The 72,089-nt window shown below is 40.3% G+C and overlaps 2 protein-coding genes across 2 annotated transcripts in view; both read left to right on the top strand.

Moving 5' to 3' along the window:
- TYRP1 (tyrosinase related protein 1) overlaps positions 1 to 14,864 on the top strand; it is a 16,236-nt gene extending 1,372 nt beyond the window's left edge. Inside the window, exons 3-8 of the mRNA XM_063296703.1 lie at positions 2,951 to 3,273; positions 3,756 to 3,960; positions 6,027 to 6,194; positions 10,518 to 10,697; positions 12,910 to 13,056; positions 13,854 to 14,864. Coding sequence (XP_063152773.1) covers positions 2,951 to 3,273; positions 3,756 to 3,960; positions 6,027 to 6,194; positions 10,518 to 10,697; positions 12,910 to 13,056; positions 13,854 to 14,056 — 1,226 coding nt within the window. The 3' untranslated portion in view covers positions 14,057 to 14,864. The remainder of the gene's footprint in view (positions 1 to 2,950; positions 3,274 to 3,755; positions 3,961 to 6,026; positions 6,195 to 10,517; positions 10,698 to 12,909; positions 13,057 to 13,853) is intronic.
- A 26,071-nt stretch (positions 14,865 to 40,935) lies between these two features.
- LURAP1L (leucine rich adaptor protein 1 like) lies at positions 40,936 to 64,179 on the top strand. Its single transcript, XM_063296701.1, has 2 exons — positions 40,936 to 41,540; positions 63,656 to 64,179. Exons 1-2 carry the CDS (start codon positions 41,268 to 41,270, stop codon positions 64,046 to 64,048), a joined length of 666 nt encoding a protein of 221 aa, XP_063152771.1. The 5' UTR covers positions 40,936 to 41,267; the 3' UTR covers positions 64,049 to 64,179.
- Positions 64,180 to 72,089: the final 7,910 nt, after the last annotated feature.

Genomic DNA, 72,089 nt, shown 5'->3' with positions numbered 1-72,089 from the left:
CTGAGTCTCTAAATTCAAAAGAAAAGCAGTCATTTAAAAAACAAATAAAGCACAAGTAAATATTTGGGAAATATATGCATTATCATGGCTGGATTGACAATTTAGTGGTAACCTGTTTCACACTGATGTGGTACACCTTCCAGATTTTTGCTTCATCCCCACTAATAAAGTTCCCACAAATGATGATGATGATGGTGACGACAACAACAACAAGACCTGAAGGTGGAGGAATATAAAAGTCAGAAAATAAATATTTTGTTGCTGTTTGAATGCTTCTTGGTAGTACGTTCACTAGAAGATATAGAGGTAACAGTGGCCCTATAGCAATATCTTTCTGTTCAGGCCGTTAAGAATTATTCTAATGGAGGTTTTCTATTTTGCTTGATTTCAAGAAATGGGGTAAACATTCGCTGTTCATTTGTCTTTCTAATGTTACATGGAACTTGGATAATTCCCAGGTCCAAGCATTCAACAAGATGAAAGAATGTGAGCACATTCAATATTTAGTAAAAAGAAGACAATTACTGTATGAATTTAAGATTATCGACTCAAAAAAGAGTAGATAGAATTTGTTTTCAACAGCATTTTCTGTTCTTCTCATTGAACAATAAAAATGACCCCTCTCCTCAGTTCACATGCAATTATTTAATGAAAAAAAACAATTTTCCTATCAGGCAAACCCAGTATATTAATTAGTCCAATAAATTAATATTGGTACATGTAACACTACTGTTTCATGAGCTGCATTGGTTGCCAGTGTGTTTCTGGGTACAATTCAAGGCGCTGGTTGTCACCTTTAAAGCCCTTCATGGCTTGGGGCCAGGTTACCTGAGGGAGCATCTTCTCCCAGTTGTTCCTATCCATCCAATCTGGTCTGGCAGGATGGGCACACTCTGGGTCCCATCAGCCAAGGAATATCTGCTGGTGGGGACTAGGAGGCATGCCTTTTCTGCCATATCACCTGCCCTCTGGAATATTCTCCCTCCAGAGATAAGGATAGCCCTGACCCTGTTGGCTTTTCATAAGGCCTTGAAGACCTGGTTATGTGCCTGGGCCTGGGGTCCCAAGTGTGTTAAGGGGCCCATTTCCTGGTTATGTTAACATCTATGGATTATAATTTCTCAACTGCTGTATAAATATATTACTTTTTTTGTATTGTGTTCGTAATTTGGTTTTAATTGATTTTATGATTGTTCGCCACCCAGAGTCACTTGTTTGGGATGGGTGGCCATGTAAATTGAATAAATGAATAAGTGAGTAAGTGAATAAATGAATAAGTGAATAAAATTCAACTTTGTGCTGAATCAGAAAGCTGGGGAAGAAGTGAGAATTCAGAATTTTTTAAGAACAGTTCTTAGTTCTGCATCCCAAATCTTTAGAAATTACATTGGATATATTAGGAAATGCAGCAGATTATATTTGTTATTATGAATTTTATTAAGTTTAAAAAGAAAGATAAAAGCTACAAAAAAACAAAAAACTACCAAAAAATAAAAAACTATAAAGATGTGAAAACACAAAAGAAAAAATTTTTACAACATTACAGAAAGATGTGACTTCCAACTTTTAACAGCAAGAATATACAAAAATTTTCCATAATCAATCTCTTATTCTATATTAAACAAAAATCACATTATTTCTATAAATCATTCCCTTTTAGCACATTATAAAAATCACTAAGTACAGTTACTCCCTCCCTTTATATTAAAATAAAGAAAAAAAAATTCATATAAACCTCCTAAACAACTTCCCCCCCAAAGAATAACACTTATTTAATTATTCCCTTCCTACCACTATTCTATACATTTCTGTCTACTATAATAAAAGTCAAACTAAAAAGCACATAAATCGTCTGCCATTATACTAAATAATACAGCAGTTTTAATAATCTTAATCTTAAACCCAATGTCATGAGTACTGATGGCGAGCTGGAAGGGGCCTCTATCCAGGGGGGAAAACGCATGCGTAGTACTGAGGAATTAAGCAGCCATTCAAAGAGACACAGTTCAGACCCGCCTTAACTTTTGGGGTTTATCTGTCTGGGTTTTTCCCATGCTTCTTCAGTTTGTTAGGATTCTGTTTCATGTAGCAGTAATAAACACTAGAGACCTACTCCTCATCTCAGCGTGATTTCTGACTGTTAGGACACCCAAAAAAGAAAAGCAATTTGAAACAATGACCTTAAATCAAATTCTTAGAACCATCCTAATAATAATCCATATCCTTAAAAACAAATATCAGTCCAACCCTGATCCTTATCCCTTCAAAATGAAAAACAACAAGTATTTATGCTGATATATATTATATGGGCTCTTCTATATGGGAAAAGTACTATAGAAATAAAGCAAGCATCCTTGTCTCAGATATCCAGTTTCACATTTGTGCAGTTATGATGATAGCCCAAAGGAATCCAGTGTTAACCTACATATCTGAAGAATGGCTCATACATCTCTTTTTGCCACATAAGTGGTAGACCAAGTCAAAAGCATCTGCATTACATAAACTGACCTACAAGCACAAGGTATTTATTTCCCCTGTAATGAAGGGGTGTGTGTGTGAGATATGTTAATTTAAAACTATTTATTATGCCATAGAAAGGCTAAAGGGTTTCATCAAAAGCTATTGTTCCAATTCCCAGCTCCCAAAACAGTCACATTATTTATAGAAGCCTTCCCAAAAATCTCTGGCTTTATAACTAAATAAAATAAAATTATGGGATATAATATCCTATAGTTCTGTGGAGCCCCCAGTTGGCTTTATATTTTATTTTAATATATTTAAGCATTTATATCCATTTTCTATAGGTACATCATCTTGGTGAAATATGATTTGAATCTGAGCTAGATCTTTTTTAATTTGAAGGTTATTGAGAAGCATGTATTATCAATCTTATGTTGATATTTATGCTTTTCCTTTAATATGGCTTTAATTCTATTTCCTTGATCTCTAGTTAGAAGAAATCTTCTGGATCTTAGCAGTGAAGAAAGGAGTCAGTTTCTAAGAGCCTTACAGCAAGCCAAAACTACAGTGCACCCTCACTTTATGATCGCAACCAGGAGACGTGAAGAGATCATGGGTCCTGATGGTAATACTCCACAATTTGAAAATGTGTCCATTTATAACTACTTTGTGTGGTCTCATTATTACTCAGTCAGAAATACTTATCTTGGACCTGGACAGCAGAGCTTTGATGGAATAGATTTCTCCCATGAAGGACCAGCATTTCTTACCTGGCACAGATATCACCTACTACAGCTGGAGAGAGATATTCAGGTAAAGTATTTTTATTTATGTTACCCACTATCAGATCAAAGAACAGGCAAGCCCCATCTCATCTTCACATAGGGGTGATGATGTTCCTTGCCTAAAACACTGGGAAAGCTATAGATAATTAATGTTGGCTAGTCTAGGCAACTTGCTGTTTGCCAATTATTTAAAAATTAAATCACTCAAAAGTCCCATAACCACACACACATAGAAAAAGTCATATTAATTGTAGTTCAAAACTACAATTGTATAATTGAGTATACAAGGCCGCTTCCTATGGATGGAAATAGAAGTATGATTTTTTTTCACCCAAATGTCTGTCATTAGGATGACAAGTATCATATTCAGGGCCATATATCCAAAGTTCCAACTTTATTATAGTCGCCTAGGAAGGGTCTGCAGAGAATGGCTTCCATATCCCTGTGAATTGTGTGGTTCTGTCTGCAGTACAGAATGGCTCATCATGAATCCCATATTCTATCCACCAGGATATGCTACAGGATCCTTCTTTTGCCCTTCCTTATTGGAACTTTGCAACAGGTAGAAACACCTGTGACATCTGCACAGATGATCTCATGGGATCCAGAAGCAACTTTGATGGCTCTCGTATTAGCCCCAACTCAATCTTCTCTCAGTGGCGCATCTTGTGCGAGGCTGTAGAAGACTACAATGCATTGGGAACCATTTGCAACAGTAAGCCTAAATTTGTAGTGCTGTATAGCTGTTACTAAGCATCCTTAAGAGCTAATAACAACATTTAAGGATTCTTTCTGGTTCAGATATGGAACCTAGCTGGCTTAGATTTATCTTTTCCTCAAATTACACACACCCACATCCCAAAAAGTTACATTTCATTCAGAGGACATGAAAACTTTTTTATCATTAACCAAGATAACTGTTATGTGGAACACTTCCAGTTCTGGAAGTTGAGGAAAATTCTGCTTTCTCCCAAATTTCTCCTTAGGCTGCAAACATTGAGATTTTTAGCAACTATCATTCCATTGTCCCAGTTAAGCTACTTTGTGCCTTGTTTTTATTGTTTAAGGATATGAAGGTAAATAGAGTCAAGGCCATGTAACCCATCACCCAGAAAGGAGAATAGAGTTTCTTTGATCTATACAGAAATATAAGCTACTTGCCTCTTAAAGGCTGGCTTGTCTAAAAGTATATTTAGTCTAATATTTTTGTCACTTTACTTACATGGCTGCTTGAATATTTAGACCAGGAATAATCCCACTTAGTCAGTGACTCCATTTTTAACATTGTTTCCCCAACAGCCAAGACCTGCAGGAACTGAAGAAATTATATCATGATATTATGTATTTCTGATACATATTTATGGCATTTGTTTGTTTAGGTGTGGTAACGTTTTGTTTTCTAAATTTGCAAGAAATTGCACTTCTGCTCTTTGGTGATTTGCTCTTGAACTCTTGAACAAATTCAGGGGACTCCAGGGCGCTGGGGAAAAAATGCTTATGGGCTACAGGCAGATATACATTGCATATCCCTGGTTTCAACTGAAAAGTAGCAATATCACAGCTCAGCAGTGCCCACCCCATTTTGTAAAGCCTTCCTTTCCTAAAAGAAAGGGTGCTAACAACAGCACATGGCATTTATTATTGCATTATTTTCCCCATATTGAGTAGATGGGAGAAGGCAGTGGCTTACAAAGCAAGTCTATGGGTATCTCAACAGATTTAATCCTTCTGATTTCCAGGAAGGCTGTCTTAGTAAATTGTGTAATTAAGTATGTACGTATGCATATGATTGTCACTGAAGGCAGGGAGTCTAACTTTTTTCTGGGACATGCTTGTTGTTTGAGATCCACACTTAAGATCCCACTACAAAAAACAGGCAGAACTCAGAAGAGAAAACTGGGTAAGTCCAGGGGAAAAAAAAACCTTGGTTTTATTGAATTTAAAAATATCTTAACTGTTATGGCTCTCATTAAAACTTACAATTTTGCAACAACATTTTGCAAAGGCTACAGATGCCATGCCCAAGAGGTTCGGGGAGACACATGTGACCCTAGGGTCTCAGCATTTGCACCCATAATCTAAGGCCATTGACTGAATTAATGGCAAAAGCAAAATTTAAACAAGAGTCTTTCTGACTCAGTGTCCCAGACGTAGGTCTTAATTAGCAATGATTTCTCTCACTCTCCTTCTACTATGAGTGCCCCAAAGTAGCAAGGAAAGAGAAGAAATCTATTCAGACCAATGTTTTATGTTTAAGTGATCCAATTTGCCCTCTTCAAACTTATGTGAAAGCCAACATGCATTTTATACATCAACATCTGCACATTTCGGAATATTCTAGTTTAATTTACAACTCAAAATATCTGCACACAAAAAAAATGTATGCATTGGGAAACAATGTGCATGCAAATTAATTCCATTCTTTACCCAGTCTGCTTTGGGGGCAGGGGCAAACCAATGCATAAATTTGGTGAAATGAGTAGGGGAGTAGGGGGAAAAATAACAATTGAACACATCCAAAATGGACAGATAATGTATAAATCTCCCATAAATTGTCTGTATTAGGCATATGATACAGTTAACTTTAAAGGCATTCAGTGGCTAAGAATTCCTGTGGTATGCAGCATGAACTCTGAGTGGGCCTTAGTTAAAAACTAGGGACATGGGCTCTTTTCTCTAAGCCTGCCCTCCTTGCGTTATTTCTTACGTGGTTGACCTGGTAAGACATCAAATCTTATTCCCCCACCCTCATGCCCTTGCTTCTTTCTTTTCAAATATCAGGCACAGAAGGTGGTCCAATCAGACGCAATCCAGCTGGAAATGTAGCCCGTCCAATGGTGCAGCGCCTCCCTGAGCCTCAGGATGTTGCTCTTTGCTTAGAAGTTGGGTTATTTGATACGCCTCCATTCTTTTCCAATTCAGCAGACAGTTTCCGTAACACAGTAGAAGGCAAGTCACTCCAAAACAAAACAAAACAAAACAAAAATCTGGAAGCCAAGAGTGAAATCCACCATACTCATTAAACTAAAGTGGGTAAAAACTGTTCAAATCCTTTTGTGGGAAAGGGAATTGTTTAGGAAATCACCCATGAGATCCATTACGAGAGGAATGTATTTTCTCAGTCTGGAAACAAATAGATTGAGGGGGAACTCCTTTATTTAATTCAGCAGGTTCTCTCAAAATAGAATAAGAAGAGGGAAACAAGCCTACAAACATTCCTTCATTTTCTATGCATCACTAGCCCTATCAGTTATGGGTGAAATTAAAACAAATGAGGTCCTTCTCAACATCAGCATGTAATACTATTTAAGGCTAAGGACTATAGTACTTTGTGTCGGGAAATATTTTTCATTAACACTCCAAAGAATGGCATATTCCTGACTTTTGTTACAACCAGTGACATTCTTGATTTTATTTACAAATATCCATCTCTCTCCATATTAGACCTGGAAGCCACACACATTAGACAGCACATAGGCAGAGGGATATAGGACACAGGAAATAATCTTATACAACATTAGATCATGATTTATCAAACTACAGGGTAGCCAGCTCCAGAGAGTCAGGGGCCAAATGGAAGCTCCCAACTTTCTGGTGGGCTCAGAGAACCATTTGGGGATGTCCCTGGAAAATGAAAGGCTAAAACTGGGGGAGGGGCATTTAGGGGGGTTCTCTTGGAGTTTAAAGGTAGTAATGGGATTTGGAGACCTTTGAGATGCAAGCTGCTAGAATTCTCATACTTTAAGTTACACACACACACACACACACCCCATTTTAGGAAATAGACCCAAAATAGTCCATGGGGGACTTTTGGAATGAGAATGGGAGCAGGAGGCTTCCAGGAGATGAACTGCTACTCTTGCTATCCTTCAAACCCTGCTAAGACTTGAAAAGCCATTTAAAATGATGCTGCTGAAGTTCTACTACTTTGCCATCAACCTTTGGTAATAAAATCTCAGGTTGCTGGGTGGCCACTTCTGGGCTGGCTGTCCAAAATCTAGAACAGTGGCTCTGCAGAGTTTCTGGCTGAAGTTAGTCCAGTCCTACCTGGAGATGTCAGAGTTTGAATCTGGGAACTTTGGAATGCAAAGCATTCATACATCCACTCTGCTGTAGCTCCACCCACATAACTCAGGGCATTTATACATGAAAGCCAGTTTAGTCTAGTAGTTAAGGTGTCATACTAAAAGCTGGGAGGCTGTGAGTTCTAATCCAACCATAGGCACAGACATCAGCCCTAGGCCCTAGGAACCAACTATGATTTAAATATGTTGACTGAACACAGTTAAGTATGCTAAGTATACATTTTAAAAAATTCTGTCCCCAATTGGACAAACCATTTACACAGGCCCAGTCCAGGTGATATAGCTATCCTTATGTTAAGATATGGAAGCAAGTCAGAAAACAGCCACCAACAACAAACAATTCAGAAACCTGGTTCAGCATCAGAGATATACAAGTAGTCCTTGCTTACTGACCGCCTCATTTAATTAACATGCAAAGTTACCACATTGTAAAAAAGAGGCTTTGCGATCAGTCCTTGAATTTTAACTAACAGCATCCTGCAGTCATGTGATCACCATTCTTGTGCTTCAGAGCCAGCTTCCAACAAGCAGAGTTAATAGAGAACACAGAAGTAAAATCACAAGTCGCAGTCACTTGATGTCTCACTTAATGACTGCAGTGATTTGCTTAACAACCAAATAGGAAGTGAAATAAGTCTGTCACAATCATGTGATTTTCCACTTAGCAACTGCAGCACTTAGCGATGGAGTTACTGGTCCCAATTGTGGTCACTAAGTGAGGACTACCTGTAGCTGGATATGGAGGTACCGAAGTAGTCTCATAGCTACTAGGAAAAAAAATCTTTAAGGGGGTGATTCAATCTGATGTTGTCTCGATTGAATCACCCCACTGCAGCTGATCTGTGAAGTAATACACCTTTTACTTCTAGAAGGAAAGAGAAGCAGCATCATTGCCTCACTTCTGAAGCCTCCTCCAGCAGTATCACTAGCTGGAAGAGGCTTCTGCCCATGCATCACACATTTATGTATGCATGGATGGATGGATTTATTGGATTTTTATCCTGCCTTTTCAGTCAGGAGTTAGAGGTGTCTTACACACTGCTCCTTTCTCCAATTCTTCCCCAGAGCTATAGCCTTGTAAGGTAGGTTGGGCTGAAAGAGAATGCCCAACATCACCCAGTGAGCTTCTATGGCCAAAAGTGGGTTTAAACCTGGGCTCCTCCGCTGCCTCTCTATCAACTTAACCAGTCCACCACACTGGCTCTCAGGAGTTTGTAGAAAGTTCTTCTGCTAATTGAATTGCTGATCAAGGCTTTGATATCAAGCACTTCGTTGAGGCAAATTGCACTGGCTTTTTGTCTCAAAGAGGATTATCATGGTGAATCTAAGCCACGGTGCCAGGGGTGTCCACAGGGAGAGGTCAAAAAAGTCACGATGTGGCTGTGACTGGGTGATCAAAGCCCCACCCCTTTTTTAAATCTGTGTTGCATTTGGAGATGTCCCATCCAAAAATATAGTTCAGTACTTGACGTGATCAAATGTCTCAGTACATTTCACCTGAGACAGCAAAACTGAATGGTGACAATATATAATCCCTTATCCTACTTCAGTATTTTGGTTTTCCTCATTTACTACAGTGGAGAAAAAAAAGTGGAGGAAAAAAATATGCTGACAGAGGATGCAGTAAAACGTGGCTGGTGCTGCATAAATGAATCTCCTGCCTTCACCCCCACTTCTAATCTTATGGATCAAAAAGTCTTATATATATTCTGTTCTCCACGTCCCCTCAAGATTTTTTTGTGGAAAAGAAACAAAAAATGAAAGAAGCGGTTAGAGAACAGAAAAGGTTTACCAGTTGATGAGAATGTCACCTTGTCCTCAACACCACAAAAAGGATTAGCACATCTGGGAAAGAATTGGCTGTACCATCTTTCCTGTATGTTATTGCATATTTAGAATAATGTATTTTGGCAGAGCCATGTTTGCTTCTGCATTGCCTTGTTTCATTTTCTACAGCTGCAGTCTAGCAACACCTGCCAGGGAAGTGTGAACTCCCAATTGTTTGCTAAGTACACAAGATTTGGCATTTTGTTTACTTGCTCTGTACTTACTAGCATTGAACAGCATGGATATTTTATGCAAGCAAAATGAAAGGTTCTCTTCTGAAAGATGTTTATTTTTTATTTATTTGTTTGTTTGTTTTTCAAATTTCTATCACCGCCCATCTCTCCCAAAAAGGGGACTCTGGGCGGTTTACCACTTGAGCATCAATAGCAAATGGAGGAGAGTTGGAAAAGAGAAGGGCTGAAAGAAACTAACACGAAGCCTTTATATGGACTTAAATTTGGTCATGGGCACCTCAGTTTTGTTGAGTTTCAGTGCTACATTTGGGGAATGAGTATTAACGGATTAACTTTGTTAGTTAGTTACATTTATATCCTGTTAGGAGCTCAAGGGTTTTATAGGAGGCTAAAAAGATAACCAACACCAGATACATATTTAAAGACAGAGTTTCAAGAATGAGAAATAGCATACCACTTGGACAGAGAAGTTTCACAAGTGTGTTAAGCCAGCCTAATGCAAGAATGAATTTGCAAAGAATACAGGATGCCACTGCTGTGCTGCACTGTGTTAAACACTTAATTTTATTCACCACAATTACAGCAATCTAACTTCTTTCAGTCAAGATTCTTACATGCCAAGAATCAGCTAGAATGCTAGAACAGGGAATGGCTGGGTTTTCCAGAAGCCCAAAGTCACTTCTTAAAGATGTGTGGAGAACTGAAAAAATATCTTGTCCACTAGGCACACAGGAGCGCCCATATTTATTAAAGGCATACAGTGATTTCAGCTATGTTATTGCCAGGTTGATACAAAATAATTCATTTTATTCAAGGCTAGAAAATACATTCAGCCTCTTTTTGTCTTCACAACCCATGTGCTCTACCTTATTTTGTGCAACAAACATCCGAGCAAGGCATATTGTTATGTATATTGCTAAGAGTCACTGATTTCAAATTTAGTTGTTCTTGGGAAACAGGAAGCTATGTCAGGGCTATGGGATGAGCCATTTTTTTTTCATATAATTGACCTACCCTTTACCAACACAACTTCTGTAAAGAAAATCAAGACAGTTTTCTGAAGTTATGCCAGGCAGGATTGTATTTAGCTGAGGACTACATTTGCTTCCACACAGGAGTTCCAGAATTGCTTCCCATTTGTTCCTCTTCTTTATTTATATGTGCAGGCTACAGCAATCCTTCAGGAAAGTATGATCCAGCAGTGCGAAGTCTTCACAATCTGGCCCATCTGTTTTTGAATGGCACTGGAGGGCAAACTCATTTATCCCCAAATGATCCCATTTTTATCCTCCTCCACACGTTCACAGACGCTGTTTTTGATGAATGGCTGAGAAGGCATAACCCTGGTGAGATGTTTTGATTTGAGTTATTCCTCCATATAGAATCCAAAGTACAATTGTCAGGGTCAGCCTCGCTCCGAATAAGCCACGGACTCACTTAATAGGGATTAAGGATTTCCGGTTTATTGGAACGGAATGCTTGACAGAACAAAAAACGGGAATGGAGGCGTGGTGGCATGGTGTCCTGTTTATACCCCCTTGCCGGACCCCGTGCTCCTCCACCCTCCATTGTCCCCATTCCCCTGACCGGACGGGAGATTTAGATGTTGATGGGATTTGTGATGGTTGTTTGGGCGTTTTCCCAGCTGCCGTCTTTGTCCTATTGGTGCAGGTGCGTCCTCCAGGGCACAAGGCATGAGTCCTTCTGGGTCATCGATGCTTATCTGAATTACCTTGTGATGTCCTTCTATTAAGCTGTAGATCAGTTCATGGGTGTGGTTGCTTGGGTGATTAGTTGAGCATTGATTTGATTGTATCCTTCCTCTCTTTCCTGATGATCATGATCCACGTTGTGAGGCTCTTGTGTGCCTTGCAACGGGGTCATGACAACAATCCACACCCAACCTGGTGCTTGAGATAAATTATCCAGGCAAAGATCCCTGTAAAGAAGATGCTAAGATCCCACTGCAGCAATGCAACCAACCACAATTGCATCCTTTATCTCTTCTTACTAGAAGCAGAATAAAATTTAGCCAAAAAAGGAATTACTGTATATATTGCTGATAAAGGATAAATCGCCCCAAAAGATCATAAGCTCTTCTGGCATTTCCTTGCATCAGCAGATCTAAGAAACAGAAATGGTAACATTTTTTTTTACATCTCCAACTTTACAAATGTGTAGCTCTGTGTATTTCCATCTCCCAAAAGAAAAACAAAGCAATGCACACTCTGTTGTAGGATACACATTTGAAGGTAGTCTTTAAAAATCTTACAGCAATGCTGTGTGTGTGTTTTAATAGCAAGCCAAATGGCACTTCTTAAGTTTCATATGACTGTTCATGGCTGCAGCAGAATCCCTTAAGTTCATGCCATGCTTTGCTGAGCAATAACAGCCCAAAGGAACTGGCACAGTAGAAGTTAGATGGTTCTTTGTGGGTCTTGCAGAACAAAAAAAAAATGGTGATCAAAAGAAACATTTAGGCTCTGTACCATGAGATCAACAGCTTTCAAACTGCATTGGAAAGGTGGGGGAAAGGCATGGTGAGTCTCAGAAGATTATGTCAGGACACCATTAATGGTGAATAAAGTAGTTGAGTAAGTACTTGTCCAGTATTATTCATTGCCCACATGATCAAGATCCAGGCATGAATGTTCAGCATGAATTAATTTTCAGCTTCATGAAGCAAAAGTGACACTTTGTGAATATCACTGTATCCTTCCTGAGTAGGGGGAATTCCTTAAAACAGGGTTCATAACCTGGATTTCAACTCCCATTAGTCTCAGTCAGCATGATCACTGGCAAGGGATTGTGGAGTTGTTATTCAAAACATCTGGAGCACACCAGATGGACCATCCCCATTTTAGAATGTGCCCTAGAATACTTTTCAATCCAAAGGTTCTGTGAAAAATTCACAAGGAAACTCCTAAGTATAAGTTCAGATTTACAGATGCTTTAAGACACCAGAGAGGTTTAGAAAAACACAACTACTGATCTTTTATTTTGTTGCTGCTGTGGTGATTCCAGGGCTGCAACTGGGGGGGGGGCAACTGGGGCATGTGCCCCGGGCGCCGTGCTGGTGGGGCGCCAAAATGGGTGTGGAATCCATGTTTGCCCCGGGTGACACAGACCCTAGTTGCGGCCCTGGGTGATTCAACCACATATATTCCTGGTGTGAGGTTGATCTTTTATTTCTAGAATCAACTTCTACTCAACATACAAAATTATTATAGAATACTGATTGGTCCTATCCATGAGTCTACTCTAAGCTTTCTGATGTTTGGCATCTATACAACGATGGTTTTTCTATAAGGTGGCATTAAACATTGATTCAAGACTAAAGGTTTCACTTTATCTGCATCTCACTCATGCCTCTATTAATAAAATAGTTAATAGATTGTCAGTCCATTAACTAACCAACTAATGCTGGGAGCCAGGCGGCATATAAATAACATTGTTTTATCAGCCATGAATAATATGAAACCGGTTTCTCTGAAAAGCCATTTAAAAATTTAATTGCAAGTTTTCAAACTTTAACAGTTTTCTTTTCCTTTTCTTTAGATATCTCAACATACCCATTAGAGAATGCTCCCATTGGACATAACAGACAGTACAATATGGTACCATTTTGGCCTCCTGTAACCAACAATGAGATGTTTGTTACAGCACCAGAAAACCTGGGCTACAGTTACGAAGTTCAGTGGCCATGTAAGTTATGCGATTTCTTCTTTTCATCATGTAGCACATTATTTTTATTCTCTAAGTAGATCAAAAGATAGTTTACTATTTACATATATACCATGTGCAAAATATCTGTGATGGTCTGCTCTCCTTTTTGCAGCTGCTTTGACTGGACTGAATCCATCAAATACTAGTCAGGCTAAGCATCAAGATATGGTTTTTAAAATCTATATATCTTGGTTGATCTGTTTAAGAAAGACATATTTGAGGAATGGTGAATGCTCTTTTTTAGCATCAAAGTCAGATAAAATTAAACTTCCAAAATATAACGAACAAATCTATAAGACAAACAAATTAACTCAAAAAGTTGCAATATCTTGATGTGATGAACAGCCTGGCCTATAATGAGGAAGAGCAAATTTTCTGTGATGGCTGTAAGACAATGTCACTGGGGCTTTCATTTCATTTCATGAGTTTATATTACAAAGTAAACAGTTCAGGTTTTGAATTGAATTAAGACTCTTATATGATGCATCCCACCAATTTAGTGTTTCAACTGGTAAGACAAAAGAATGGTTTTGGGAGCTGGGCAGCACAGAAATGCTTATAAACAAACAACACATAAAGCCTATGACTTTACATCTCTGGCAATTTAAGGGGACATTTTCTAAAAGAGTTGTTTCTAGAGGGATAAGGCTGCAATCAATAACATACTGAAATTCTTGGGACTCAGTAACATCCACATTGTCTAAAAATAAATTTCCAAGTAGGTTAACAGCATACAAAACTGTAACTCTATTTATCCTTTCCCCATTTCTTTTCAGCACAAGCTCTCCATGTGACTGAAATCATAACTATTTCAATAGTTGCTGCTTTGATTCTAGTTGCAATTATATTTGCTGGTGCCTCTTGTGTTGTGTATGCCAAGAGACAAGATGAGCTTCATCAGCCACTTCTCACTGATCATCATCTGACCTATTCAGATGATTATGACAGCATACCAACCCCAAACCAGTCAGATGTGTGAAATAGCAACAACTTACCTGCATTTGATGGCTTCTATAGTTTCTGATCCAACTTTTTAGTAAAGCATATTTCAGAGTGAGAAAAACCTTCCTGTATCTGTAATATCACCAAGGATTTGTCTCAATTCCATGTTCTTTGTTAGACTGGTTCAACATTTCTACTGTTTTCACCCATTTCACTCCTTTTCTACCCACAGTATAAAATAAATTATTTGCATGTTCACATTATAAAAGACTAACAATGAATATTTTACAGAATTTAAGGTAATTACTAAGCATGTATTATCTGGTTTTATATGGAAGTTGGTGCAGAAATTAAGTTTATGCTAATCTTGTGCTTAGTTAGATGTCACAGAACACTATTAGTAGCAAGGAAACAGCTATCCTGTTTTCTAGAATTCAAGTCACCAGTTAGGTTGTCTCTGTACACCTCAACAGCAAACTAATTCTAGTATCTCAGCACCCCATAGCTATGTGTTTCTGGAACTAAGTTTATATGGAGGCTTGCCCAAATAAGACTCTGGGCATTGTTTGGAAAAATTCCCTCAGAGACATTAATAACTCCTGAATCCCAAAGAATCCAGGTTGGGCATTTGTCCAATCCACTGATGGCTGAGCTCATACCAAAGAGGATCCTGTCAACCTCCTCAAGCAGAACAAGATCCCTTTGCAGGAGGTTACTTCACTCATCATGCAAGATAGTGCCCAACTGGCATTCAACCCCAACCAAATATGAGTGACTAAATCTGCAAAGAAGCTGGCAGACATGTCTCAGCAGTCTGCCAGAGTATTTCCTGCCTTTCTTTCCATAACAGGATCTAAATAATTCTGAGCAGGGTCATTGGACGAAGATCTACAGATGCAATAAGAATGGAGAACTATTCATGCTTTGCCATTCTTATCACCATACAGAGGTCCAAACCTGGGCACTTATCTGGATTCAGTCATATTTAATCCATGATTCCTCTGCCAACAGTGTTCCAGGCATCTCTGTAGTAGCTTCATTTTCCAAAGTGCCTCAGTAAATCAAGGTACCCCCCAGGATGGGCAACTATAGAGAGGCCACATAGGAGCAATGTGCCCTAATCATTTCTATATTCAAAAGATTGCCCAAAGATGGAACTGCCTGCAAAATCTCTGGAAAAATCCCCAAGTACACCCAGAAAGCTCTCAGGATCCATCAGACATCTGGCTTTGAACCATCCTAACTAGTCACCCATCCTCACAGATATTAAGAGCACCAGCAATCTACAACTTGACCAGAAAATAAGTTGACCACAGCAACAGACTGATAAAAAATACCATCCTCAGATCCTCCACATCTGCTCTGGGCTAAACAACTGTGAGCTGGGATTGAGATCACCTGGATAAACCCATAGTTGTCAAGGGGGCCTGAAATTCCCAAGCCCCACTGAATAGCACACCCAGAGCAAGGAATATGTTAAGATTTTGTGGTTTCTTTTGTTGTTTATTCAGATAATCTGTGCCTTTTCAGAGAAAAAAAATATCATTAAAGCAAGCACATTCTTAAACTGCAGTATGAAACATTATATTGGCTGTTGAGAAACAAAGAGAACATCCATAGATTTGTGTGTGTGTTACTTGTTCTTTTGCTTCTATCCCACTTTTCCTTTAGGAGCTCAAGGCAGTATACACTGTATTCCCTCTTCCCTTTTTTCCCCACAACAACTCTTTGACATAGGCTGGGCTGAGAAAGAGACTGGCCCAAAGTCCCCTGAGGAGCTTCCATGGCTAGGGTGGACTAGAACCTCGATCTACTCAGTTCTAGACTAACTCTTTAAGCACTACCACACTGCTTTTGATACCCCTACTTCAAGATCATCTAATTTTGTTCTGATATCAGTACATCAGAGATCAAAGCTTTTTCTTATTAACTCTACAACATTTTATCTGCCCAGCCAAGAGGAATTTGAGTGGGTTAGCAGCACACAAAATCATGTGCTTATTAAGCACAGCTCTGGTGGGCAGAATTCTTGGCCTTCTTTAGTTATGTTGGCAGAAGTGTAGTAATGAATTGTTATGTCAGTTTATGCACAGCTGATATAATTTCCCAGGTTTGGGGGGGAGGGTCATCCCCTCTTCCTGGGCATAGATTTAATTATATTACTGTGATACATTCCACAACTAGCCCAGGTTGAAATGAATAAGTTCCACTAGGTTCAGTTTGGCTTGGGATTAGCACAGATCAGCAGCAGTGAGGAACAATCAGAAAATAGTTCTCAGATTAAAATTTAGCTTCAAGATGGCAATGTTTACATTGTTCTTAGATAATCAGTGTGAGATGCTGAAGTTCATACTTGAGCCAAAGGGGTTGTGAAGCTCAATTATATTTTATAATCCAAAGACAACAGGGCTTGAATTGTACTATCAAAATGTTACATTCCTGATGGGTAAATTAAGGGCACAGATGGGGGGAAATAGATCATAAAGAAATATATCAAAAAGTATAAATATCTATACGATGAACAGCTCTGGCTATGACATAGACCAAGAAGCATTGTAGCTCATATCATTTGGGGATCTCAACAGCAGTTATGTTTCTTTAGAAGCCTACTCTGACTGATTCCTTTAAACACAAAAGTCACCCCTTCTGCTTTTGCCTTTGTGAAGGCAGCTGAGTACAAGTGAGCAAACAAGACCTACAGAGGGTTGATTTAGCTCTGGGACTACCAGCTGCTGAGCCCAAGTATAAACAATTGTTTACCAGTTGTTTAATAAGTGCTCCAGGTTTCCTGCAAGGAGCAGGTGAGCTGGCAACAAAAGCAGGAGCAATTTTATTTTTTAATAGCTGCAGAAATAAAAGCTTGGCAGATATAGCCAGACAGGAGCAACATCACTTTTGGAAAATGTTATAAATTGCACCCATATTCCCATTTTTCATTTCCAGTTTGTGGGATACCGGCAACAGCTATGGAACATTTGGAGAAGTTAGGATTAGAGCCCCAAACTAAATATTTTGGACTACAACTCCCTACAGACTATGTTATCTGCTGTGGATGGACAGTAGTCTCATCAAACACAGTTGTCATGTGCCAATTCCAGGAGAGACTGGAAGACATTCTTTTCATTCTCTTAGAAAATACACCTTAAAAGATGTAGGTTTCATTATTGTTCATGTAGGTTTCATGTATTGCCAACTGTTTCTTTTCATTCCTAGTTTGGATAAATGCCAATACACATCCAACCTTGCTAAGCCAAATCAATCTCTGTGGTCCGAAATCCTTTGAACTTGCATAAGTTACAGCTTAGATCAGTTTGGCACACGGAGTAGAAACATTTCGGACATTTGAATGAGTTTGTACCATGGATAACTGTTCCTATTATTTGCGCTCACACTGGCTTCTCAGCTTCCACTGGCACGTCAGAAATATGAAGAATTCTATTTGGGTATGAGCAGGGAGAGAAAAGGAGGGGGCAACGGAAACCTGCTGGAATTTACACTTTGAATAATGAGAAATAAATTTCAAGAGAGTTACAGGCTCTTGTAAATTGAACAAGGGCCATAGAAATTGAAATGAATCCAACAGACTCTCTTGTTCTGCATTACAACTTGACAGCAACAACTGTGGTTATCATTTTGTCTCACTTGCATAGAACTACATAAACTTTAATTTTGAGCTGCTATTATTTGTAGTTGCTAAGTGGGCCAGTTATATATTTTAGTGCTATGACTAAGGAAACAATCATTTGAATACCTTAAGGACATGCCACTTCTGTGACTTCAGTATTATTATAGACCTAAGGGCTACCTTTGAAAGCTGTTCAGTTATATAGTTAGTTCACTGCTTTTTAAAGCACACAAAGTACAGCATATGCTTATACAAATAACAGCATTTGTGTATCTTGATGAATAAGCTTTTGAAGCTTCATGATGGAGGCCAGTCTATATCAAGAGTCTCCAAGTACTCTTAAGAAATGTGGAAGGAAGAAAAGTTACAGCAATATTTATACTACAAATATCCAGACTGGAAATACGTAGAAGACACAGGTTGTAACTTTGTCTTCAGTTCGCCACACCATTAAATTAACTATATTTTGCCGCCTTTATGTTCATTTGCAAAAATATTCCCAGGCTTCAGGGTAACCTTTTATACTTATATAGTAGAGAATGCACACACAGTGCTGTATAGATTCTATTATATTGATGTTTTTCATTGAACTGTTCCAAAGGGGGCCTCACTGGGGAACCGAGTGAGGTCCAAGAACTGATCAGCCACATGCAATTATATAGCGCTACTGATCACAATTACCTAACAATACATTGGTATAGCCGTTCTATAAATATAAAAGTGGGAATGAAAGAGAAAATACAAGAGAATTTGGCATCTTTTCTCAAACAGATCTTACAGTTTCTCAAAGAGCACCTTAAAGCAGCAGCTAAGTAAATCTGAACATCTCCTTAAAAGCTTATGGAATTTGGGGGAAAAAATAAACCTGTATTTATTACAATTTTGGGAGGAGGGCCTTCAGAAATTCTGAGAATCACTGAAAATAATTTCAGCTTCAAACCTATACCTGCTTATCTGAAAGTAAATCTCACTGTATTGTACTGTTTCTAAGCATATATACTGTTAAGTCTGATTCACCAAATCTTCTATCTCTGGAATAGTAAGTATGAAAAAGACCATGATCATGCAGAGAGCCAATCTGGTGTAGTGGTTACAACAGGCTACAAACCAGGAGACTGTGAATTCTAGTCCTGTCCTAGGCACAAAGCCAGCTGGGTGACCTTGGGCCAGACAATCTCTCAGCCTTGGGAGGCAGGCAATATCAAAGCCCTTATGAAATCTTGCAAAAAAACAACAACAACACCTGCAAGGACTTGTCCAGGCAGTCATCAGGAGTCAACACTGACTCAAAGGCACATGAGCACAAAAAAGCAATGACCATGTATACATGACATATTGTACTAACAATAGTTAATGATTAAGCATTAAGAATTAGCTCCTGAGAATTATAGTAAGTGTGTAAATTAGTAATTTGCAAGTCTCTTCTCAGATAATAACGTGAGTCTTGCTCTGATGTTTTGGCTTAGAGTGGTTCTTGACACAATCTTTCCAAAATCCATCTTAGCATTTTTTTCTAAGGTGGGCCCAGTATGAAGTAAAGGCTTGTACTGCACACAAACTTCTGTGGCTCTGAATCTGCTCCTGTTCTCATTGTCAGTAAGTCAGGAGGAAACAAAGGCACTTTTGGATACTGTATGTCACAAGCGATAGGAATACAATAGTCACTCAGATCCTGAAATGCCATATAGAACTATGGGCATGGAACAATACACGGGGGCAATAATTCAACTGTAGCGATGACAGCTATTGTGTAGCAGTCACTAGGCACCTTTGATAAATCAGCTGTATTCAGAATCATTTAAAGTCTATTTCTAATTGGTCTTAGGGAGGAAAAGGACTCTCTTGAGCCAAAGGAGACACTGTTGGGAACATAAAGTTGTCCCAAGGTTTCCCCTCAGACATCCTGGTAAAAGATTCATGGCTTTAAATGGGTTGGCTGGGTTCCTACAGCTTGCAAACTCCTGGTTTGCATAAATATGGTTTGTTGAATAAGCCACAATGTATGCAATTGGAGTTTGCAAACCACAATTGCTGGATATACTAAAACGAGATAAGCAACACTGAATTCTCTCTGAAAGACAAAATGTATGGTTTAAGGAGCCCTCTAGAATTCTTGCTAACTGGGGAGGAATACATCCCTGGAGTGCTTGTTATCTGCTGCTGTATCATTTGTAGCCCCATTTGGAGAGATGAGACCTTGCTTCAATAACCCCGGTTAGACTACTGCAAAGTGTTCCACATGGGACTGCCTTTCAGAACAGTCTGAAAATTGCAGCTGGTGTAGAATGCAACTACCCAAATGTTATGCGCAGCAATACATTTCAAGTATATGATTTCTCTACTGCACCAGTTCAATTAGTTACCAAAGCATTTCTGAGCCCAATTCTAATTTTTGCTGGTATTAAACATTAAAGCTTTAAATAGTTACTGTTAGAGATTGCTGGAAAGCGTTTGGCCCGAGAGATCAGAAAAATCACACACCAGGCATTTCTATAAAAATAAATTTATTTACAGAAAGCACAAAAATGTATTTACAAGCTGTGCATTCACACGTGCTCAGAGAGGACTGGGCTGCAAGGCTACAAAAGCAAAACTAAAACAAGTCCAGGCAAGTTCCTCCCCCAGGCAATGCAGCTTTTAATACCCAAACTAAGGACAGTTAAGTTCGACCTCTTCACCCTGCCGATACTTAAGAAAGTACTCAATTACCATGGTAACCTAGTGGCTTGGTCCATGCAAAAAAAAAAGAAATGCCAACACTCCCCTTTGTTTTGCTAAGGAGTAAGACACAAACCAATTTTTTTTGTCAACTCTGTATGTTAAAATCTAGGAGCTTTTGAATTTTACCACGCTGGCTGAACAGAAAGCTATCATCCTTCTCTCTGTTTATTTCCAAGCCTAGGTAATTTGTTACTGTTCCAATGAGTTTTAATGTGAAATGGCTTTTCGTGCAGGCTTCAAAAATCAAGCCTTTGTTTTTCTGTTGATGTGAACAGCAGTAAATCATCAACATAAATGCACAGATACATACAGCCTTGTTTGTCTTCACATATACACATGGATCTGCTTTTCCTTTTTCAAAACCAAAATTCTGCAGTTTTTCATCTAATTTTTGGTTCCAGGATCTAGCAGCCTGTTTTAATCCAAAGATTGATTTCTGCAGTTCACAGACCAGATTCTCCCTTTTCATAGCCAGGGGTTGCTGCATATATAATTTGTGGTCTAAATCACCATAGAGAAATGCAGTTTGAATGTCATAGTGATGAACTGACAGTCTTTTGAGTGCAGCAATTTTTAACAATAATCTAATTGATTCACCTTTAGTAACTGGTGCAAAAGTCTTATCAAAGTCTAAATCTTTCCTTTGAGTGAACCCTTTTGCAACCAACCTGGCTTTATATTTTTGGATTTTGCCATCAGCATCTCTTTTCAGTTTGAAAACCCACCTACAACCTAGACAGCTTTCATTGGGAAGTAGATTTACCAGTTTCCATGTTTTATTTTCTTTCAAGGATGCTAACTCCTGTTGCATGGCAGAATGCCAATTCTGTGCAATCTCCGGTGGTAAAGCATTCACTTGTTCTAAAGACTCAGGTTCTGTGAATATGTGAAAAGCCTTTACTGTTTCAGCCTGAAAACATGATGGAGGAACGCCTTTATTACTCCTCTGAGATCTGCAAGGTAATACAGGGCTTAAATTTTGACTCCTATCACTTTCCTGAGAAGCATCTTCAGTTTGCTTTTCTGATTTAATGTCCTCATCAGGCAAAAGATCACCATCAGCGAGTCCTTGCTGTTCTCTTGTGGTGGTCAGATAAACTGGAGAGCTGGAGTTTAGTCTCCCCCAGTTTTGCTCAGCAAAAGAAGCGCTTTTGCTAATTATCAATTTCTCTCCCATTATGAACCTGTAGCTCCTTTGGCTTTGTTCACAGCCAACAAAGATGGCTTTCTTTGTTGTGGGGCCTCCTTTCCTTCTCTGTTGTTTTAGAATATGAACTCATTCAGTACTACCACTCTAAGATGGTTTACCTTTGGTTTCACACCATAATACAAGTGGGATGGAGTGTCCTGAATCACAGAGTCTGTTTTGCACGTAACAGGCAGTGGACATTGCCTCTGCCCAAATTCTGAATGATAAATTTGAATCTTTAAGCATGCATTCCATTGCATTTTGCAAGGTTCTGCCCTTTCTTTCAGCAACACCATTTTGGTGAGGGGTGTAAGGGTTAGAAAGAATTTGTTCTATCCCCTTTTCTGCTAGGAACCTTTTGAATTTGTGAGAAAGGTACTCTCCTCCTCTATCACATTGGAGTGCAGATACAGGCCTTGGGAATTTTCCATTTGCCCATGTCACAAAACTTTTAAATTTCTCAAATGCCTCATCTTTATGTTTTAAGATGTAGATAAATGTGTATCTTGAGAAATCATCAATGATGGTCATTGCATACCTTGCTTGTCCAAGACTTGGAGCAAAAGGACCAATAATGTCAGAGTGTACAATTTCCAAAGGTCTAGTTGTAACTCTGTCACTGTGCTTACTCACAGGAGCTTTTTGTCTTTTGCATTCTTTGCAAACTACACAGTCTAAGTATTTGTCACAGGGTTTTATCTTTAAGTCAGCACACAGCTGTGGCATTTGTGCTATATACTTGAAATTAGCATGACCAAATCTCCTGTGCATCAGGTGTACACATTGGTCATGATATGGTGTGTTGCCAACTGCAGCCTTGCACCTTTGCTTCCTTGCATTTTGTACAATGTACAATGTACAAGGAGTCTTTTAACATACCAGTAGCACACAGTTTCCCATTTTTACATATCTCACAACCATTTTTCTTAAATGTTATGACGTACCCTGTTGCAGCCAATGGTGCCACAGATAAAAAGTTTGACTGTAGATTTGGAACATACAGCACACCTTTCACAGTTTCTCCCAAGCCGCAGATATCCCCCGGGTCCAGTCGCCACTGGGTCCACTGTGCTGATATCCCCCGGCACCGTCGAGGCCCAGTACAGCCCAGCAAGGCCCTCCCCCTTCGTTTGGGGGGCCCCAGCAGTAGCAACCCTGGTAGCAGTTCCAGCCGTTCCAGCCACCGCAGTTCTCCTCTCCAGCTCCCACTCCAGTCCTGGGTCGTTCCAGCTCCACGCTCTGCACCCCACCAGGACCTACCGGCCTCTGCCATTGCTCCGTCCAGGGGGCTCCCCGAATCCCACACCAGCCCATAAGGTAAGGGGTTACATACACCCTAACCTCAACAGGCGGACAGGCAGGCTAGGGTAAAGTTTAACTTAAATTTGGAGCCCACACCCCAAAGCGTTTGCTCGGCATTCACTCGTGGCTGCCATGTTGTTGTTCTTTTTTTTTTTTTTTGCAGACTGCATGCCTCTCACGTGCACTAACTGATTGTCCTCAACTCCCAGGATAATGGTGGCTCTAGCCCACTCATCCTGTCTAAGCCGTTCAGCACTGGGATTTTGGGGGGTTTCCTCACCAATTGGCATCCAAAGATTCTTTCTGCAAAGATACATTTCCATCTTCAGGGCCCAATTCAGGTAGTTGGTCTCTGATAGGCACTCAAGAGGCATCGCTGAGGGCTGTGAGGTAGCCATGGCTTCTTCCTTCTTTTGCAAGTCACCTCAGCTGGCTTCTTTGTCCTGTAGACCAGCAGTGGCTGGAAAAACTCCAGGCAGCTCCAAGGAAAATATTCACAGTTCTTTACTACCTGTCTTTAAAATGTGCATGAGGTATAGAGCTGATCTATCTGCTCTCTCTGGGGGTTTACTGGGCTGCTTACTGGGCCCATAACCTGTCAGAGATTGCTGGAAAGTGTTTGGCCTGAGAGATCAGAAAAATCACACACCAGGCATTTCTATAAAAATAATTTTATTTACAGAAAGCACAAAAACGTATTTACAAGCTGTGCATTCACACGTGCTCAGAGAGGACTGGGCTGCAAGGCTACAAAAGCAAAACTAAAACAAGTCCAGGCAAGTTCCTCCCCCAGGCAATGCAGCTTTTAACACCCAAACTAAGGACAATTAAGTTCAACCTCTTCACCCTGCCGATACTTAAGAAAGTACTCAATTACCATGGTAACCTAGTGGCTTGCCAACAGTTACTTGAAGTTACTTGAAGGACCACTTTCACTCATATTAATTGACTTGTAGTTTAAGGTCTAAAATGTGGAGCCCTTCTTCTACCTTTAAAATATTGATAGTTATTGGAAGCTGTCTCGTGAGAGCAGAAAAGTATTTTGGATGGATGGATGGACGGACGGACGAACGGATGGACAAATAAGTGATTGATCAATTTGTGATCAATTCCAGCATGCAAATCCAGGCATGGAGTAAGGTGTCCTGCCTGCCTTAGAAACAGCAGAACATCCAAACCATTGTCCACTGATGGATCTGCTCTGATGATTTCTCAAAAGCTTCCCCAGTGGGGACAAATGTACACTATCTGAGGCTTTTATTCTGCTGCTTGCTTGCTCATCAAAAGAGCACTTATTCAATCCCTGGCATCTTCAGGTACAGTTACAACTTTTGAGAGCCACTGCTGGTCAATATTGACAATATGGACCAGACAGGCCGATGTTTTGAGTAGGTATAAACCCATATCAATTCTGTGAAACTGGAATACCTCCTCACCTGAGGATTGGCTAGCTATAGTCCATTATCAAGGTAAGTCAGCATTTGAAGGCTTGGCAGAAGAGTTACTCACCACAACATGGTACATCACAAGGTGGGGTGTTTCTTCAGAAGTAAATCTTACCACATTGGGATAATGCAAGGACAAGACGCTTCTTCAGAAATAATTCTCACCACATAAGGAAACTGCAAAGTGAGGAGTGATAACTCGTATTTCCCAGATGAATAGACCAGAGTGTGATAACAGACATATCCAAGGTGAGTATGTGGTTGCTCCTTCATCCTCCTTTCCATCTGACTTTTAGCATATGCTAAGTAACCATGGGAAGAAACCACAAGAAAGGGACACAAGAAACAAATGTCACATACCTCAACAACAGAAGTAATTCAGCAGTTTTGATCACTCTAATGATATGGAATGAGATCTTATCTAGTACCACACATAATACATTCCTGTGCTAAATTGTTTTTTAAGCTGAGAATTGTTTCACCGATTTCAGTTAGCTGTCTCAAGGAGCAGTATCTGTTATGATTAAGAATGAGAGTCTAGCCATAAAGTTTGCTTAACCAAATGCAATTCCAGATTCAACTTTTCCTTCTTCTGCTATAAGATGCTATCTGATTTGAGCAAGCTAATGAGCCTGATGTTCTCTTGATGAAGCCAGTCTCTAGTTGTAAGAATGTTTCCTTTTGAATTTTACATCTGCACATCTGTTCATCCAGAGACAATATTTTAAGGGCTTGGTCCTGTAAGGCCTGGACAATTGATCCCCAGTTGTTCTTTCATTAGAATGCCAAGATCTACTAGCTGATGGGGGCAGCACTTCTTCCAATAAAAGAGTCCCTAGAACATATTCTTGGATTATTTTCATGAGCTGAGATCACAATCTCAATGTACAAAAATTCATTCTTCATCTCCACCCCATACACACCCTGGTTTTTTTTTTCCATTTCAGAAGTCAAACTTAGAACAAGGAAGAGACTCTGTGTTCCCATTGTTATTTGAACATTGGGATTGAGAAACTATTGCTAATCTACTTCAAATCAGCCAGAGGACTGCTCGTTAGGATTGAAGCTGGTGAGACAGGAATCAGCAGTTCCCATACTTAAAAAATTGTTGGGTCAACATGGTCAGCTGCCTTCTATGACCTTGAAGGAACAGCCAATATCACTGACCCAGAAATATGAGTCTAGGAATGCCTATAATTTACCCTGGAATATATAAAGAGAGACAGTGTAGTTTAGTGGTTAAGATGTTGGACAGGCACTATGGAGTGCCAGATTCTAGTCTACCTTCAGCCACAGAAACTTACTGGGTTACTTTGGGCCAGTCACTCTTGTTGAACCTAATCTACCTCACAAGTTGTTGTGGGAAAAGTGGGAGGAGAGCGCATTATATGTGTCACCTTGAGTTCCTGAATGAATTACAGGATATAAATCTAACAAATGACAGATTGGTTGGTATGTGGATAGTCTGTGTTAATATACCTTCATATTGTAAGCCACCCAGAGTCCCCCCATAGGGGTAAGATGGGCGGTGAATAAATTTGTAAAATAAATAAATAAAATAAATTTTTGCTGCAAATAAAAACTGAACTGAACTGAGCCCTCCCTGTGGAACATCATTCCCCGGGAGATTAGATTAGCCCCCACCTTGATGCTTTTCTGAAAGGCCCTGAAGACATGGTTCTATCAGCGGGCCTGGGGACCTCAGGTTGAGACAGAGGTGATCAAGTGGCTGATCTCATTGAGCTTGTAGCTGCTGCGGCGGGTGGAGAACTGACAGGCTTTTATATTGTGGATTTTAATTGTGTAAGCCGCCCGGAGTCACTGTGTGTAGTTGGATGGCCATAAGTTTGTTTAATATATAAATATAACATGTGATGTTAGTGAAGCTTCTGGCAAGAAACTAGATCCTGATTATGGGGTCAAAGGCTTGAAGAGATGAGGTTTACTGCTGAGTCTGATAAGAAGCCAAATACTTCCAATAGATGCTTTCTATTCCAGTAGATACTTTCTGCTCATTTCAGCTCTTCCAACTGTAAAATAGCTTAAGAAAAATGTTTTATTAAGTTCCCCAGATAACTGTTGCTAAGAGTTCTTTGGCCTCCTTGGATTTAAGAGGCTTTGCATCCAAGCAGGATTCTTCCTTCCTGTACCCCTACTGACATTAAGATTGGTGTCTTCCTGAAGCGATCTTTTTTTATATATTAGATAAATTCACACATCACAATAAGCCTCATCTCATTTAGTCTCGGGGCCCTCTGACTTACTGTCTGTCAACTGAGCACCCCAATTCCAATGACACGATCAGATGGCTTATCCCATAGCCTTCTTGATATGACTCCCTCCCATCCAGGCAATGTTGTTTTGGAAACTGCTGCCTTTACAGTGGTCCTTTTGCCACACCTCTGCAAGAAGGCCGACAGTATTGATGCCCACACAGAAAGTAATGAGGGGCAAGTGATAGATTAAGCATAAGAGAACTAGAGGAATTGATGAGCTGAAGAAGTTGACCTGCAGGGTGGCAACTCATGGCAGGAGAATGAGTGGGTCACGACTGTTGGTCCTTTAGGACTAACAAGACTTTGCAGGAAGAGAGAAATGACTGAAGATCTCTCCTGTGAGTCCTTCCAACAGACAACCTGTATTGAGCCCTACTGGTGTTTGAATCCATTTGTACCCTCCCTTCTGAAAAGGAAGCCAGGGTGCTTCCTCTGCCAGAGTACCCAGCCTTCGAGGAAGGGGAGGCAAAGCACAGTCTAGTACTAGCTGAAGGAAAAGGAAGGAAGCAAATTCCAAAATTTTGGGCCCTCCTTTGGCTGCCCACCTGACAGGCTCCAATCTCTGTGACTCTCTGATCCTGAGAAGGAGTGCTCAGATTTAATGACAGTTTGAATGGAAAAGTTAGGAAAGGTGGTGTGAGCCAAGCAGACGTTCCAGCCTGTCAGCCTTGCAAGGTAGTTGAGACAAGAAGCACACCTAGAAGTACTAGCTCTAACTTTATTGTAAGGTTACATTAACAGAATCTTGCAGGTCTGAAAATCCATCTCCCCCCACACACACATCTTTACAGTCCAAAAAACTAGGGAGGGACCCTTCTGAGACGTCTGCCATGTCCCCATTGCTTCTGCGGGCTAAGGTGCTTCATATCTGACCATTGTCTAGTCTGTGGCTCTTCCTCCTGTCTCCCAAGGTCATTCCCACATACCATTACACATACCACAATACACAGATGCATTCTATTTTCCTTGGAAAACACCCCTTTTCTGCCAAATCACCTTAATCAGGCTTCATCCTGCTTCAGTCTTGCACCAAAATAGAGGCTGCACTGTGAGAACATGACCCCTAAAAATGGTAAGGAGGCCATCTCAGAGCCAGGAAAGGAAGGTTCTGAATGAGCTCAGACACTGATCAATAGAATATATCTCACAGATGTTTTTAGATCCCCATCCTGTTTTTCAGGGTTATATTATTATTAGTAGTAGTAGTAGTATTCCTATAGGAACAGCAAGAGATATTGCAAGCCATTCATGTAATTTGAATCATTTACTTCCCAATGACTTACGAACTCACTTTTGACATCACAGCTCCAGATATGAATAATCTGGTGACTGTCGAGCCACATAGTAAAGTGCTTTTGACCCATAAAACACAACACTGTCTACGATGAGCCATCTAAGATCTCTATCACTGAAGGACATCAGTATCAAATGGGTGAATGATTCATCCCAGATACGAGACAGAATGTCACAGCATCTCACATCACCTAAAGCAGAGGACTTTACACTTCTTCATATACTCCACAGACCACCACTTAGAATTGAGTATTCAAATGGCAAAACAAAATGTTCCATGAGGTGACCTAGTCTTAAGAAAAGGGAGAGGTAGGTAAACAAGGGGATCAATAAATACATAATAAGACAAAGCCCTGTAGGATTCACATCTCATGCATAATGAGAAGCAAAGAGAGAGAAAAGAAATCTTTGATTCTTTGGTTTTTAGACTTTTATGTAACAAGAGCAGATTATTCAAAGCTTTAGGACTCTAGTAATAAATGATACTGGATGGTTCTTATAAGAAGTCCTTCTGGGTAAATCTTTTTGCTAGATATTTGAAAAAACAGCAAATTGAAAAAAAGCAACAAAGCCCCTGCACCACAAATTACTAAAGTCAGTGTGAGGTCATGATTTGCCTAAATAAGAAATGAAATTGGCACTTCAGCTACCAAAATGCCTTCAGGTTGATAGCCAGTGGAACTTGGTAAAATGAGATGTGGCTTTGAGTACAATCTCAGCCAAGCATTCACTAATTTCCGCATTGGAAAAGGATACTTCCATGTATAGATTGGAGACTTACTCAACTCATTAGCAAGCTAAGTCTTTATATTCATGTGGGTTACGTTTGGAACCTACTATTTTAAAAAGTGCAGACTTAAATAATTAGAAGCTATTTAGTTACCGCAGAACAAAAAGAGCTGAAAAATAGAGGCTGCCTCTAGAAACCAAATATTTTTCCCCCCAGAGATATCCATTCCAGCATGATGTAATGCCAGGTTAAATACCAGCTCAACCATTTTCTGAGGGAATCAATGGACCAAAAATAATAGAACTTTCTGTGGAACTGACAACAGAGCAACAATGAGAAGTACAGACAGAGCCTTAATCAACTTCAATAGGCAGCTTCTGCTGCTCATTAACATTAATTTTAAATGCTTATTCATACATTCATTTTCGATCTCTAAGAACATGCCAAACCTCAATGTAAAGTAGATACATAAGGTTCAGTAGAAAAAAGCATAGGGAATGAGCAAAGCCAAATCATGCTGGAATTTGCATATATGATAACGACAAACCATAGTACCGCTATGACTGTATATGAAGAAAAGTGATTTCGTGCATGTTAATTACTTACCAACCTACAATCTCTTTTCTCCACCCACTTTTCCTGGCCAAATTACTTCCTCTGTTGAAGTCCAGTAGAGGATAATACATGGGGAGGTGAGAGGAACACAGAGGGACCTGTTATGTGAAAGACGAAGTTAGCACATTTTCTTCTTCAGTTTTTTGTACATTGATATCACTTACGGTTATTTAAGGACTGGATTTGATAATTAAGTGACCTGGGTACCAAACCTACCAAGATAGATATTTCCAGTACTGAGATATGTAGGTTTTCTCCTTTTTCCTTTCTTTTTTAAAAATTATTTTAATATATTTTTATTAAAAAGGAATTTTACAGAAGATTTAAAAACTATAGAAATGTAAAGAAAAAAATAGAAGAAAGAAAAAGATATAAGAAGATAAGAGAAACGGTGAAAAACCGTAAAAAACAAAAAATTGTTTTTTTATTTAAAGAAGCGACTTTCAATCTTCTTTGCAACAGTTATAAACATAATTATTACCATTTTCACCCGCCTGAATTACATATCATGGTTCCCTTCTTCCCATAAACAACCCTTTTTAATCCCTAAATCCTGAGATCACCAATTAATTTTTGTCCATTTTCAGCAAAAAGTCCATAAAGGGTTGCCAGTCTTTTATAAAATTCTCTTTTCTCTCTCTCTCTCTCTCTTTGGTGGGTAGATCTGGGATACAAATACAGTAGCTTTCCATTCATGGATCAAATCTTCAGTTGAGAGTTGAATTCCTAAGAGTTTATTCACACTCAGAATCAATGTCTGATGTCAGTAAAGCAATGTATAAGGATAAAGAAATGTTAATCTCCTTCAAACAAGTCAGAGGATTTATGATCTGTCAAAAGGCAGTGCAAGGAATATGTGTTCAATCTTTGTTGGATGAGATTTTTTCTTTGAAAGAGTCAGGTTCATGGTTAGGTATAATCTTGGATACAGCCCTGACCTTTAATGTACAGGTCCCACTTATTGCCAAGAATGAGTTTGTACAGCTAAAGCTAGACTGTCATCTGCAGCATTCTTGAGAACCTCACTAAGATGACATTTGGACTACTAGAATGTAATTGTCTGAGGGTATGTCACATTCAAAGCATTTGGAAACTTCGGCAAGTATAGAATTGGATTTGGAAACCAAATGTTAATTTTTGAGCAGGTACCTGGTATGCTGCCTAAACTTCAAACTGTACTGAGAGAGAGAAAAAAAGAAGTTCTATTCAAGAGATAAAAAAAGCTACAATCTGCAACTTCATTGAATACATCATAGTCACATGTAAATATATCACAAACTTCTCAAGTACTTAATAAATTAGACTGATTTTAAAGTCAACTCCATTTCTCCATCCTAACATATTTCCTTTAAAAAACCCAATCCACCAGGACACCTGGATAACTTTGGTCTATCTTGTATGGCTGGTATATTTCTGTTAGATGCTGCCTCCTACTTCCTGCTATACTGTACAGGTACAAAATGGTGAATCTTATCTCCATGCAGCTGAAAGAATACATGCTTAATATTTAGAAATTTATTTTAAAAAAACTTTTTAAAAAAAGGAGCCTGCAAATGTAAAAAAGGTATGGAATGTCTATCACACAGTCACAGCTGCCATCTTTTTTTTTTTCCCCCTAACTGGAGATGCCCCAAGTTACAAAGATCATGAATTCCTGTATTTGTTACTAGTTTAAATTTTGGGGGTAGGGTTACTACAGTAACTCTAAAATCCTTCCTAGGTTTGTTGGTTTGTTTTTCCTTCCTTCCTTCCTTCCTTCCTTCCTTCCTTCCTTCCTTCCTTCCTTCCTTCCTTCCTTCTTTCCTTCCTTCCTTCCTTCCTTCCTTCCTATGTAGTGACAACCACTTCTTGCCATGGAAAATTTTTAAAAAGGTCCTCTCAAGTGTGAAAAAGACAATGAGGTTCTTTCTTCAATCTTTATGTTAATGATTGGTTAGACTTCATTCACTAGCTAAATACACTTAGAGGCAAGAGCAGGCAATTCTTACAAAACAAATGGATAGAACAGTGTGTTTTATTTTGTTTCCTGTCTCAGCTTCTAAGACAGCTAGAGACTTGTTTCAAAAAATGAAAGGTGGGAATCTTGAGATTATGACTCTTTGGAGGAAAAATGTCTCCATGCTAACATCCATTACTGTAGTACCACAACTGATCTTGAGTCTTTTGAAGTCATCGGATATCGGGGATCACTGTATACCTATTACAACTTTCACACTGGTAAACCTCAGTGTAGTCAGAGGCATACATAATGCTGAGGAAATAGCATTATTGCCCATGAATGAACAAACTTTGAAAGTCTGTTACCAAAGGCATTATTTTAAGCATAACAAAACTTTTTCTGTTTTTGCATCTGGTCTGCATATAGCCTTGACTAACATTGGAGAAATCTGAAAATTCTGAGTCTGGAGGGCAGCATGCTGGAGAATTTTGTTTTAACTTCTTCCATGTTTTACCCTACAATCTTTGCAAGGCACACAAATAACAACAAACAGAAATGCAAATATGCTGCTTCTTTGTTTGCACTGAATTTATTTGAAAGGAAATCCAACAGGGGAGAATCATCTTAGATTTGCTTAAAAAAAAAACAGATATGGCAGCAGACGAGGGCTGATTTTTGGAGGAGAATAATCTCCCTTTGAGGTATAGATGATACACAACAAGGTCTTGAGACACAGAACCTTTCCTCACAAATATGCCCCAAGAACCACTTTTTTCCTGCTGTATTTCCATGATATTTATGGATATATTTATTAAACATATTTCTATGCCACTGCAATCAAAACAACTTTGGTGGCTTACATAGAAACACCAATCTAAAACAGACCCAATACAAAACATAAAGTAAGATATGATAAAGTGAGTAAGAACTCCTTCATCTGATCCCCAGCCCACACCTGAGGCAGCCTTTAGTCATCTGTAGCTGTTCCAGTGTTAAAGCAGTGTTTTCCCCCATATCCTAACAGTTTTTCCCCATGGATAAAACCCAACCACTTTGCCTACTATTCTGTGCAGTCAGAATAGGTGTAGTCAGTTGACCCCTAAGGGCTGGGATTAAACCAACATCTATTGGCCACTTTAGGCTGAGGCTGCCATGCCCCCTCCCCTCTGGTCCTTGGGCAATGTCTTCCATCAGTGTATGTGTATTGTGAAGCCATTAGTGGACAGCTAGGACCACTGAATGGAGCAGAGCTTAACACAGGAAAAGATGAGCACAGAAAAAGAATATTATCTAAAATAGCATTAACGAGCACGTTAGAAAAATACAGGTTATTGATCTTATACACTTAGCCCGCCCAAGCATAACGAATTACACACTTAGTCAAAGTAGGTTCAAAAGTAAGTAAAAAGAAGTCTTACTGATTTATTTGGTCCAGTTACATCCATCTCAGAAGAAAAGTTGATTATTCTGGTCCTTCTTTCTGTTCCCTAAACTTAATTTACCCTCAGCCCTCACTGCTGCTGAAGGCTGCATGGAGAAAGGGGCAAAATCCTGACTCTAGGCCCAAGCATGTAGCCCAGAGATGGAAAGAGCCCACAGCAGCATGGTGCTTCGTTCCCAGATGGGAGGAGGAGGAGGAGGAGGAAGAAGTGGGGAATGTGGGAGGGGCAACAAACAGCTTCCTGCAGAAGCACATGGAGAATTTGCATCCAAAAACGAACTCATCCATTTGCTAATGAGGCATGCTGATTTGCTGGTATGTCCAACATATTCAATGGGAACTGAAGCATGGATCATTATTGAAACAAAAAATCTAGAAAACACTTTAGGTGGAAGGGGTGGGGGTTGCTGATGAGAATTGGAAGGCAAACATCCTTCAAGATCTTACAATCCACTGTAGCCCCCCTTTTCACACAACAGGGATGGGTCTGAAGTGGGGAGTCTGTTCTATCTGGGAGCATGTTGCCTGTTTCAGGAATAGGGAGGGCCAGGGGCAGCAAGAATATGCTTGCAGGTCAGACCAAGGACTGTGCCCTGCATTCTCCCAGTGACTATGCAGTCAATCGTGTATGCAGAGAATGACCAAAAAGGGCTTATTCATTCAAATGGATTTGGTCTCCACAGTTTTGTTGTTGTTTTACAAAAATGCAGCCATAGCAACTGCAAACTAAAAAACAGGGGAAATGTAATTATAGAGGTGTGCAGGTATGTGTGTACGTAGAAAGAAAGAGAGAGAGAAATTAGAGATCAGCAGAAGGGTAAAGTTTTAAAATGCACATGCATGTACAATTGCCATTACTTTTTATTTAGGAAAAAAAATCTATTGAGATCAGTATACATAGCTGATTGTTGTCATCTGTATTTTGGTCTCTGTATGTAATGTAGCAGATTATTTTAATATGGGGTGTATGCCTTAATTATGTAAAGAGATTAGGTGCCTTGTGTTGTTTCAGATTGCAGTATTTCGTTCTCCAGGACAAGAACATATCATGTTTCCATCTTGTACACATTGCTGAGGCCTCGAGGAAAGGAAGCCAAGGCAGATTAGCTGCTATTCTTTTAAAGGGCAGCCCATGTGAGATAAAAACAAATAAAAGATCAGGTAAAGTTGTTCAGCCTGTTCCCCATAGTTTAGCAATAATGCAGTGAACTCAAGGAATCCTCTTATTCCCCACCATGAGTGGAAAAAGAAAAGATACACTGAGCAAATATCAGCCCTGAGATTTAGTTCCAATTGTTAGATAATGGTGACACACTTTTACTGAGTCAGACACACAGGAAATCAGTGTGGTCAAAATGAGCCATGCCACATTACAACCAGTTGTGGGGAGATGATATCCTGACTCACCAATCATTAACAGGTAGTCTTATTTAGCGACTGCCTTGTACAGCGACCATTCACAGTTACAACAGTGATGAAAAATTAACTTTGCAACCAGTTCTCACATTTATGACCTTCACAGGTCTGTAAAGCAAAGGAAAGCTGAAGTAAGATCATAAGTACAGTTGCAGTTTCACTTAGTGACTGCTTTGCTTAACAACTGAGTTGCCAGTCCCAATTGTGGTCACTAAACAAGGACTACCTGTATGATGGTCTTCCCAGCAGCTGGTCACACTCCACAGACTGGGAGACAGTGAGCAAAGAAAGAGAGACAAATGCATGTCTTTCCATGACAGAAACAAGGGGAAGAAAAAAGAAAATTGTTCAAGGATCTGGCCAGATAACCTGCAAACAGTCCTGAATTACATCTGGCACTGCAAACACCTGCAGCATATACCCTACATAATAAACCTCATAAATTGCAATTTAAACACTCACATTTCATGAGACAAGTCTCAGAAAAATGCTATATGGTGGAGTGAGTGTGGTGTAGTGATTAAAATGTTGGACTAAGACGAGAGAAGACCAGGTTCAAATCCACCTTAGCTATGGAGAGTCACTTGGTGGCTTTAGGCCAGTCATTCCCTCTCAGCCCAAACTATCCCACGTGGTAGTTTTTACGATAAAATGAACTGAGTACACAGTAGCAGCCTTTAACAAGCAAATCTCTGGTCTGATACTAGCTTACTTGGAAAAATATGACTGAAAAGTAAAGTGGAAACTTTTCCTGGTCCATAAAGTACAAAGCCAGCCATTTGGTGGCTGGAGATGGATGGAAGGTGGCGACCATCAGAGACAGGCCTTGTATGGTCCTTCAACCTTGTTTGTTATCTCTTATCTGTTTTATGAAACTGGTCTTTGTAAATCCAGTGGAAATTTCCTCCAAATCAAGTTGTTGTTTCAGGTAAAGGAATTTCTTCAGATTATAGCATAGGAGAAAAGAGTGAAACCATCACTGCCATCACCACCCAGTCTAATACTTAGTTGTATTTGAAATGCAAATATTTAAATTTGTGGGGTTTAAGTAGTTGGCTTTTGAAGTAGTTAAACTTTGTTATCCTATACTTAGTTTAATGCTTAAACTACAGTGTAACATAAATTTTATTGAAGAAAAGGACTTTCAACAGGAATTTTAAGGAAGAGGGAGCATCACAAAATTATGAGTGGCAATTTAGAAAAGCTTCTGCTGAATTTTTTGTTTTGTTGTTTAAACTCATTAGTCCTTCCCTATGAAATACATCTTTAATATTTACGTCTTTCTTATTTCAATTTACAGTCATGTTCCCTTGGGGCAGAAATACCAAAAGAAAGTATGGAACAATTAAATCTAATTGTTGTTTTTAAGCTAAAATATTTATTTATTTATTTATTTATTTATTTATTTATTTATTTATTTTTCAGATTTCGTCACTGCCTATCTCACACAAAGCGACTCTGGGTGGTTTACAATACACCTAAAAATAAATACAAATTAAAATACACTAAATAACCGCATTTCCCAAATACAAATATAAATACAAATATAAAATATAAAATCCAAGATGTCGATAATCATGGGGTCGCTTTAGGGCATTAACCACCCCCAGCATTGGCTCCCGCCCCAAGCGAGATGGCAGAGCCAGGTTTTTACCCCTTTCTTGAAGGCCAGGAGAGAGGGGGCCTGCCTTACCTCTGAGGGAAGAGTGTTCCACAGGGCAGGGGCCACAGCAGAGAAGGCTGTCCTCCTGGGACCTGCCAATTGACAATCTCTCATAGACGGGACCTGTCACATGCCCTCTCTGCCTGACCAGATGGGATGGGTAGATGTGATGGGGGTGAGGTGGTCCCTCAGGTAACCTGGACCCATGCCATGTAGGGCTTTAAAGGTGATAGCCAACACCTTGAATTGGACCCAGAAGCAAACTGGCACCCAATGCAGCTCTCGCAGCAAAGGTGTTACATGTGCCATCCTTGGGGCACCAAAAACAGCCCACGCAGCTGCATTCTGGACCAGCTGAAGCTTCCAGATACTCTTCAAGGGTACCCCATGTAAAGTGCATTGCAATAGTCTATACGGGAGATGACTAGGGCATGAGTGACTGACCGGAGGGCTTTTCTATCCAGGAAGGGGCGTTTACTGGAGAACAAAACGAAGCTGAGCAAAGGCCCTCCTGGCCACAGCTGCCACCTGCTCTTTGAGCAGGAGTCGTGAGTGCAGCAGGACCCCCAGATTCCACACCGGGTCCATCTGGGGCAGTGCAACCCCATTCAGAACTAAAGATGGTAAATTCCCAGATACAGAGGAGCCCCCAACCCACAGCCACTCCATCTTACCAGGGTTCAGCTGAAGCCTGTTGTTCCCCATCCAGACCCCAACAGCCCCCAGGCACCTGGAAAGGGCGGTCACATCATCACTTACTTCCCCCGGGATGGAGATGTATAGTTGAGTATCATCTGCATATTGATGATAACTCATCCCATGGTGTCGGATGATCTCACCCAGTGGTTTCATGTAGATGTTAAAAAGGAGTGGGGAGAGTACCGAACCCTGCAGCACCCCACAAAGCAGAGGCTGCAGGCTGAATCTCTCACTCCCTATCACCACTGATTGGGACTGGCCCTGGAGGAAGGAGGTGAACCAGCGTAAAACTACCCCACCCACCCCCAACTCCCTGAGCCATCCTAAAAGGATACCATGGTCGATGGTATCAAAAGCCGCTGAGAGGTCAAGAAGAGCAAGGATAGATGCACTGCCCCCATCCCGCTCCTGCCAGAGATCATCCAAAAGTGCAACCAATGTTGTTTCTGTCCCATATCCAGGCCTGAATCCTGATTGAAACAGGTCCAGATAATCCATTTCATCCAGGACCCTCTGGAGCTGCAATGCCACCACTTTCTCAACCATCTTCCCTAGAAAGGGAAGGTGGAAGACTAGATGAAAATTGTCCAGAGTGGTAGGGCCCAGTGATGGTTTCTTGAGGAGGGGGTGTACCAGCACCTCTTTAAAGGCAGCTGGAAACACTCCCTCCCTCAAGGATGAATTCACCATCGCCTGGACCCACCCACACATCAGCTCCCGAGCTGCCTTCACCAGCCAGGAGGGGCATGGATCTAATTGACAAGTGGTAGCATTTACAGTCCGGAGGACCCTGTCCACTTCCTCAGGCCCCACAGGGTCAAACTATTCCCAGATAACAGGGTAAGTACACAGGGTAAGTACACTCCCCAGGCATCTCCACAGGCCATGCCATATGCTTGGCATCCAACTTGGAACAGGCAACTGGCAATTTTATCCTCCAGATGCCCAGAAAATTCCTCTGCACAGCCCTGTAGGTGGGTCACTGGACCCACACTCCCCAGAAGAGATTGAGTGATCTTAAACAGGGCCGTTGGGTGGCATTCCGTGGATGCAATAAGAGCGGAAAAATATTGATGTTTCGCCGCTCTTACCACCACAAGGTAGGCCTTAATAGTGGCTCTAGCTTGTGTTTGGTCGGGTTCAGTCCTTGTCTTCCTCTAGTGGCACTCTAGATATCTCTTAATCCTCTTCAGAACCCTTAGCTCCTCCGTAAACCACAGTGAGCATTGGGTTCAATGGGAGAAGAGAGGTCACACAGGCGTGATCCTGTCCAAGGGCCCTGCCACCTCACTATTCCAGGCAGCAGCCAGGGCCTCTGCTGGACTGTGCAGCAGTTCCTTGGGTATAATTCCCAGCTCCCTTTGGAACCCCATTGGGTCCATCAGTCACAGGAGGCAGACCAATTGAATGGGTCCTGCCTCCCTGCAGAGGGGGGCAGCATAGGAAAATCTCAAGGTCACCAGGGTGTATGATAGAGGGGACAGATGTAACTCTCCCTTCAGATCACATTGCCACTGCTCTGACAAGAAAACCAAGTCTGGTGTGAGGCCACTGTCTTGAGTCGGGTCCCGAATAATCTGGGATAGGCCCATGCCTGTCATGGTGGCCATGAGCTCCCAAGCCACCTCCGAGGCATGTCCCAGAGATGGTAGGTTGAAGCCCCCCAGAACTATAAGTCTGGGAAACTCCACTGCCAACCCTGAGACGGCCTCTAGCAGCTCAGGCAGGGAGGCTGGTATAATAGCAATCCCAACTGTTCTCGGGAGCCCAACTTCAGGAACAGGGCCTCACAACTGGCCACTTGTGGAGCAGTGCCCCTGAAGGCCACAAGAGATTCCCAGATGACAACAGCCACCCCTTCTCCCCTGCCCTGGGATCTCGGCTGGTGCCATACCGTAAACCAAGCCAGGCACATTTCAGAAAGGAGCACCCCCCCCCTTCAGGGCCCAGAGAGGTCTCAGTAATACATGTCAGGTCTGCCCTCTCCTCAATCATATCTCGTATAAGGGGGCCTTGTTGTTAACTGACCTAGTGCTAAGAAGCAGCAGCTGAAAGCCAGGGCCTCCATGGATCTGCTATCTAGGACCTGGGTTTGAGCACAGAGGGCTGGAACACACTACTGGTACCAAACACCAGTGGTGTCTTCCCTGAAGATGGCCTGCCCTCTGACTCCCATAACACCCCTGCCCCATTACTACCTGAATAGTACAGCCCGCCCTAAATCCCCCAGAGCTTCCAATTCCATTTCTCCCCAATCCCTGACCTCTGGATTCTCTGGTTAGGGGTCCCTCCATCCTATCAAGCATTGACAAACCCACCAACTCACCCATGGGGTGATGGCAGGCTCCCCAGCACTTCAGTTCATGCTCTCAGCACCGTTGGAACCCAACCATCACCCCCACATCCACTGTGCCCCCTTCACCAGCTTCTCTCACTAGTCGGCAGGGGGCACACCACCCACTACTCCTCACCCCCTGACTCTCACTCAAGGAGTGAGTATCCTCACATACACACCACCCATCTACTTTTGGACTCGCTCCCTGTCTCTCGCACTAGGAAGTGAGTAATAATTGTTAATCCAATGAAAAGGTTCTGGCTGAAAAGGAAGATGGAAAATTTGGACTGAAGCACAATTCCTTAGGAAGTACATTCCATAATTTGGGAGTGACGCAGAATGCCCTTTATAATACAGTATTATAGTACAACATGCTAGCTAGTGATTATCTCAGCTGAAGTCCCATTAGGGTTCCATCTTGGGAAAGTCTGCAAATTTCATTTCCTGAGTGATTTCTTTGGAACCATCTGTGCAGATGGGAGGGTTGAAAGAAAAGGCTGAAAGAAACTGGAAAGGTTGCAGAACTCAATTACAGGAGATATCATAAAAGCTCCAATGCACGCTAAGTGCTGGCAGGGAAACAAGAGGGAATGGAATAGAGCAGGGTTTCTCAACCAGATTCCATGGAGCGCTGGGTTCTGCAAAAGGTCACTAGGGGTTCCCTGGAAGATCACAGTTTATTTAAAAAATTATTTCAAACTCAGGCAACTTCACATTAAACAGGTAAGTTTATTCTTTATTTTTAGTTTAAGAACACTGTTAATGCATATGTACAGGCCTACACATGAAACAAATACAATAATTTTGTAACTTCAGCCTCTATTTGAGCTTGAACTTACAGGGATTCCCCGAGGCCTGAAAAATATTTCAAGGGCTCCTCCAGGGTCAAAAGGTTGAGAGAGGGTGGAATAGACTATCTTAGGGAAGGGCATAGCTGGTTCGGCAGTCAAAACTCAACAGGCGTCTTTTACACTGCCGCATTTTGTTGCAGGACCCCGCTGTGCATCCTTAAAGTACAGACCAGGTATACAATTTTCCCCTTCAAGAAAGGGCCCCTCCCTAGAGGTGCAATGGAAAAGAAATGTGCTTTATTGAAGATACACCCCTGAGATCAAACAGATGGCTGGGAACATTTAGCGCACAAGTTTACCTAAAAAAGGGGAACCGGTCTCTTCCCCAAGCACTACAGTTGAAGGATTGTCCCCACCTAACCCTTCTGCCACGCAGGTTTAAAGTTTCCAATTTTTTGGGAAAACTCGAATGATGCCTTGAACCGGCTACCTGTCCAGAAACAAGCTCGCCTCAAAGTGGGAGGTGGAACACAGCGTAATTGCTGCCAAATGTGCCCTGAACCGACGCACACCATAAAAACAGCCCTTAACCCAAGACGCTGACTTGAGTATTAAAACAAGGCTACGGAAGAGATTGATAACTGGCAAATGGAGAAAATGTAGAAGCAGTGAAAGACTTTGTATTTCTAGGTGCGAAGATTACTACAGATGCTGACTGCAGTCAGGAAATCAGAAGACGCTTAATCCTTGGGAGAAGAGCAATGACAAATCTCGATAAAATAGTTAAGAGCAGAGACATCACACTGACAACAAAGGTCCGCATAGTTAAAGCAATGGTGTTCCCAGTAGTAACATATGGCTGCGAGAGCTGGACCATAAGGAAGGCTGAGAGAAGGAAGATCGATGCTTTGGAACTGTGGTGTTGGAGGAAAATTCTGAGAGTGCCTTGGACTGCAAGAAGATCAAACCAGTCCATGCTCCAGGAAATAAAGCCAGATTGCTCACTTGAGGGAATGATATTAAAGGCCAAACTGAAATACTTTGGCCACATAATGAGAAGACAGGACACCCTGGAGAAGATGCTGATGCTAGGGAGAGCGGAAGGCAAAAGGAAGAGGGGCCGACCAAGGGCAAGATGGATAGATGATATTCTAGAGGTGACGGACTCGTCCCTGGGGGAGCCGGGGGTGTTGACGACCGACAGGAAGCTCTGGCGTGGGCTGGTCCATGAAGTCATGAAGAGTCGGAAGCGACTAAACGAATAAACAACAACACGGAAGAGAAGGTGGAGGAGGGACGGCCATCCAATAAGTCCCTTTTGCCCTTTCAGCTGCTCTGCGCGCTGCTGCTCCTAAACGAGGCCAACCCTGCATTCTCAGGCGAGATAATAACAGCACGCAAAAAAGAAGAATAACGCCCTTGCAGGTTCATTTGAGTACGCCCGCTTTCCGTAACCGCCCTCCCCACGCCCGCAGCTGGTGCAACCCAGGGGCTGGGGTTTGCAATCCAAATCATGCAGCTGCCGGAAAGCGGCGAAGGCGACCACTCCGGCTGCCTCCTACGGGGAGTCACCTGGCTGCCTCGTCGCTCTCTCCCATCCCCCGCTCCACCGCTGACTGTCGCGGCCGGGGTGGATTACCTCAGCGGGACTAACATGGGGAGGTCGCCGAGTGCCGGGCAGCACGGCTGACGGCTTAGCTCTTTCTCCCCACCGCACCTCCGCCGTGGCTGCTCCCTTAATCCGAAAAGCCGCCTTCCTGAAAAAGCCATGGAAGATTGTTCCTTGCCCGATCTGCGAGATATCGAGCTCAAGCTGGGGCGCAAAGTCCCCGACAGCCTAGCGCGCTCCTTGCGGGGGGAGGAGCTCGCCGTCGCCCGGGAAAAGGACCGGGAGCAGCCCGGCGGAGGGCCTGGTGTCGCCGGCTTCTCCGCTTCCCGGGCCCCCAGAGCCGCCATGCTCAGCGGCCCCGGCGGCAGTGGCAGCAGCTCCAGCGCCCTGGAAAGACTGGAGACCAGACTTCACCTCCTCAGACAAGAAATGGTGAGTACTGTATTCCCCCACCCACCAATAACAAGGCAACAGCGCCGAATCTGACCACTGCTCGCTACTCCCTTTGGAACGCTCCTCCTCGATTTGACAAGTGTTTCCCGGGGGGGGGGGGCGGACATTCAAAGGCAGGGGAATTGCCCCCTTCTCCAAGAGAAATTGAGAGAGAGAGAATAAACTTTGGAGGGAGACCAGTTACACCAGGTGGGTTCTGAGGTGATTAGGGCACAGGACAGAAGTGTGTTTGCGTGTATGCGCATGTGGTAATTTGAAATGCCGGTGAAATAAACAAGAGTGTTTCTGAGCATGATACAGTGGAGGGAAGAGAACATTTTCATCGCTTCCTTGGAATCCTGGGACTAAGTATTCTTAGTTGTGGGAAATAGACCAGTCTGGCTGAAACCCAACTTTCAGAATAAGGATACTTTATGGAGATACTTTATTTATCAGTGCATTGTATTTCTCCTCCCTGACTCAATCCTCCAGGGTTAGAGTTTTGGGTGAGTTCCTTTAGTGCCCTTTATCCACACAAGGGATGGCAAACCACCTGCCCCCAAAACAGGTCCAGGTAGACTGAGGAACAGAAGTCAAAATGTGGATAATGGACATGCTGTTTCATCACATTTTCTTTCTACTGCCATATATCCCATCTTGCTCTAAAAGACTGGAAGGAAGACTGTAGCCCAACTGTGGGTGTGCATGTATGTGCAGTTTCTCTTACATTTCTAGTTACTGGAGCAAACTTCCAGCTTGTAAATATCTGGATTCTATCTTACTTAGTATCCCTTAATGTACTGAGTCCACTGAATTCAAAAAAGACAGTCTTAATCAAATAACTTGAAAATAAGGGATATTTCCTAATGAAGTGTTTGGCACGTTTCTGATCATGTTTAGGTCAAGAGTCTAGCAATACAAAAGGGTTATTTTGATAAGTTAAACATTTCCCAGCTGAAGGGCCTGTCTACCACACAGATTTGTTTTTGCTTAGAATTCAGTTGTTTCTCTCCCTAATCCTGGAATGAACTCCATCACCACTCCATTCCTTGTGCTTCTCTCAAAACTTTAATTTGTGCCCTGACTTAATCCTGAATTTCTTCTCAGGACCATGGCTAGTTCCTAGAACATTTTTATGTCACTGTAAGAAAAGATGCCACTGGGCACATGCAGAGTATATTCAACTGAACAGCTGGAGTCACATGCATCCCAGGGTTCTTTACCTAGGAAATTTAATATATATTATATCTATCTATCTATCATCTATTATGTCTACTAAGTGAATGGCTCATAATCTTAACTCTGTAGAATAATAAATCAATCTATATGTTGATTTAATAGTATTTCATAGTACATGAGATAAAAGTATATACTTTTGTAAGGAAAAATGGAATTGCAATATATATTCTTAGACTACCCATTAGATGCACATCTTTTCCTTTTAACTCCATACACAAAGCAAACAAACATGAAAAACCTGTCCCCATTCATTTCACATAGTATCATTTTGAAGGAAGTTATATATTTATTCAGGATATATGAATAAATGTCAAGATGGGCAGTCCTACTTATTTTCTATGAAATTCAAGATAACCAGCCACACACTAGTGCTGAGCGGTCCCAGTTTATAATAACTATGTCAGAGCTTTACATGGGGATTTCTGCTCAGCGTCCACTATCAGGTTCAGCAAACATTAATGTACTACAGGCAGCAATAATAGCTGTCCAAAGAAAAGAAAAGTCTTACTACAAAGGTTGTGGGTAAACTGATTTAGAGCTTTGGCCTGCTCTGCCCAGTCCCTTCTTAAGTTAGCTGCTGAACATCATGTCCATCCAAACAGCACCAGTTCTGGCCACTCCACTAATCTCCCTTGCCCTTTTACAAGGACTGAAAAATGAAATTGAGTGTGCTGAAAGCTGTCCATCCTTGAGTTAAGGTCTAGATGCCAAGGAAGAGAAATTAGTAATGTTCCATGCATGTGGTTTAGCCAGGCCATCTCTCCTTGCTCAGATAATTCAGGATTACTATGTTGGTAAACCTATTTATTTATTTATTTATTTATTTATTTATTCATTCATTCATTCATTCATTCATTCATTCATTCATTCATTCATTCATTCATTTATTCAATTTATGTAGCCACCCATCTCTGACCAATGACTCTGGATGGCTTACAATAATAAAAAGTCAGACAATAAAAACAATACAAAAAATTAAAGATAAATATAAATACAGCTGAGATATCTTAAAAACCATTGGTGTTAGCACAACCATGAAATGGGGCCCTTCGCATAATCGGGGGCCCAGGTCCAGGCACAAAGCCAGGTCTTCAAGGCCTTCCGAAAAGCCAAAAGAGTTGGGGCCATCCTAATCTCAGAAGGAAGGATGTTCCAGAGGGCAGGCACCACAGCAGAAAAAACATATCTCCTGGTCCCCACTGGCCAACATTCCTTGGCTGACAGGACCCAGAGCATGTCCATCCTTGCGGACCGGATTGGACGGGCAGAACTAACTGGGAAAAGACGGTCCCTAAGGTGACCCAGTCCCAAGCCATGAAGGTCCTTAAAGGTGACAACGATCACCTTGAATTGCACCCAAGAACACACCGGCAACCAACGCAGCTCCCGAAGCAGAGGTGTTACGTGTGCCGAGTAGCCGACACTATTTACAACCCAGGCAGCTGCATTCTGTACCAGCTGAAGCTTCTGAATGCTCTTCAAGGGCAGCCCTATGTAGAGCATGTTGCAATGGTCCAAACGGGAGGTCATGAGGGCATGAGTGACAGGGTGTAGTGCCTCCCGGTCCAGGAATGGGCACAACTGACGCACAACCCAAAGGTGTGCAAAGGCCCTCTTAGCCATGGCTGCCACCTGCTATTCCAGCAGGAGCCATCAGTCCAAGAGCACCCCCAAATTGTGCACTGGGTCTGTCTCGGGCAGTGCCACCCCATCCAGGACCAAAGATGGAAAAACCTTGGTACTGGGAGGCCCAAACACCCAAAGCCAGTCAGTCCTGCTTGGGTTGAGCCGAAGCCCATTGCGCCCCATCCAGGCCCCTACAGCCTCCAGGCACTGAGTGACGGCATCACTCAGACAGCCTGGGGAGGAGATATAAAGCTGAGTATCATCAGCATACTGACCCCAAATACCTCACCCCCAAACCGTCGGATCACCTCACCCAGCGGCCTCATGTAGATGTTAAATAAGAGGGGCAAGAGAACCGAGCCCTGTGGCACCCCACACAATAGGGACCGTGGACTGGACCTCTCTCCTCCCACCAACATCGACTGGAACCTACCCCGGAGGAAGGAGGAGAACCAGCATAACACAGTGCCACCCACCCCCAACTCCCAAAGCCGGTCTAGAAGGTTACCATGATCAATGGTATTGAAGGCCAAGAAGGGGTCAAGAGGTCAAGAAGAGCAAGGATGGTTGCACGGCCCCCATCCCGCTCCCCCCAGAGGTCATCTAAGAGCGCGATCAATGCTGTCTCAGTCCCATAGCCCAGCCTGAATCCTGACTGAAAGGGGTCTAGATAATCCGCTTCATCCAGAGCCCTTTGAAGCTGCTGTGCAACCACTTTCTCAACAACCTTCCCTAAAAAGGGGAGGTTGGAGACTTTTGTCCATGTGCTGCTAAAAAGGGCACCTGAAGACTATGTCTGAGGCACCTGCTCTAGTCTAAAGACACATTCAGGAAATGCTGTTCTTTGTCCTGGGCTGCAATCACAGCTGTCAAGTGGCAGTGCCAGGAGAGCAGTTGCCAAGGCAGTATTATACAATACACAGCTGTTGAAAATGGTTCCCAGACATATGCTTTTAAAAACATATTTCATATTTTGGGAAGTGTTACTCTATAATGTGAACTTGAGTATAGTTTGGGCTGTTCCATTTTATTCTTTCATACCTATTACCTAGGAAAGGGCTAAACTTCCCTTTACTGACTTTTTTCAAGCAGAGCCTGGGTAAGTGGAGGTATATTTGTCAGGGATACTTAATTTGGGGTCTTGTACTAAATAGGACATTGACTGAATCACCTTAATGATCCCTCTTAAGTCTATACTTTTAGTTCATAGGTCCAGGCTTTTTTTAAGATTCTGAAAAACCAGGACCACTATGTTTATTTGAGATCCCTGTCCTCAGCTTTCTTCTCACTGTGTCCTACTTCCATGTCATATTTTTCTTTTTTTGTTTTTGTCTAACAAAGCCAATAAATTGGAGTTTGTAGGGAAACGCAATATCTGAAGTAAGTCTTGAAAGTATATTTCAATCAATTAGTTAAACTTCCTTGAATATAAAATATAGATCCAATTGACCAATTCAATAGCTGACTTACCTTTGAATAGTGCCTCTTCCATGTATGGAGCCCAGGACAATTGTCCATTTCTTCCTACCTCAATAGACTCCTGTGTTACATGTCACAGCTGGAAATGGAAATTGAATATTTGGTAGCAATGTATATTTGAACATCAGCTGCATGGGACAAAAAGGTATAGGGAATATTCATAATGACATTCATGGCTGGCATATATGCTTCTAGAGCATGGATGCACAACTGCTGGCCACAGAGCTGCTGGCTGCCTCAAATTAATTTCATGCATTCCTGGGGTTTATTTTAAAAGCCACCAGTTCATATGTAAGAGTAATGTTTTCCAGTCTCCTACATAGGGAGGGAGAGAGAAGGAAGAAGGTATGAAACATTAAAAAGGATTGTTTGACAAAGAGATTATAGATGGTCTCACCCACTTGTTTCAGCCCCACCTTTGTTGACAAGCATCCTCCTACAGATTATCCCAAGGGAATACAGCATGAAGTTGTCTACTTCATGTTCTAAAACAGTACCTTTTAAACAATGTACTCCAGAACACCAATGTTTCCTGAACATCTTGAAGGTGTTCTGGGAGCTTTTCTGAGATTCAACTTTTCTAACCACCAGATTCTAGCTATACAAGTAGCCTGTCCAATAATGAAGAGATGCTGGCAGATCTATCCTCACGTCAAATTGAAACAGTTGGGAAGAATTTTGGATGAAAGTTCACAAAGAATAGAACTTTTAGTGATGAAAGGCCTTATTACCTTTTCCATCCACATCTCTTTGTGGAAGTAGTTTCTCAGACCTCACTACAACTAAATATTGAAAAACTTTGAGCCTTCTTTTAACAAATCTCATGCCAGATATTGATGAAATAAACCACCATGTGCAAGTTCATATATCCAATTAAGATTTATAGTCAATGCATTAAATGCAAGGAAAAATAAAGCGTATTATTAAAACATGTTTTACTTCAAAATAATTTTTCTCACTTTATTAGTGAAACATTCATAGATATTTCTCATTGGTGTTTCAAAGTCTTGAGAAACATGCCTTCCATGTGGGATGGTCAAGTACACGGTGATAATATCTTCTCTCACAGGTCTTTGGACTGGCCTGTATTGACCTAGAACTTGTTCATAGCCTGGATGTTAAGATTATTCTTAGAAAAATTGGCACCTCTCCACCTGCCCCCTAGAATAAGTTGTTTCAAGCACACTGATACATGTTGACTAATTCAGATTTTTTTTTCTTAATAGTTCTTCTCTAAGGAAATATAAGTTCTTTTGAAGATAACAATCTTGTGGCTACCTTGATACTTCCACTCCTGCTTACTTCATCTTAACACTTCTAATACAAAGGAATACAAAGGAATCAGAGGCTAAAAGGAGGTCAGCAGCTGGTATCCCAGCAGAGCCATTGCTATAGGTGGCCTGGCCTTCTCAAGTCATTTTACTTTGCTCCTTGACATTTTCAGCTTTCATTAAAAAAAAGAAGGTCTTTTTCTTAGGAAGATATAAGGTAGGAGTGGCAAGGGCACTCAGCCCTCTCAAACAGCTGCTGGAATGCAACCATCCCAGACACGTGTGCAACCGTTCAGCCTACTCACCTTCCTAGAGCTCTGGATGTAGGCTTATGATAGCAAGAGTGGGAAGCCAGACACTATTTTGATTTTCCCACAGTGCCCTGGAGCACCTGATGTCAAATTATTAGACTTAGCCAGCATGCCCAAGTAAAATAAAGCTAGACAACCTGGGGGTGGCCCTTCAAAATTTATCAATAAATTGACAAGTTTAATGCAATAGAAAGTGGAGATCATTAAATACCTGACCGGGAAATAATTATTAAACCATATTTAATTTTTCTTAAATGTAAATATATATAAAATGAATTTTAGCTTTTGTCCTAGCCCCTGTTACTACTACTGGAGGAAGCAGGCAGACACAGGAGCATTTGCATGGTGTTATTGCTAACTTCGTATTTTATATAAATTAAAAAATGTATGCGGTATTCTGCTGCGTTGGTCAATTTATAGTACTGTTTTCCTCTAGCCTACAGCTGCAAAACTCTGGTACTGACAAACTGAACAATGCAATTTCTACAATGTCCACCAAGAAAATATGTGCTAAAAAGATTAGGATAACTGTGGAAGCAGGAATATTCAGTTAGAGACAAATTTGACATAACATAGCTTTTTGAAAAGAGGCAGTCCGTGGTGGCACCAGGTCCATTACTGATTGCAAGGTAGCAGGCAATCTGTGTGCTCCCCTTTTCAGTATGCTACACTTGAGGCACCATAGATTCCCTGCCAGGCCAAGGGCACTTGTAAGACCAAGAAAATTATACTGCAACTGTAGCTTTTTTCACCGCTGCGGTCTGTTTAGGAGGTTGTAGGTGATGGAAAGTTAAAATTGAAGGGATCATCTCTTTCTGTTGATTTTCTTTCATTCCTTAAGGAGCTATGTTCTTTACCCAGCTAGGTAGCAGCACCATCAACATTCTCTGATCATAATAAAATAAGCAGGGTCAAATTAGTACCTGGATATGAGACCACCAGAAAATACAAATACTGTTGACTAAGCTGGGCTTGAAAAAGCACTCCACAAGAAAACAATCCAAAAGTTTCTATACTTACCAAGAGAATCACATGATCTTGCATATGAAGTCATCAGGAATACCATATTTTTCTTGTTTTTGCCTGGTAGTAGCACCTGGCCAACGTCTTCTGAACTTGGAAGCTAAGAAGGATTTGGCTTGGTTAGTACTTGGATGGGAGGCCACCAGAGAATGCCTGAACTCTAGACTAGACTTGTAAGTTGAATAACTTCCTGGAAGAAGACAAGGGCAAATCACTTCCATACCTTTGTTTTTAAAGATCCCTAGATAATTATGTCCACGTAGTTATCAGAAGTTGAGGTTGATTCAAAGGTGTCCCTTTTCTTTTCCTTTTCTCTGTTATCCTGGCTGTAGTAAGAGTGATGCTGCAGAAATGGAATGAGGTATAAGTTGGATATATTTATACTGAACATGGTGATATAAATGGCCTCCTACAACTCTGTGATTCTGTTTTTCTCTCCTGTGTAAGTTGCCTAAGGTTTCTGTGTGGTGTGTGAGAAAGGGGAGTCTGGGCTGGTAGAAAAGTGGAGCAAATATGCCATTAGCTAAGGAGTGGAAAAGGACAGACTTAGAGAAGTGTTTCCAGCTTAAATTCTTTTGGGGTTTCTCTGGGTCTGCCTTCTCTAGTTATCTGGTGCTTGGTGGGGGATGCATGATAGGCAGGGAAGGTTATTAGGGAGCAGAATATAGCTCATATAAGGACTGTGGTGGTAGTAGGTAGTAGGTTAGTAGGTAAAGGAAGAAACATAGGTGGCTATTGCCACTTCTAGAGGAAAGGTGAGATATGGTTAAATAAAGAAATGGGAAGGACAGGTGCTTTTCTCTTTCCTCTAAGTAGGACAACATGTTTGTTGGAAATTTGGGGAGTTTCAGCAAAGAAAAAAAATTATTGGGAGTATACCAGGTTCAGGAAAATTGTGCCAGATAACTCTGTTTCATGGAAATTTTGATTGGCTTACTTATCCGCACACTTTCCTAACCGGTGCTTTAGATAATATGCAATTTATTTATTCGTTCAGTCGCTTCCGACTCTTCGTAACTTCATGGACCAGCCCACGCCAGAGCTTCCTGTCGGTCGTCAACACCCCCAGCTCCCCCAGGGACGAGTCCATCACCTCTAGAATATCATCCATCCACCTTGTCCTTGGTCGGCCCCTCTTCCTTTTGCCCTCCACTCTCCCTAGCATCAGCAACTTCGCCAGGGTGTCTTGTCTTCTCATTATGTGGCCAAAGTATTTCAGTTTTGCCTTTGATATCATTCCCTCAAGTGAGCAGTCTGGCTTTATTTCCTGGAGGATGGACTGGTTTGATCTTCTTGCAGTCCAAGGCACCCTCAGAATTTTCCTCCAACACCACAGTTCCAAAGCATCTATCTTCCTTCTCTCAGCCTTCCTTATGGTCCAGATCTCACAGCCATATGTTACTACGGGGAACACCATTGCTTTAACTATGCAGACCTTTGTTGTCAGTAATATGCAATATAAATACCAATTAACCATTCACAGCATTAATAACTTAATAACAGTAAACACAGGTGCACGATCATTCATAAAACCAACCTGAGATATATGTTAAAAAGAATGCCATAGAATAAGATAAACCATCTTGGGGCAGTAATAAAACTCTAACAAAGCAAAGCAGTCTTTGCTCTCTAAAACACATAAACAAAAGAGCCAATTTCATTTAGGGAACGAGTTTCACAATCAGGATGCTACTAGGAAAAAGGCCTCAGGAATAATAACCAACAATGCTTCTGTGCCTGGTGAATATATACAGGAGGTCTGATAAATATCTTAAGTAGTAAGGTTCTAATTTGCCTGTTGACATTGAAGGCTTTGAAAAATAATCTAATACTGTACTATTACTTAGTTAATTTTCATATATATTCTCCTTGCCAAACTATATCCAGGATCACAAAACTGCTTCGGAACTACAGTCCTCATATTGCTTCTCTTTTTGTAAAGAAGGAAATGAATGTTCTGAGCTTGGTGTAAAATCATATGTGCTGATCATGTAAAACTAGTTACTCCATTATATGCCATACACTTTAAATACTTGATGGATATACTTGGACAGGAACAAGAAATGTTAAATATAAATCACAGCAAATATTGTTGTTCTGTTCCCCCCCCCCCTTAAAAATCTCCACTACCTATTTTTTTAATTTAAAACCCAGTTTGGGAAAGAGCACTTAATAATTCATAGGCTGCAATTATACATTTGCTGGATATAGGAACATCTCTTTTACGTGCTTTAATTGCTATTTATTCAAGGAAAGGAAAAGGATAGTTTTGATTTTCATGTGCTGACAAGTTAAGCCCCAAACAATGTAATCGGCAGCTTGCTTTACTAATTCCTGAGATGAGCTCTTGTATGTTTATTGTTGTCAAGCTATATAATCTCAATACACATTAAGGAAAACAATATTTAGATAAGTTTAGGCTGAACATAAGTGTTTACTATTTAGCATGTTCTTTAGTATGGACCAAACATTTAGGAAATCTGTCAAATGCACATATGGCCAAGTTGATGATTTAATTCAAGGAAGAAGGATTTAAACTTGGGGGGGACAGTATTTTATTTATTTATTTATTTATTAAATTTATATTACCGCCCATCTCCCCCAATGGGGGACTCTGGGCGGTTTACAATAAATACCATTAAAACATAGCCAGATAAAAATTACATAAAAATATACATAAAAACAAACATTGTCACGCATATTATTTTTATCAGTTTGGAGGGAGCCTGCCAGGAATTTCAGGGGAGTGGATATCTTCCAAGGGAGCCTGTCATGTGCAGCTTTTTTCATGTCTTAGTGTTGTTTTTAAACTAATATAGAGGCCTATTTTTTGCCAAACAACATACCTATTTTTGCCAAACAACATTTTTATCTGTGAATGTCAATGGAACAAAATTGGGATGCAGTAGGGTAGGAGAGTGCTCCTTAGCAGGAAAAAAGTGGGACTAGTATATGCACTGCAGCTTGCCCATCCAAGATCTAAGCAGATTGCCAAGTAACCTGTCAATCAAAAGCTGAAGACACCTGAAGCATCCTTCACATGTTCAACTATGATTCCCTTTTTTCCTACCCAAAGGTCATACAGGATGAGCTGTGGGAATTGGTACATACAAATTATAAGCTTCATTTCTCAGAAACATGGAGCTATTTCTATTACTGTAGAAATATCTGCCCTTCTTTTCTTGTATTGTCTAGGTACTGAATACTGCAACTGTCAGGACAGTTTGGGGATACTGTTAGCATGCTGTTCATCCTGCAGCACAACAGTCTTCTTGAAGTAGCTGAGGTGATCACTGGTATGACCCTGGACTATCTTAGATTTCTTGTTCTGGGGGACCTCAATGTCTGTGTGCTAGTTATCCAGTTAGAAATGGCTCCAGTTTTTGAAGATCCAAAGGGACTCCACCCCTGATATAGAACAACTGATTTTAATACAGTTGCTGCAATTAATTCTTTGCAAGCATTTGATGCTGATACCGCACTAAGGTTACAGTTTAGTTCTCTCGGTGTTAGATCTGAAACCCCTGTGTGTATATCAAGACCAGAAACACATACGACATCTGTGCACGTGGATATACAATTTATACAGATGTTGGGAAACAGTATACCTGCATGTATAAATCCAGCTTATTTATACAGAGGATCTGAGGATGCTCAGAAGCTACCACATACTCAGAAAATTATCTCTTGTTTTTATGTCCAGATATCTCACCATACTGTGCAACAGGAGAATAGAGCTGTACTGAGTGCAGAAAAGATATAGTTGTGCAGAAATAAAATACTTTTCAGGTATAGAAACAAACATAGGAGAATGATATCAGCTACCTCTTATTGCTATTGGAGTGATAAGGATCCAAGTTTGTGCAATTAAAATACTATATTGAGGAAGGTCCCAGGGTGATTTCAGCATATTCAGTAAAAAGATACTATTTTAATTATTTGATTGCAAGTTTTTGCTGGTTCTTCAACAAGTGAACTATTAACTTCCCAGCAGTTTTCAAAATGTTTTTTTAGTTCAGAATTTTCCAGCTAATTTTACTACAATTCCCTTCTGTAGTATGAGTAAAATAAAGTCCCCAAGTTGCATTCAAGTCTCGGTGATTTCATAAGCCAACCCTACAGAAATAATTTGTCCTTATATACTTCCAGGATATTGTAGCCCACAGCCTGGTAATCTCCCATCCAGCTACTAACCAAGCCCAGTTCAACTTAATTTCCAAGTCCAGAAATGATTTGTAGGTACTATCACCTGCTGAGCCACTTGTTCTAGAAGTAAGCCTCCCCACAAAATAAAACCTCTAACTCAGTGTTGGCATACATCTACCACTCCCAACCTGACAATCTGTAGGTTAAAAAAAAAGTGGGGGGTTATTCAAGTAAATCTCAATTCCTGATGATTTCATGGACTTAACATGTAATTTTTTTCAGCATTAATACAGAATTGGTTTGTATTCAAGATTTGCCTTCTTCCAGTCCAGCCTATTCCCTGATGATCTTCCATCCAAAATACTAACCAAACCCAGCCCTGTGTAGTTTCCAAATCCAGTCAAGGCTGGTCAAATGCTGCACTCAGCTGAGCTTTTAAATGGGTTAGACTGCAACTCCCATTATCTTCAGCCACCTTCTTTGAAATGTGACAGGATAGGGGAGGGTGGTATGCCTGAAAAAACCTTCTATTGCAAAATCTTAATTGTAAGATTTCTCCTTACCCAATATTCTTTGATTACAAATCTAACATATCAGGCTATAAAGCAATTGGTTTAAGAGGGAATGGTAGCTCAGAATCCTCATTTAACAATCCAAATTCAAGCACAAAGGAGAAATGCTTCCCCTCTTCCTTAATAAGTTCCAATCCCAAAAAAAAAGAGGACATGAAAATAATTTACTTCATACAGTATAGGAAATGAAGATTCCATAGAATATTGGCAAATGACTACACAATATGCTTACAGTTATTCAAATTTCCACTGGGCTGCTGATTCATTATTTATGTTATCATTGTTTATTTCTATACTCTATCATCATATAAGCAAAAGAAGTGATGATAGGCACTTGGGAAAAGAACAGTGGGGGAAAATGAGATTCAATAATGAAAGTTGTTTTAAAACAATGTGTATATTGCAATTATGTGCATCCTTTGTTTCAGGACTATGTTTTTTTAAGTTTTAGAAATTTTCAGTTGTAGTCCATGCAAAACAGGCCTAACCCCAGAGATAAAAATACAATTGGAATTATGTATATATGTTGTCAGAAGTATTTTTCATATGGGGTAAGAGAAGTAATGGAAACATTGCAATAGGGATTAAATCAATTTAATAAAGCCCATGAATGGAACAGTAACATCTAGCTCCAAAAACAAAAAAGAACACTTTAGTACCATTGTTTGAATGAAAACACTGAAAACAGTAACAACATCTAGCTCCAAAAAAAAAAGAACACTTTAATTCCATTGTTCTGCATAATCTAAAATCTTTCCAAATGAGAGCACAAATATCAAATGCTGTTAAGAGATTCAGAAGAACTAGCAAATCTACATCACAGCGAGAGAACTGACTGAAATGGATTCAGATATTAATTCCACACAAATGCAGGTAGTGGTGGCCACCACTTTCTCCACTACCTTACCCAGGAATGGATTAACAAAAATCTCAAGAGAGGACTTTTTCAATAAAAGTTTTATAAATGCTTCCTTTAAGTAGGTGGGAACACATCAAGGGAATACATCAAAATAATACATCTCAAGGACACATTGATAACTCCCTTCATTATGGGGCCAATCTGGTCCTAGCCAATTTAATCAGTTAGGAGGGGCAAGACTTAAGGAAGCAAATAGCCCTGTTGGCTGCTTCAGGATCTTCCTGTTGTGAAGGTTCTATGTCAACAAGACAACCAGTTGCCAAGATTACCTTCCAGTGATCTGCCCAACATTGGAATCCAGCTGACTCTGTCTGCAAATAACAATGAAAGTTGCTTGCAGAAAAACCTCCCACATTTCTAGCACCTCTAAAACCTTGATGGAGGAGATGCCATACAACATGGAAAAGCACTGCTGTCCTGTCCTGTGCAGATGCAATGGAAGTTGAGAAATGAGCACAGAATGGGAGCACAAAGAGTCTGTTTACTGTTCTATCCTAAGAGCTTTTTTACTTGCACTCCACCTTAATATCTGCTGCTTCATTGCATTCAGCTCAACTCTCTGGTAAACCAAGATAAGCTTTGTTTAGGAATTATAGTATCAGCCACCTAGGCTGTCTCAGTGCTCTATAGATTAGCCAGAGCTTTACAGTATCACTAACAGATGAAGTGAGAAATTGCCCAAGCATATTCAATAATCCATCCATACCCATCAGGTCCTTGGGATGAACTGCAGAAGTACCACCCTAGAGGAGTTTGTAATAGCAGCCAGCAACCTAAAACTGTCCACAAATCATTTTGTCCACGGTAACTCCTCTTCTTGTAGATGTCTTCTCCATCCTCCAATCATGAGCATTAGCTAAACAGAATACCACATCCAGTGTGTATCCTGCTGCACATGTGTGGTCAGGTACTAGTTGTGACTGGGCCATGGTCGTCATGGTGGACATCAAAACTGGAGCCATTTCTAACTGGATAACTAGCACACACACATTGAGGTCCCCCAGAACAAGAAATCTAAGATAGTCCAGGGTCATACCGGTGATCACCTCAGCTACTTCAAGAAGACTGTTGTGCTGCAGGATGAACAGCATGCTAACAGTATCCCCAAACTGTCCTGACAGTTGCAGTATTCAGTACCTAGACAATACAAGAAAAGAAGGGCAGATATTTCTACAGTAATAGAAATAGCTCCATGTTTCTGAGAAATGAAGCTTATAATTTGTATGTTAAAATCTCTTGAGATCACCACATTTAATGAGAATCTCAGAAAAACAACTTATTTTCCTTCTACTCTAGGAAGCATGTAAAATTCAGTTGTGGTATAAATAGCCTTCTGTATCTCTACTCATCTTTCCCACAGATGGATTTGACCATTGAAGTCTCCAGCCTTTTCTCAGTTTCCCTAAATAGTCTAGTCAGTCATGTTCAGCCAGAGATGATAGTGTTCAATGAACTAGAATCCCTTCCCTTGAATTCCAGCGTTTGTTTACATTCCTTGCATCCTTAAAGCAAGGATAGGTAATTTGATGTCCTCCAGATGTTTCAGACATCAGTGCTTATCAGCTCAAGAAGCATGGTTGATGCCAAGAAACTGTGGGAACTTAACTCTTCAGAATAGTCCAAATTGCCTATCCTTGATTTAATGTTTCACGAATGTGTATACCATCCCCTTGGAAGTGCTCAATTAAAAAGGATTGAGTTTTGAGGGAGATATGACCCTATTGATTACTGTTTGATGGCCAGAAGTGCAAGCTGTTCCAAGATGCTGCTGCTGAATAATGAATATGCAAGAATAAATTATGGCATACAGGATATCATAATGGGATATTTGGATAAAAATCCTGAGTGTGTGCCAATGTTTCATGCGATTCAGGCAACAGTATGTTGATTTTCTAGGTAGTCTTAGATCCTAACATGCATAAAATACAATGATCATGCTTTGGGTACAATTGGGTTTTGATTGTGTTTGTGACATATTGGCTAATATGTGCTAAAACTGACCAATGCCATTCTTACCTTTAGTAGGGAATGCTGCATGTGGCATGTTTGTGACCAAAGCTGGCAAACTAGTGCATTCCTTCTTTGTCTTGTTAAAAATATACTGTGAAAGATGATAGACAGCTACGTCAATGTCAATATAAGAGGAGTAAAAGATAAGGAACATAAATTAACAAAAGAAAAGAAAAGAAAATATATTCTCTCTCTCTCAAACTATGAAAAAGAGAAAGAATGTAATAGATCTGAATGAGGTCACCTGATTTTGTGCAGTACAGAAGATAGTCCTCATTTCATAACAATTGGGACCAGCAACTCAGGCGTTAAGCAAAGCACTCGCTAAGTGAAACCGCGACTATGCTTATGATCTTACTTCAGTTTTCCTTTGCTTTACAGACCTGTGAAGGTCATAAATGTGAGGATTGGTCGCAAAGTTACTTTTTCATTACCATCATAACTGCAAACTGTCACTAAACTAGGCAGTCACTAAATGAGGACTACCTGTATATGGCATGGAGATGAAGCTGTAAGTTTAGCTATGAATGAAAAGACTGCAACATATGTCAGAAAGTATGACCTGGCATTATCTAAATGTCTAAGAAACAAACAAACAAACAAACAAACAAAAAAAAACTATAGGTTGATAATATTACACTCCTGTGAGTGATGATTATGGAAGAAACAGGAACAATTTTTGAAAAAAACTGTACTATGTTTTGAACGAATATGATTCAGTGGGGGCAGGGGGAAGTAAATGGATATGTGGAAACAAGACAATAGCAATTGGTCCATTTGAAGATCCAGGAATGAATGAGATTGGTGACATTTTGGTGAGTATCTGCTTAGAAAATGATCTGTTTTTTTGAACATGAACATATGAACAAGGAACTAAACAAAAAGTACAATTGATTTGACTGTATTGATGAAAAAAATGAGAGAATTAGTAATAAATACAAGCGTGATTAGAAGTTCTGAATGTGGGATAAGCTATTATTTTGTAGTGTCAAGTGTGCATCTTAAGGGATAAAGGTTATGGAAGCAAGGGAAAGAAGTGAAAGAAACTAGAGTGAAACTTCAGGAAAACTAAATACTAATCCTCTATGAAAAAGTATTAGAAAGGTGATGAGTCATTCTTAATTTAAGACAGACCAGGCATTTTTTGGTATGGTCAAGAGTGGATTGGGAAAAAAAGAAATGGAATGAAAATAGAATGACTGCAAGGAGAGAAAATATGGATCTTGTATAAAATACTACGAGAAGATATTGGAAACCTCCATAAGAATGGATAGAATATGGACGTAAGAAAAGTATATGTGGAAGCTCCTAGGAATGAAGTGAAAAGAATTACATTACAGAATGCCTCAGAAGTATGTGGAGTTTCAGTGATGAGAAATTAAAAAAAAATATATGCTCAGTGAAATGATGAAGTGAAAAATGCAGTGGATAAGAAAAAATGTATAAGAATGATTAATGCAAAAAATGAGGGTATGAGAAAGATATTGTGGAGTCCTTGGTGCTCTCTGAGCCTTGTTGTTTTCTTGCAGACGTTTCATTGCCAGACTAGGCAACATCTTCAGTGCAAAGAGGGAGTGGGCCTTGCTCTCAGTTTATATACCGTGGCTTGCCTTGCCTGTGTTGGTAGGGGTGCTGTTCTCTCCTTGGGAGTTCTTTGATTGGGCTGTTGTTTGCTGCTTGGTTGATTGCCTGAGTTAATAGTTCCTTGATTAGGGTGTATTGTGCTGTTTGATGGCTCATCTGGTGTTAATCCTAGTGTTGATTTTTGCATATCTGGGTGTTGATTGCTGGCAAGGAGGTGTACTGGTCTTTTGGCTTTTCTATTGTTCCTTTTGAATGGTATGTAGATGTTGTTTACCTCTATGTGTCTGTTGATGGCTGCTTGGTCTGAGTGCCAGGCTTCCAGGAATTCTCTGGCATTTTGGGATTTGGCTTGGTTTAGGATGCTCACAGTTTCCCAGTTGAAACTATGGTTGAGTCTGTCCAGAAAGATATTGTATAATGTATATACAGAGAAAGGGATGGTTGCAAAGAATGTAAAAGAGGACAAGGAATGATTAAAAGAGACCATAAAAATGCAGAGTCCTCTTTGTTATATAGACACAGAGTTGGATATATCAGGAGAAACAGAAAAGTGGGATTGGATGCAGTGGGAATGGATTCATACAAAGTATGTGGGATAAAACCAGAAGGTATAAGGAATAAATGGTTGGATGCAGAATAAATATGGAGTGAATGAACAAAAAAGTACGTTGAGGTGATTTTGTCATATGGAGAGAATAAAGATTGAATTGCAAACCAATATATGAAGGATGAGTGAATCTGTTGAAAGGGAAGATCAAGGAAGTTGTGGCTATGCATATATCCATCATGCTAGGGAATAGGATGGTAGGTGTGTATATATATAAATGTAGCCTCACATGTTCCAAGTCTTTAGTGTTCTGTTGCTTCTAATGCAGGTATCAAGAGCTAAGTGCTAGTAAGGTCCAGTGCAAATTAAATTGCAATTCACCTCTGGGTGTTTCTTAAGAGTGTGCTGTTGCATTATGGATGAATCAGCTAACTGCTTTTCTTGGCTCATGAAATTTGTACTTGAAAATTCTTTTACTGCTGTGACATACAAATGTTTCATATTGCCTTAGTTATCCTGCAGTGCTAGTGTTTTGTAAGTTGTTAAAGATACTATATCTTATCTATAAATAGCAACTCATTGTGTGTTTAGTGTATTCACTGCATGCAGTGAGGAATTCTCCCAAGAAAGTGGGCATAGAATTGCAAAGGAATATAACATTGGTTGGTTCATCTTATCTAATTGTGGATATGTCATGGAAATGGGCTTTGACTTCATAAATAACAATGTAACTAAATTATGTTCATTTTATATGAATCTATTATTGTGCTTTTGTTTCCATTAAGATATATCCGGTGCTGACCAGTAATTTATGGGTTGGCAAAAAAATAAATGTTTTTTTTAATAATCCACATAAACAGAACTATTTCAGTGAATGCGTTAACATGTTTACAACCTGGTTATGATGGCAACATTAAATATTCCAATTATGTCTGTATTAAAAGATCAAGAGCATCTGTTTTCTCAATAGTTTAATATAATGAATCACCATAGGGAAATGAATTCTGTCTGAAACATGCAACATTTTTACAAATAGTTCAAAGTATCAGGTATTCTGAATTATGCCTAGGTGGGCATTTCTGTACCTGGTGAACCACAAATAGGTTAGACCTCCAAAGTCCTGTTGAGATAAACTTATCTTCAGAGCTGTATTCTGTTCATTCATTCATCTCTATTCTCCTTTCCTCCAAGAGTTTAAGAGGACTCATATATTCTTATCTTATCATTTTATTCCTACAACAGCTTTGCAAATTAGGCTAGGCAGAGAGTCATTCAGCACTCAATGACTTACTGAGTGCTTGTGGAATGAGGATTTCAACTTGGTTTTCCCATTCCCACATTAACCACCATATAATGGCATTTCTCATATCACAAGGCATTTAGGTTCCACAGAGATTTAAATTCACATTGTATTTCCTCTTCTGCTACAGTGGTGGCATGAAAGACATACCACATATAACATAAGAAGCCCAGAAAACTGTACCATGTTGCTTCTCCATAGCACTCAGAGTCATGGGAATTGAGACAGGTTTAAGTCCTCCTATATGGTTTGCAGATTCTCCCATTCCTTTTGGAAGACAGGGGAAAATAATTAACGATATCCTGCCTTTCTTTCAGGAAAGGCAGCAACATACGATTCTCAAGCCACGTGCAGAATGGAAGAAAAAGTTCTGCACTGATTTGGCTGTCTTCAGTAGCTTGGTTGTGATGCATGGATTTCTGTGTGTATGCTAGAAATCCTGCACTCACACAAAATTGGCCAATTGCATTGGGAGTATAGGTATGTTTACCTTTTAACAGCTTTTTCATTTACATGTAACACTAGAAAAATATATTTCCAAGTGATTTTGCTACTTAAATATAAAAACTACAGTTGCCTTGATATGAACGGTTTTCTAAGTAATTTAGTTTTTATTTTATTTGTTGAAAAAAGTTTCTAGTCTGAAATGTTCAGAAGTTGTCTTAAAGTGTAAGGCTAAAACATGATTAAATTTCTATAATTGAAAAGTTGTATAAAATTTTCAGGGAACCAAGTAATGATACATTTCATAATATTTGCGCCATCTTATGACGTACTGGAGCACTATGTAAAGTAGTAAAAAATGTTGCACAGCAGTAGGAATCTGGGATGTTAAACATACTGATGAATTAAAACCACAACCATCAGCTGCCCTAGCTAAAAATGAGATGCTGGGAGTTGTAGTTCACCAACATCTGAAGAGCTACAGGTTAGGGTTAGGTTCTATATTTTCTACCACATTGCAAGGTCAGCAGAAGTTGTAAAATGTTGGCATAAGTATTCTAGTATGGATATTTATATGATCATACTTCTTAATTAGCTAATGTTTTAATTACTGTCCATAGGTATTTAACTTGATGTTTGGAAAAATGCTTCTGTTGTTCACAGGATACTCTAACATACAAAGGGCAGTTTTCTGATGTTATAATGATAGCCCTTTGGGTTTGGCTGTTTGATGATAATGATTTCACAATTCACTCTGCTGTTTAGGAAGGATGAGTATAGAAATGTAAGTCTTTAATTATAATAACATTGCATTTTTACATAATGATAGCTTAGAACAGTAATTAAGAGTTGCTGTCACAACACTGCTGAATCTATTTCATGATTTGGTGTGGTGCAGGAAAAAGCACAGCAAATTAAAACCCAGAAATACTAAGGGCGTGCTTGAAATAGTGGCTTTTCCAAATTTATATTCAAATGCAGAGTGCTGAATGAGAAGAGGATAGGACTGTAACTGTTGCTAGTCCATCATAACTCCCAAAGAAGTTTATGAGATTCATCCAATTTGTAATTCCTCATTTGTTTATCTTTGTGACGTATCATGAAGGATTTTTGCTTGTTTTATTAAACATGGTAGCAATGGCCCTTTACTTACAGAATGGATTAAATAATGACCTTTGGGGCTGGAAGAAAGAAGAGGTAAAGATATAGGCTTCACATTCCTACATATAATTACCAGTGTCCAGTCTCTCAAGTGACAACTTTCTTATAGATCTGTACCAGACAGTATCCCTTGAAGATTGCTTGGATCTAAACTGTGGAAGTGGAAAGTGGATCTTCCTCTTCAGGACATATGTTTATGATGTAGCCTAAAGGTTAAATTATCAAAGAGGGAAGGTCTTGCCAGGCAATGGACAGGAAAGGATGAAAGCATATCATGACACAAAAGAAGGAAGATGGGTGATTTCGGAGAATGAAGATGGGGCGTGAAAAATGAGGGTGGAAATAGTTGCAGAGGGTTCTTGATATGCAGTATGAAGATTAATAGAGGAGAGTGTGGAACAGGTGTGAGAATTGTAGAGGAAGAAGAATGCACCAATTCTTTGGCCAGTGGTCAGGAAACAACCACCGGAGTAGTAATTTGAAAAAGAAGGCAATATGTAAAACAGTATATTTTGACAGACTTGAGATTTTTTTGGGAGGAAAAAAACATGGAAAGAATTATATGCAAAAAAGGAAATATGCCAAAAACAAGATAAAGAACTCACTTCCTCAGAGTCTGGATTTTGTTCAGCTTATTGTGAGCTAATAATGCAGATGTTATATTTGTATATAGAAAAACAGAGGGCTTAGGAGTACTGCCTAAAAGGCTATACTATACAATACATTCTATTCATTTTCCCCCTCCACCACCCCCTCCAAAGCCCACTTTAACTATCAACAAGTCTACAGAGTTGCTGTTTCAAATTTGTCTACTAAGTGTTATGCTTTGTAACAAATAGGATGACTGTTAATTTTGTATATATACACATCTATGTATGCACACACACATGCATACTCTTGGACGTATGTATTTATATCCTGACTTGAAAACCAGTGTTTTTCAATATTTGATATTTTAATTAAAGCCTTTCATTTTATTTTAATCAAAAAGACACATATTCACATTTAGTATGCTAAAAGGCACAAATCAGCATCCACATTTTGGTAAAGTAACTAAAAGTAATTGTTTGAGGGGACAGAGCTATCTATTTCCTGGACAATCTACTATTTCCTCCAAAATTCATATTGACTGGATTTTGCATCACACACAGATCCATGCTAGGCGTGCAATTCAGCTAATGTATGGACATATATCAAATGGTTAAGTTTTATCCCCCAAATGTGAGAACTTGGCAGACAGGCTTGATGCACATAGGCTAAAATATCAACAATTGATTTTTTCCCCCCTTGTTATTACTGCGGGCAAGTTTAATATACATTCTGTATGAGAAAGAAACAGATTGTAAGTCTGCATATAAATGTTACCCTTGAATGTACCTTGAAGAGGCTCCCATGAATTAAATGAATTTAACTTAAGAACTTTTTAACATCTCTATCTTGGATTTTATATTTATGCTTTTATTTAAGAATATTGCTTTTATTGTATTTTAATCTTTATTTATTTCAGTTTTATTGTAAACCGCCCAGTCGCTCTTGAGTGAAGTGGGCAGTGACGAAATTTGAAATATATATATATATATATATATATATATATATATATAATCTTAATATTACTTAAGGAAAAATGCATAAAAATAATTCAGTAGCTAAGTTATTACCAGCTGTGCTTTTGTCCATATGCAAAACTTTATGACCAGGTTTGAGAATTGGCCTGCTGCTTTCTTTTCCTGAGTTCTGTTACCAGTCCAGGGGATGGAGATGCCAACACAAAATAGAGAGGGAATAAAAATCATGTGATAGGGCCAGTAAGGTAATACTCTCTATCCACAGTTGTTTGCCTCACTAGCAATATCTCTGTTTCCCTAAGCAAAACAACTTTACTGGGTTTTATTTTCATAATGTGTATAAAAATCAGCCACTGTATGGCAGCCCAGGAAAACAAAAAAGTATGCAATGCAATGCAATGGTTGCTATGCCTACTTTGAAGTAAGCCCACCAAGCCTAGTGAGACTTCCTTCTAAATAAGCATGCATAACATTGTAGCTTAGTAAATAATAGGAAAGGGAAGCCGAAACTAGCCTTTGCCAACCCATTCAGCTGTAGTGAAGATTTATGGACTGCATTTTTATGCACAGTCCAGCATTTAGTGGGCTTTTCTTAGCTTTTAGTATATGTTTTTCAAGCAGTCACCCTTATGTACCTAGCTTCTGCTACAGAGGAACCAAAGGATCAGGAGATGTACTTGAAAGATTGACCTCATTTTGATTCTCTTCATGCTAATGAGAATTTAACCAATCACTTCTCAAAAACAGACTAATTAGCAGGCCCTGCACAATTCAGCACAATGCATTTTGTATCATATTTGACATTTTATACCTACCAGTAGTATATTCTCTCCACACGGACAGAGCCGTGGGGATTCTAGTGTGACCCTTTCCTGTGCTTGCAGTAGTCTGACTGGTTGCTTGTCCTTGTGGTTGCAGGTTGACCTCCGAGCCACCGACATCAGGCTAATGCGACAGCTCCTGATCATCAACGAAAGCATTGAATCCATCAAGTGGATGATTGAAGAAAAAGGACCCATCACCAGCAGGGGCAGCAGCTTGAGTGGCAGCCTCTGTAGTTTGTTGGAGAGTCAGGAGACCTCCTTGAGAGGCAGCTACAACAGCTTACAAGACTGCAGTGATGGACTGGATGGAATATCTGTGGGAAGTTACCTGGACACTTTGGGGGATGACATCCCTGGCCAGCACACTCCTTCAGATGTGGACCAGTTCAGTGACTCTTCACTTATAGAGGACTCACAGCCCCTGCATAAACATCCCAAGACTGAATCCAATGAGTACTACTGTTTGGTTAATAAAATGAAGACCTAGGAGAGACACACGTGCACTTGTATTTATGATTCCTCTATGCTGCTATTTGATGTAAGCATTTTTAAAGCACCTTTATAAAAGACGACGTACTTTAAATTTGCTCCACTGTATCAGTTGCTGCTCCTAGACCTTTTCTCTCTCTCTCCCTCTCTCTCTCTCTCTCTTTCTGGATGGCTGCCCTCTTTTTGTTATTTTAATTTATTGTTGTGATTTCTTTCTCCTCTTTTATAATATCCCATCTGACCTTTTTTTTTCCTTACAAAAATAAAGGTGAAAGAAATTTATCTGCAACAATCCTAAGTGCATGAATGAACTTTTACTTAATTCTGCATCTTGCAGACCATAAAACACTTCCATTATCTGTAGATTGCAGCTAAAGTGTTGGCTGATGATAATTTCAGGTGTGATTATTATTTAAATCATTTTCATTTTGGGCATTCAACCAGAAGCAGCTTCCAAAGTGTCTCACAGAGATTAATAAGGCAACTTTCTTCCTCATCAGCTTACAGTGTAATGCCATGACATGAAAGGAAAACAGATTTGGGAGTGGGGAGTGGCTATAATTAAAAATATAAAACTTTTCATAGCTCAGCTGGGAGTTGTTAAGGAAAATGTTTCAATGATAATGATAGGAAAAATTTTGAAGTTTGGAAACTTCAGCAGGTTTGTAAGGACTAGTTAAAGGGGTGGAGGCATTGTTGAAAATGTTCCACTACTTCTTATTTTTTGTTTCTGGACATAATTAAAGGGCTGGTTATAACCTATAAACTAGGCTTTGAAACTCTCTGCCAACAAAGGTTGGGTGCTTCTTCCTTCTCTGTTAGCCTTCTATGGCAAAGTAATTCTGATTTAAGATAGCTTTGATGGTTCATCGCTTGTTGTGTTTTAAATTAAAAGGGTGAGATTGGATTTGTCCTGTTCATGATTAGTCACTTTTGAGTGGAAGAGTAGGGTTTAGTTTAATAACAAGATAGGTAGGTTCTGAATGCTGTATATACTCAAGTATAAGCCAAAAATTCTAGGGGCCAAAATACACACAAAAAATTAGGTTCAGCTTATTCGTGGATAGGCTTATCCACAAGTATATGTGGTAGTACTTTGCAAAATTACCTGTAAACCCACATATACTTGTGGATAAGCCCATCCACGGATAAGCCAACCCTCAAATTTTTAACCAAAATACCATGAAAAATAAGCCAATTGTGAAAATTAAAACATACAAAAGTTTTGAGGATCAGCTTATTCTCAGGTGGCACATTTTTCATGGTATTTTGGTTAAAAATTCAAGGGTCAGCTTATCTGTGGATGGGCTTATACGCAAGTATATATGGTATGTGTCCACCATCTAGCTAATTTGTCAAAAGTGGAGCAAATAAAATAATAGCGGAGTTCAGTTTTATCATGGCTTTGGCTGGACAATAAAAGTCCACTGTTGTCAAATAAATGTGGAGCGAGGAGCTGAATAATCGGCATTCTCAACCAGTCATTAATCCTGAAGCATGACTTGCTCTCTTTTTTGTCTTGAGCTTCACAGGGCAGGACATTTTTATGCATTCACTTTTACTGATTGCCAATTCCTTCTACTTTTTGGTCTTTCAGGAACAGGTATAATATATGTTTCTTCGCCTTAGGTATTCCTAGTAATACTTACAGCCACAGATAAACACAATACAAATTATTTGTTAAAACTATTAATTAAGGGGAAAACCACATTTATTCTCTGTTTTTATGTTCTATGCTAAGCTTTACTAACTTCCCCAGTTATAGATTGTCACCACAAACAGTACTGACTTTTGTTTGCTAGGCTCTGACTGTCATTGTGTATTACATGTGCAGTCTGGAATCTTAAGAGTCAGACCCTCTTAGATTTCAAGAGAGTGTCCAACACAGTGTTTCTCAACCTTGGCAACTTTAAGACCTGTGGACTTCAACTCCCAGAATTCTCCAGCCAGAATATGCTGGCTGGGGAATTCTGGGGGTTGAAGTCTACACGTCTTAAAGTTGCCAAGGTTGAGAAACCTTGGACTAATACATCTCGCTCCTAGGAATTATGTATCCCACATTTTTGCCAGTATATTCTATGCAGCATGCACCAGTAAAAGCTTCTGAGACAGCACACAGGAGCCCCCTTCATATTATGCAACACCAGAGTAAGAAGAAAACTACCTTTACTTTCTACTTTCTCCTTTCTCCCTGTGATCATGACGAATAATATTTGGGTGCTTTGTCTAGCAAAAGCCATAATGTCAGCAGGCTCCAGCACTCGGCTGAAGGGACCCACTGTTTGCAGAGAGGAAAAGGCCTCCAGACTTGCTCCACAGAGCTGAACTGCATGCAACTGAAAACTGCTGCCTGGCAGAGGCAAAAATAATATCAGCCACATCAATGTTATGCCAAAGCAGATAGAAGCCATAAGGTACCTACTAAACTACCATCTCTCACAAACTCAATCTTACAGTCTTCTTCCTGACTGGAAATGACATCTTGGGGGATTTGGGAGTCGCCAAGGATTCTTTGGTTAATTTATGGGGTGCCAGGTCTATTCAATGCAGAGACCATCTTCTTTTGACTCAGTGCTTTGAATTAGCAGACCTCAAGCATAAATATTTAGAAATGCATTGTCTATTGAGCCTATTTCTCCTAAAACATCCTCCACTAAGCTAAAAGTTTCATGGATTTTAAAAGAGGGTTATTATTTGTCTGGCTGTTTTGAGGAAAGGTAATCTTAGAGACCTGGCTAAAGGCATTTGCTAATGCTAGTAATTTGTAAAAGTTAATAGGGATCAGTGGTGGTGTTGTTTATTCGTTTACTCGCTTCCGACTCTTCGTGACTTCATGGGCCAGCCCACGCCAGAGCTTCCTGTCGGTCATCAACACCCCCAGATCCTCCAGGGACGAGTCCGTCACCTCTAGAATATCATCCATCCACCTTGCCTTTAGTCGGCCCCTCTTCCTTTTGCCCTCCACTCTCCCTAGCATCAGCATCTTCTCCAGGGTGTCCTGTCTTCTCATTATGTGGCCAAAGTATTTCGGTTTTGCCTTTAATATCATTCCCTCAAGTGAGCAGTCTGGCTTTATTTCCTGGAGGATGGACTGGTTTGATCTTCTTGCAGTCCAAGGCACTCTCAGAATTTTCCTCCAACACCACAGTTCCAAAGCATCGATCTTCCTTCTCTCAGCCTTCCTTATGGTCCAGTTCTCGCAGCCATATGTTACTACGGGGAACACCATTGCTTTAACTATGTGGACCTTTGTTGTCAGTGTGATGTCTCTGCTCTTAACTATTTTATCGAGATTGGTCATTGCTCTTCTCCCAAGGATTAAGCGTCTTCTGATTTCCTGACTGCAGTCAGCATCTGCAGTAATCTTCGCACCTAGAAATACAAAGTCTTTCACTGCTTCTACATTTTCTCCCTCTATTTGCCAGTTATCAATCAAGCTGGTTGCCATAATCTTGTTTTTTCTGAGGTTTAGCTGCAAGCCAGCTTTTGCACTTTTTCTTTCACCTTCATCATAAGGCTCCTCAGTTCCTCTTCACTTTCAGCCATCAAAGTGGTATCATCTGCATATCTGAGATGGTTAATGTTTCTTCCAGCAATTTTAACTCCAGCCTTGGATTCCTCAAGCCCAGCATGTCGCATGATGTGTTCTGCGTACAAGTTGAATAGGTAGGGCCAGAGTATACAGCCCTGTCGTACTCCTTTCCCAATCTTAAACCAGTCCGTTTTTCCGTGGTCTGTTCTGAGTGTTGCTACTTGGTCATTATACAGATTCTTCAGGAGGCAGACAAGATGCCTTGGTATCCCCATACCACTAAGAACTTGCCACAATTTGTTATGGTCCACACAGTCAAAGGCTTTAGAATAGTCAATAAAACAGAAATAGATGTTTTTCTGAAACTCCCTGGCTTTTTCCATTATCCAGCGGATATTGGCAATTTGGTCTCTAGTTCCTCTGCCTTTTCTAAACCCAGCTTGTACATCTGGCAATTCTCGCTCCATGAATTGCTGAAGTCTACCTTGCAGGATCTTGAGCATTACCTTACTGGCATGTGAAATGAGTGCCACTGTTCGATAGTCTGAACATTCTTTAGTGTTTCCCTTTTTTGGTATGGGGATATAAGTTGATTTTTTCCAGTCTGATGGCCATTCTTGTGTTTTCCAAATTTGCGGGCATATAGCATGCATTACCTTGACAGCATCATCTCGCAAGATTTTGAACAGTTGGGATGCCGTCATCTCCTGCTGCCTTGTTATTAGCGATGCTTCTTAAGGCCCATTCAACCTCACTCTTCAGGATGTCTGGCTCTAGCTCACTGACCACACTGTCAAAGCTATCCCCGATATTGTTATCCTTCCTATACAGGTCTTCTGTATATTCTTGCCACCTTTTCTTGATCTCTTCTTCTTCTGTTAGGTCCTTGCCATCTTTCTTTTTGATCATACCCATTTTGGCCTGGAATTTACCTCCGATGTTTCTAATTTTCTGGAAGAGGTCTCTTGTCCTTCCTATTCTATTGTCTTCTTCCACTTCTGCGCATTGCTTGTTTAAAAATAATTCCTTATCTCTTCTGGCTAACCTCTGGAATTTTGCATTTAATTGGGCATATCTCCCCCTATCACTGTTGCCTTTTGCTTTCCTTCTTTCTTGAGCTACTTCTAGTGTCTCAGCAGACAGCCATTTTGCCTTCTTGGTTTTCTCTTTCTTTCGGATGTATTTTGTTGCCGCCTCCTGAACAATGCTGCGAACTTCTGTCCATAGTTCTTCCGGGACCCTATCTACTAAGTCCAGTCCCTTAAATCTATTCTTCACCTCCACTGCATATTCCTTAGGAATATCAGTGAGCTCATATTTAGCTGATCTGTGGGTCTTCCCTAATCTGTTTAGTCTGATCCTAAATTGTGCAAGAAGAAGTTTGTGATCGGAACTACCGTCAGCTCCAGGTCTTATTTTTACTGACTGTATAGATGTCCGCCACCTTTGGCTGCAAAGGATGTAGTCAATCTGATTTCGGTGTTGTCCATCTGGTGAAGTCCATGTATAAAGCCGTCTCTTAGGTTGTTGGAAGAGAGTGTTTGTTATGCAGAGTGAATTGTCTTGGCAAAATTCTATCAGCCTATGTCCTGCTTCGTTTTGTTCTCCCAGGCCATGCTTACCTGTAATTCCAGGTGTCATTTGACTGCCCATCTTAGCATTCCAGTCCCCCGTGATGAAAATAACATCTCTTTTAGGCGTGTTGTCCAGTAGGTGCTGCAGATCATCTTAGAACTGCTCTACTTCAGCTTCTTCAGCATCTGTGGTTGGGGCGTATATTTGGATCACTGTGATGTTAGATGGCTTGCCCTGAATTCAAATTGAGATCATTCTGTCGTTTTTTGGATTGTATCCAAGCACTGCTTTAGCCACTTGACTATTAATTATGAAGGCTACTCCATTTCATCTGTGGTCCTCTTGTCCACAGTAGTAGATCTGGTGGTCATTTGATGTGAAGTGGCCCATTCCAGTCCATTTCAGTTCACTGATGCCCAAAATGTCTATCTTTAATCTTGACATCTCACCAATAACCACATCCAATTTGCCCTGGCTCATAGATCTTACATTCCAGGTTCCAATGGTCCTTAGAACATCGGATTCGCCGTTCACCACCAGCACCGTCAGCCGCTAGCCGTCCTTTCGGCTTTGAGCTAGCTGCGTCATCACATCTGGGGCTAGTTGAACTCATCCTCTGTTCCTCCCCAGTAGCATTTTGACCCTCTTCCGACCTGGGGGTCTCATCTTCCGATGGTATACCGACATATCTCTGGTTGTACTGATCCATTTAGTTTTCACGGCAAGAATACTGGGGTGGGTTGCCATTACCTTCCCCAGGGATCACATTTAGTCTGACCTCTCTGTCGTGACCTTCCTGTCTTGGGTGGCCCTTCACGGTTTAGCTCATGGCATCATTGAGGTGTTCAAGCTCCAGCACCACGACAAGGTAATGATCCTTTGCTGAAGAGGGATCAGTGGAGAGACACTATTTTGATTTAAACATGTTAATGTTCATGTTACCTAGAATGTTTGGATGGATTCTCGCTATCTCTTTCTCTCTCCTTCCCTCCCTCACCATGTCATTTAAGTAGTGTCTAAACTTAATGTCTGAATTTGCCTTTGTTTTCCTAGATTATATATTCCCAGACCTGTGACCTTACCTCTCCATCTATATGCATGGTGTCTCTGTGTGTGTGCGTGACAGAAAGGGAGGTAGAGACAGACAGACCCCTTCTTCTGGAAGATGCCCAGACAGTTCAGAACTGAAACTTGGTTTCCTTATGATGGATAGCTATTGTCAGAAAATACTTATTGTATTTCTCCTGCCCTTTGGTTCTTCTGAAAGCATTTGTTCTACAGAAGCAGTGAGAGGTAGGCCACATGGATCTAAATACAGACTTTTGCATAAGAATCTGTTTACATTTTATATTATATTCTCTGAGCTTGGTACAAGGTTCATTCCGTTTTATCATTATGATAAATTAGGAACATAGCTATTGTCTTATTGATTTTTCTAGCCTGGTATTATTTGTGCTGACCGGCACTGAATGTCCATTGTCTCAGAGATGGCAGATGTCTCAAAGATTTAAGGCATTTTGTGGGCAAACTATGTACTCACCATGGAGCTCTTAGGCTAACCAAAAATAACTGGCCCAGGGTTATTTAGGAAGCCTGATTCAAATATGAGTTGAGTTTCCAAGGTACTTGGCCATTCTGAATTTACTCTTTATGTTACTCCTGGAGATTTTCTGATTACTAGTTTGTAATCAATCAAGAGTTCCTCCAGTATGTAATCCTTTGTGTAACATGTTACCAATCTATTACATTAAAAAAAAAAAATCAGTTAAACTTTTGCTGGGGAAAATAAAGTTTATAGAGTAGGAGTATGCAATTTTTTTCTAGATTAAGGATCGCACTTGGCCATTCTGTGCCGTGGGCCGCTCTGCAAAAAGTAATGTTTGGTCGAGACAAAACCAACTTTGATTTGATTTCATTTATATCTGAATTAAATATAATCAATATTATTACATTTCTGTCCTTGTCAAGTCCCACGTAGCTGGCAAACCAAGAAGTGAGAATCACACAGATTTCAGAAGAGTGTCTTTAATGTTAGTTGGGGAAAATAAATAATCTCCAAAACAGTAAGAGTGAATTCCTAGGCAGGCTTAGAATGAGCCAATTAAGGCCAAATCTCTTTGAAACAATTCCTTCCCAAAGCTTTCTTATTATTTTATTTTAACCACTACTCCTGCTCCTCCTTCCCAATTGTCTCTCACAGCCCTCCATTTAATAATCTCCTCTCTCCATCATAGTACAATTTCATAAGCATTTTTATAGTCTAGGAGCTGCATCTATAGGTTTCAGCACCTATAGATGTTTCAAAATATCTTACCAAGGAAAAATCAAATTAGTAAAAAAAAAAAAAAAAAACCAAGAACAATTTTTTTCTGAAAAGCAGACCTGAACATATGCTGGCATTTATATTTTCAAAAAGAAGTAAGTATTTTCTCTTTGCCCAAATAGTTTCATTAATCTAGATTTAACCTAATTAAGTCTAGCATCTACTGAGTTCCATCATAAGCCTGACATAAATCTTTTCCATTCTTTGCCCATCCCTAAATAACTGGTTTTATTTTGTTTTTCCTTAATGTTCAACCTAAAGAACTCGTAATGGTGATACTGTTAATAGGTGTTTTTTCTTCCTGGATGGAGGATTTGAAAGATCCTTGAGGAGACTGCACTTTGCTTTAAAAAAAAATCAAGAAAAATTTTTGAACATGAATGTTCAGTGAGCATTCTGATGTCCCAAGTTGTTTGATTTTCACTATCTTCAGGCACAGCCTTTGGACAACATGTCTGTATCTTAACCCTCTGTACTATTATTTTCTCATTTCTATCTTCTCATCTCTCAGATATACTCACAATTCATTGTGCCACCAAGAGATGGCTTTGGGGCAAGTCTACAGCCCATTAAGAAGAATGAGCAAAAGGGTGGAAATGTATTTCTGGT

This window comes from Candoia aspera, chromosome 2 (genome assembly GCF_035149785.1).
Source record: "Candoia aspera isolate rCanAsp1 chromosome 2, rCanAsp1.hap2, whole genome shotgun sequence".
NCBI lineage: Eukaryota > Metazoa > Chordata > Lepidosauria > Squamata > Boidae > Candoia > Candoia aspera.
Note: the sequence above shows the minus strand (reverse complement) of the source record. Positions and strands in the feature narration are given on the sequence as shown.

Excerpts from the sequence above, each read along its gene's own strand:
- LURAP1L (XM_063296701.1), top strand. The coding sequence starts at position 41,268 with ATGGAAGATTGTTCCTTGCCCGATCTGCGAGATATCGAGCTCAAGCTG. Across the intron at positions 41,541-63,655 it reads ACCTCCTCAGACAAGAAATG|GTTGACCTCCGAGCCACCGA; the intron begins GTGAGTACTGTA and ends TTGTGGTTGCAG.